A 67,399-nucleotide genomic window follows, 5' to 3' on the forward strand; every position below is an offset into this window, starting at 1 on the left:
GTGCCACTGCCTTAAGCCAAGCCCGCCCTTGTGCCCCTGCCTTAAGCCAAGCCCGCCCGTGTGCGCCTGCCTTAAGCCAAGCCCGCACTTGTGCCCCGGCCTTAATCCTAGCCCTCACTTGTGCCCAGGCCTTAAGCCTAGCCCGCACTTGTGCCCAGGCCTTAAGCCTAGCCCGCACTTGTGCCCAGGCCTTAAGCCTAGCCCGCACTTGTGCCCCGGCCTTAAGCATAGCCCGCACTTGTGACCCGGCCTTAAGCCTAGCCCGCACTTGTGCCCCGGCCTTAAGCCTATCCCGCACTTGTGCTCCGGCCTTAAGCCTAGCCCGCACTTGTGCCCCGGCTTAAGCCTAGCCCGCACTTGTGCCCCGGCCTTAAGCCTAGCCCGCACTTGTGCCCCGGCCTTAAGCCTAGCCCGCACTTGTGCCCCGGCCTTAAGCCTAGCCCGCACTTGTGCCCCGGCCTTAAGCCTAGCCCGCACTTGTGCCCCGGCCTTAAGCCTAGCTCGCACTTGTGCCCCGGCCTTAAGCCTAGCCCGCACTTGTGCCCCGGCCTTAAGCCTAGCCCGCACTTGTGCCCCGGCCTTAAGCCTAGCCCGCACTTGTGCCCCGGCCTTAAGCCTAGCCCGCACTTGTGCCCCGGCCTTAAGCCTAGCCCGCACTTGTGCCCAAGCCTTAAGCCTAGCCCGCACTTGTGCCCCGGCCTTAAGCCTAGTCCGCACTTGTGCCCCGGCTTAAGCCTAGCCCGCACTTGTGCCCCGGCCTTAAGCCTAGCCCGCACTTGTGCCCCGGCCTTAAGCCTAGCCCGCACTTGTGCCCCGGCCTTAAGCCTAGCCCGCACTTGTGCCCCGGCCTTAAGCCTAGCCCGCACTTGTGCCCCGGCCTTAAGCCTAGCCCGCACTTGTGCCCCGGCCTTATGCCTAGCCCGCACTTGTGCCCCGGCCTTAAGCCTAGCCCGCACTTGTGCCCCGGCCTTAAGCCTAGCCCGCACTTGTGCCCCGGCCTTAAGCCTAGCCCGCACTTGTGCCCCGGCCTTAAGCCTAGCCCGCACTTGTGCCCAAGCCTTAAGCCTAGCCTGCACTTGTGCCCCGGCCTTAAGCCTAGCCCTCACTTGTGCCCCGGCCTTAAGCCTAGCCCGCACTTGTGCCCCGGCCTTAAGCCTAGCCCGCACTTGTGCCCCGGCCTTAAGCCTAGCCCGCACTTGTGCCCCGGCCTTAAGCCTAGCCCGCACTTGTGCCCAGGCCTTAAGCCTAGCCCGCACTTGTGCCCAGGCCTTAAGCCTAGCCCGCACTTGTGCCCAGGCCTTAAGCCTAGCCCGCACTTGTGCCCAGGCCTTAAGCCTAGCCCGCACTTGTGCCCAGGCCTTAAGCCTAGCCCGCACTTGTGCCCAGGCCTTTAGCCTAGCCTGCACTTTTGAGCCCCTTGAATGCTTGTTTGTTTTTGTCTTCAGCTTAATGTTGGTTATGCACATAGGGCCAGCTTTACGCTCTTCGCTCTTGTCTTGTCTGAATGCGCATGCACGACTGTAATTGGGGAAGAAGGCATTACCCATTTACGGAGGACAGACAAGAAGTGCCTGGTCGCTTGGAGCATGGGGTTATGGAGAGGCTCTGCACTGTACAACAAAGGATCTAGTCCTAAATGTCCAAGTACAGAGTAGAGGGGTGAAAGCTAGCTCTTCACCCCTATGGGTGCCTAACCCTTTATGCAAAGAGTGCAAAGAGTTAGCTGTATGCCTTAAGCCTAGCCAGCACTTGTGCCCATGCCTTAAGTCTACTCAGCACTTGTGCTCCCTGCCTTGATCCTAGCCAGCACTGCACTTGTGCCCATGCCTTAAGCCTAGCCCGCTCATGTGCCCAGGCCTTAAGCCTAGCCTGTGCTTGTGCCCAGGCCTTAAGCCTAGCCGGCACTTGTGTCCCCTGCCTTGATCCTAGCCAGCACTGCACTTGTGCCCAGGCCTTAAGCCTAGCCCGCACTTGTGCCCAGGCCTTAAGCCTAGCCCGCACTTGTGCCCAGGCCTTAAGCCTAGCCTGCACTTGTGCCCAGGCCTTAAGCCTGGCCCGCACTTGTGCCCAGGCATTAAGCCTAGCCCGCACTTGTGCAAAGGCCTTAAGCCTAGCCCATACTTGTGCCCAGGCCTTAAGCCTAGCCCGCACTTGTGCCCCGGCCTTAAGCCTAGCCCGCACTTGTGCCCAGGCCTTAAGCCTAGCCCATACTTGTGCCCAGGCCTTAAGCCTAGCCCGCATTTGTGCCTAGTTCTTAAGCCTAGCCCGCACTTGTGCCCCGGCCTTAAGCCTAGCCCGCACGTGTGCCCCGGCCTTAAGCCTAGCCCGCACTTGTGCCCCGGCCTTAAGCCTAGCCCGCACTTGTGCCCCGGCCTTAAGCCTAGCCCGCACTTGTGCCCCGGCCTTAAGCCTAGCCCGCACTTGTGCCCCGGCCTTAAGCCTAGCCCGCCCTTGTGCCCCGGCCTTAAGCCTAGCCCACACTTGTGCCCCGGTCTTAAGCCTAGCCTGCACTTGTGCCCATGCCTTAAGCCTAGCCCGCACTTGTGCCCCGGCCTTAAGCCTAGCCCGCACTTGTGCCCCGGCCTTAAGCCTAGACCGCACTTGTGCCCCGGCCTTAAGCCTAGACCGCACTTGTGCCACGGCCTTAAGCCTAGCCCGCACTTGTGCCCCGGCCTTAAGCCTAGACCGCACTTGTGCCCCGGCCTTAAGCCAAGCCCGCACTTGTGCCCCGGCCTTAAGCCAAGCCCGCACTTGTGCCCCTACCTTAAAGCCAAGCCCGCTCTTGTTCCCCTGCCTTAAGCCTAGCCCGCACTTGTGCCCAGGCCTTAAGCCTAGCCCGCACTTGTGCCCAGGCCTTAAGCCTAACCCGCACTTGTGCCCAGGCCTTAAGCCTAGCCCGCACTTGTGCCCAGGCCTTAAGCCTAGCCCGCACTTGTGCCCCGGCCTTAAGCCTAGCCCGCACTTGTGCCCAGGCCTTAAGACTAGCCCGCACTTGTGCCCAGGCCTTAAGCCTAGCCCGCACTTGTGCCCAGGCCTTAAGCCTAGCCCGCACTTGTGCCCCGGCCTTAAGCCTAGCCCGCACTTGTGCCCCGGCCTTAAGCCTAGCCCGCACTTGTGCCCCGGCCTTAAGCCTAGCCCGCACTTGTGCTCCTGCCTGAAGCCAAGCCCGCCCTTGTGCCCCTGCCTGAAGCCAAGCCCGCCCTTGTGCACCGGCCTTAAGCCTAGCCTGCCCTTGTGTCCCGGCCTTAAGCCTAGCCCCCCCTTGTGCCCCGGCCTTAAGCCTAGCCTGCCCTTGTGCCCCGCCCTTAAGCCTAGCCCGCACTTGTGCCCCGGCCTGAAGACTAGCCCACACTTGTGCCCCTGCCTGAAGCCTAGCCCGCACTTGTGCCCCGGCCGTAAGCCCAGACCGCACTTGTGCCCCGGCCTTAAGCCTAGCCCGCACTTGTGCCCAGGCCTTAAGCCTAGCCCGCACTTGTGCCCCAGCCTTAAGCCTAGCCCGCACTTGTGCCCCGGCCTTAAGCCTATCCCGCACTTGTGCCCCGGCCTTAAGCCTAGCCTGCACTTGTGCCCCGGCCTTAAGCCTAGCCCGCACTTGTGCTCCGGCCTTAAGCCTAGCCCGCACTTGTGCCCCGGCCTTAAGCCTAGCCCGCACTTGTTCCCTGGCCTTAAGCCTAGCCCGCACTTGTGCCCCGGCCTTAAGCCTAGCCCGCACTTGTGCCCCGGCCTTAAGCCAAGCCCGCCCTTGTGCCACTGCCTTAAGCCAAGCCCGCCCTTGTGCCCCTGCCTTAAGCCAAGCCCGCCCTTGTGCCCCTGCCTTAAGCCAAGCCCGCCCGTGTGCCCCTGCCTTAAGCCAAGCCCGCACTTGTGCCCCGGTCTTAAGCCTAGCCCGCACTTGTGTCCAGGCCTTAAGCTTAGCCCGCACTTGTGCCCAGGCCTTAAGCCTAGCCCGCACTTGTGAACAGGCCTTAAGCCTAGCCCGCATTTGTGCCCAGGCCTTAAGCCTAGCCCGCACTTGTGCCCCGGCCTTAAGCCTAGCCCGCACTTGTGCCCCGGCCTTAAGCCTAGCCCGCACTTGTGCCCTGGCCTTAAGCCTAGCCCGCATTTGTGCCCCGGCCTTAAGCCTAGCCCCCACTTGTGACCCGGCCTTAAGCCTAGCCAGCACTTGTGCCCCGGCCTTAAGCCTAGCCCGCACTTGTGCCCCGGCCTTAAGCCTAGCTCGCACTTGTGCCCCGGCCTTAAGCCTAGCCCGCACTTGTGCCCCGGCCTTAAGCCTAGCCCGCACTTGTGCCCTGGCCTTAAGCCTAGCCCGCACTTGTGCCCCGGCCTTAAGCCTAGCCCGCACTTGTGCCCCGGCCTTAAGCCTAGCCCGCACTTGTGCCCCGGCCTTAAGCCTAGCCCGCACTTGTGCCCCGGCCTTAAGCCAAGCCCGCACTTGTGCCCCTGCCTTAAGCCTAGCCCGCACTTGTGCCCCGGTCTTAAGCCAAGCCCGCAATTGTGCTCCTGCCCTAAGCATAGTCCGCACTTGTGACCCAGCCTTAAGCCTAGCCCGCACTTGTGCCCCGGCCTTAAGCCTAGCCCGCACTTGTGCCCCGGCCTTAAGCCTAGCCCGCACTTGTGACCCGGCCTTAAGCCTAGCCCGCACTTGTGCCCCGGCCTTAAGCCAAGCCCGCACTTGTGCCCCTGCCTTAAGCCTAGCCCGCACTTGTGCCCCGGTCTTAAGCCAAGCCCGCAATTGTGCTCCTGCCCTAAGCATAGTCCGCACTTGTGACCCAGCCTTAAGCCTAGCCCGCACTTGTGCCCAGGCCTTAAGCCTAGCCCGCACTTGTGCCCAGGCCTTAAGCCTAGCCCGCACTTGTGAACAGGCCTTAAGCCTAGCCCGCATTTGTGCCCAGGCCTTAAGCCTAGCCCGCACTTGTGCCCCGGCCTTAAGCCTAGCCCGCACTTGTGCCCCGGCCTTAAGCCTAGCCCGCACTTGTGCCCTGGCCTTAAGCCTAGCCCGCATTTGTGCCCCGGCCTTAAGCCTAGCCCCCACTTGTGACCCGGCCTTAAGCCTAGCCCGCACTTGTGCCCCGGCCTTAAGCCTAGCCCGCACTTGTGCCCCGGCCTTAAGCCTAGCTCGCACTTGTGCCCGGCCTTAAGCCTAGCCCGCACTTGTGCCCCGGCCTTAAGCCAAGCCCGCCCTTGTGCCCCTGCCTTAAGCCAAGCCCGCCCTTGTGCCCCTGCCTTAAGCCAAGCCCGCCCTTGTGCCCCTGCCTTAAGCCTAGCCCGCACTTGTGCCCTGGCCTTAAGCCTAGCCCGCACTTGTGCCCCGGCCTTAAGCCTAGCCCGCACTTGTGCCCCGGCCTTAAGCCTAGCCCGCACTTGTGCCCCGGCCTTAAGCCTAGCCCGCACTTGTGCCCCGGCCTTAAGCCAAGCCCGCACTTGTGCCCCTGCCTTAAGCCTAGCCCGCACTTGTGCCCCGGTCTTAAGCCAAGCCCGCAATTGTGCTCCTGCCCTAAGCATAGTCCGCACTTGTGACCCAGCCTTAAGCCTAGCCCGCACTTGTGCCCCGGCCTTAAGCCTAGCCCGCACTTGTGCCCCGGCCTTAAGCCTAGCCCGCACTTGTGACCCGGCCTTAAGCCTAGCCCGCACTTGTGCCCCGGCCTTAAGCATAGCCCACACTTGTGACCCGGCCTTAAGCCTAGCCCGCACTTGTGCCCCGGCCTTAAGCTTAGCCCGCACTTGTGCCCCGGCCTTAAGCCTAGCCCGCACTTGTACCGCGGCCTTAAGCCTAGCCCGCACTTGTGCCCCGGCCTTAAGCCAAGCCCGCACTTTTGACCCGGCCTTAAGCCTAGCCCGCACTTGTGCCCCGGCCTTAAGCATAGCCCGCACTTGTGACCCGGCCTTAAGCCTAGCCCGCACTTGTGCCCCGGCCTTAAGCCTAGCCTGCACTTGTGCCCCGGCCTTAAGCCTAGCCCGCACTTGTGCCCCGGCCTTAAGCCTAGCCCGCACTTGTGCCCAGGCCTTAAGCCTAGCCAGCACTTTTGAGCCCCTTGAATGCTTGTTTGTTTGTTTTTGTCTTTAGCTTCATGTTTGTTATGTACATAGGGCCAGCTTTACGCTCTTCGCTCTTGTCCCGTCTGAATGCGCATGCACGACTGTAATTGGGGAAGAAGGCATTACCCATTTACGGAGGACAGACAAGAATTGCCTGGTCATTTGGAGCATGGGGTTATGGAGAGGCTCCGCACTGTACAACAAAGGATCAAGTCCTAAATGTCCACGTACAGAGTAGAGGGGTGAAAGCTAGCTCTTCACCCCTATGGGTGCCTAACCCTTTATGCAAAGAGTGCAAAGAGTTAGCTGTATGCCTTAAGCCTAGCCAGCACTTGTGCCCATGCCTTAAGCCTAGCCCGCACTTGTGCCCATGCCTTATGCCTAGCCAGAATTTGTGCCCCCTGCCTTGATCCTAGCTAGCAATGCACTTGTGCCCCGGCCTTAAGCCTAGCCCGCACTTGTGCCCCGGCCTTAAGCCTAGCCCACACTTGTGCCCAGGCCTTAAGCCTAGCCCGCACTTGTGCCTAGGCCTTAAGCCTAGCCCGCACTTGTGCCCAGGCCTTAGGCCTGGCCCGCACTTGTGCCCAGGCCTTTAGCCTAGCCCACACTTGTGCCCCGGCCTTAAGCCAAGCCCGCCCTTGTGCCCCTGCCTTAAGCCAAGCCCGCCCTTGTGCCCCTGCCTTAAGCCAAGCCCGCCCTTGTGCCCCTGCCTTAAGCCTAGCCCGCACTTGTGCCCTGGCCTTAAGCCTAGCCCGCACTTGTGCCCCGGCCTTAAGCCTAGCCCGCACTTGTGCCCCGGCCTTAAGCCTAGCCCGCACTTGTGCCCCGGCCTTAAGCCTAGCCCGCACTTGTGCCCCGGCCTTAAGCCAAGCCCGCACTTGTGCCCCTGCCTTAAGCCTAGCCCGCACTTGTGCCCCGGTCTTAAGCCAAGCCCGCAATTGTGCTCCTGCCCTAAGCATAGTCCGCACTTGTGACCCAGCCTTAAGCCTAGCCCGCACTTGTGCCCCGGCCTTAAGCCTAGCCCGCACTTGTGCCCCGGCCTTAAGCCTAGCCCGCACTTGTGACCCGGCCTTAAGCCTAGCCCGCACTTGTGCCCCGGCCTTAAGCATAGCCCACACTTGTGACCCGGCCTTAAGCCTAGCCCGCACTTGTGCCCCGGCCTTAAGCTTAGCCCGCACTTGTGCCCCGGCCTTAAGCCTAGCCCGCACTTGTACCGCGGCCTTAAGCCTAGCCCGCACTTGTGCCCCGGCCTTAAGCCAAGCCCGCACTTTTGACCCGGCCTTAAGCCTAGCCCGCACTTGTGCCCCGGCCTTAAGCATAGCCCGCACTTGTGACCCGGCCTTAAGCCTAGCCCGCACTTGTGCCCCGGCCTTAAGCCTAGCCTGCACTTGTGCCCCGGCCTTAAGCCTAGCCCGCACTTGTGCCCCGGCCTTAAGCCTAGCCCGCACTTGTGCCCAGGCCTTAAGCCTAGCCAGCACTTTTGAGCCCCTTGAATGCTTGTTTGTTTGTTTTTGTCTTTAGCTTCATGTTTGTTATGTACATAGGGCCAGCTTTACGCTCTTCGCTCTTGTCCCGTCTGAATGCGCATGCACGACTGTAATTGGGGAAGAAGGCATTACCCATTTACGGAGGACAGACAAGAATTGCCTGGTCATTTGGAGCATGGGGTTATGGAGAGGCTCCGCACTGTACAACAAAGGATCAAGTCCTAAATGTCCACGTACAGAGTAGAGGGGTGAAAGCTAGCTCTTCACCCCTATGGGTGCCTAACCCTTTATGCAAAGAGTGCAAAGAGTTAGCTGTATGCCTTAAGCCTAGCCAGCACTTGTGCCCATGCCTTAAGCCTAGCCCGCACTTGTGCCCATGCCTTATGCCTAGCCAGAATTTGTGCCCCCTGCCTTGATCCTAGCTAGCAATGCACTTGTGCCCCGGCCTTAAGCCTAGCCCGCACTTGTGCCCCGGCCTTAAGCCTAGCCCACACTTGTGCCCAGGCCTTAAGCCTAGCCCGCACTTGTGCCTAGGCCTTAAGCCTAGCCCGCACTTGTGCCCAGGCCTTAGGCCTGGCCCGCACTTGTGCCCAGGCCTTTAGCCTAGCCCACACTTGTGCCCCGGCCTTAAGCCAAGCCCGCCCTTGTGCCCCTGCCTTAAGCCAAGCCCGCCCTTGTGCCCCTGCCTTAAGCCAAGCCCGCCCTTGTGCCCCTGCCTTAAGCCAAGCCCGCCCTTGTGCCCCTGCCTTAAGCCAAGCCCGCCCTTGTGCCCCTGCCTTAAGCCTAGCCCGCCCTTGTGCCCAGGCCTTAAGGCTAGCCTGCACTTGTGCCCAGGCCTTAATCCTAGCCCGCACTTGTGTCCCGGCCTTAAGCCTAGCCCGCACTTGTGCCCCGGCCTTAAGCCAAGCCCACCCTTGTGCCCCTGCCTTAAGCCAAGCCCGCCCTTGTGCCCCTGCCTTAAGCCAAGCCCGCCCTTGTGCCCCTGCCTTAAGCCTAGCCCGCCCTTGTGCCCTGGCCTTAAGCCAAGCCCACCCTTGTGCCCAGGCCTTAAGCCTAGCCCGCACTTGTGCCCAGGCCTTAAGCCTAGCCCACACTTGTGCCCAGGCCTTAAGCCTAGCCCGCACTTGTGCCCCGGCCTTAAGCCTAGCCCGCACTTTTGAGCCCCTTGAATGCTTGTTTGTTTGTTTTTGTCTTCAGCTTCATGTTGGTTATGCACATAGGGCCAGCTTTACGCTCTTCGCTCTTGTCCCTTCTGAATGCGCATGCACGACTGTAATTGGGGAAGAAGGCATTACCCATTTACGGAGGACAGACAAGAAGTGCCTGGTCGCTTGGAGCATGGGGTTATGGAGAGGCTCCGCACTGTACAACAAAGGATCTAGTCCTAAATGTCCAAGTACAGAGTAGAGGGGTGAAAGCTAGCTCTTCACCCCTATGGGTGCCTAACCCTTTATGCAAAGAGTGCAAAGAGTTAGCTGTATGCCTTAAGCCTAGCCAGCACATGTGCTCGTGCCTTAAGCCTAGCCAGCACTTGTGCCCCCTGCCTTGATCCTAGCCAGCACTGCACTTGTGCCCATGCCTTAAGCCTAGCCCGCACTTGTGCCCAGGCCTTAAGCCTAGCCTGCACTTTTGCTCAGGCCTTAAGCCTAGCCTGCACTTGTGCCCAGGCCTTAAGCCTAGCTGGCACTTGTGCCCATGCCTTAAGCCTAGCCAGCATTTGTGCCCCCTGCCTTGATCCTAGCCAGCACTGCACTTGTGCCCAGGCCTTAAGCCTAGCCCGCACTGCACTTGTGCCCAGGCCTTAAGCCTAGCCCGCACTTGTGCCCAGGCTTTAAGCCTAGCCCGCACCTGTGCCCCGGCCTTAAGCCTAGCCCGCACCTGTGCCCCGGCCTTAAGCCTAGCCCGCACCTGTGCCCCGGCCTTAAGCCTAGCCCGCACCTGTGCCCCGACCTTAAGTCTAGCCCGCACCTGTGCCCCGGCCTTAAGCCTAGCCCACACCTGTGCCCCGGCCATAAGCCTAGCCCGCACTTGTGCACCGGCCTTAAGCCAAGCCCGCACTTGTGCCCAGGCCTTAAGCCTAGCCCGCACTTGTACCCCGGCCTTAAGCCTAGCCCGCACTTGTGCCCCGGCCTTAAGCCTAGCCCGCACTTGTGCCCCGGCCTTAAGCCTAGCCCGCACTTGTGCCCCGGCCTTAAGCCTAGCCCGCACTTGTGCCCCGGCCTTAAGCCTAGGCCGCACTTGTGCCCCGGCCTTAAGCCTAGCCCGCACTTGTGCCCCTGCCTTAAGCCAAGCCCGCCCTTGTGTGTTATGGCTGGCAAACAGGCAACACAGCGTGTAGTAATCAGCGCACATACAGAGATCTGGCAATAACCAAAAACAATAGGACGAGTTCTGAGACGTGGAATCTCTGTAGACTGCAGTACCTGATCTATCCTCACACAACTATAAGCAGCAGTGGATTGCGCCTATCACTACCTATGCAACTCGGCACTGCCTGAGGAGCTGACTAGCCTGAAGATAGAAATACAAGCCTGACTTACCTCAGAGAAATACCCCAAAGGAATAGGCAGCCCCCCACATATAATGCCTTAAGCCTAGCCAGCACATGTGCTCGTGCCTTAAGCCTAGCCAGCACTTGTGCCCCCTGCCTTGATCCTAGCCAGCACTGCACTTGTGCCCATGCCTTAAGCCTAGCCCGCACTTGTGCCCAGGCCTTAAGCCTAGCCTGCACTTTTGCTCAGGCCTTAAGCCTAGCCTGCACTTGTGCCCAGGCCTTAAGCCTAGCTGGCACTTGTGCCCATGCCTTAAGCCTAGCCAGCATTTGTGCCCCCTGCCTTGATCCTAGCCAGCACTGCACTTGTGCCCAGGCCTTAAGCCTAGCCCGCACTGCACTTGTGCCCAGGCCTTAAGCCTAGCCCGCACTTGTGCCCAGGCTTTAAGCCTAGCCCGCACCTGTGCCCCGGCCTTAAGCCTAGCCCGCACCTGTGCCCCGGCCTTAAGCCTAGCCCGCACCTGTGCCCCGGCCTTAAGCCTAGCCCGCACCTGTGCCCCGACCTTAAGTCTAGCCCGCACCTGTGCCCCGGCCTTAAGCCTAGCCCACACCTGTGCCCCGGCCATAAGCCTAGCCCGCACCTGTGCCCCGGCCTTAAGCCTAGCCCACATTTGTGCCCCGGCCTTAAGCCTAGCCCGCACTTGTGCACCGGCCTTAAGCCAAGCCCGCACTTGTGCCCAGGCCTTAAGCCTAGCCCGCCCTTGTGCCCCTGCCTTAAGCCAAGCCCGCCCTTGTGCCACTGCCTTAAGCCAAGCCCGCCCTTGTGCCCCTGCCTTAAGCCAAGCCCGCCCTTGTGCCCCTGCCTTAAGCCAAGCCCGCACTTGTGCCCCGGCCTTAAGCCTAGCCCGCACTTTAGCCCAGGCCTTAAGCCTAGCCCGCACTTGTGCCCAGGCCTTAAGCCTAGCCCGCACTTGTGCCCCGGCCTTAAGCCTAGCCCGCACTTGTGCCCCGGCCTTAAGCCTAGCCCATACTTGTGCCCAGGCCTTAAGCCTAGCCCGCACTTGTGCCCAGTTCTTAAGCCTAGCCCGCACTTGTGCCCCGGCCTTAAGCCTAGCCCGCACGTGTGCCCCGGCCTTAAGCCTAGCCCACACTTGTGCCCCGGCCTTAAGCCTAGCCCGCACTTGTGCCCCGGCCTTAAGCCTAGCCCGCACTTGTGCCCCGGCTTTAAGCCTAGCCCGCACTTGTGCCCCGGCCTTAAGCCTAGCCCGCCCTTGTGCCCCGGCCTTAAGCCTAGCCCACACTTGTGCCCCGGTCTTAAACCTAGCCTGCACTTGTGCCCATGCCTTAAGCCTAGCCCGCACTTGTGCCCCGGCCTTAAGCCTAGCCCGCACTTGTGCCCCGGCCTTAAGCCTAGACCGCACTTGTGCCCCGGCCTTAAGCCCAGACCGCACTTGTGCCACGGCCTTAAGCCTAGCCCGCACTTGTGCCCCGGCCTTAAGCCTAGACCGCACTTGTGCCCCGGCCTTAAGCCAAGCCCGCACTTGTGCCCCGGCCTTAAGCCAAGCCCGCACTTGTGCCCCTACCTTAAGCCAAGCCCGCTCTTGTTCCCCTGCCTTAAGCCTAGCCCGCACTTGTGCCCAGGCCTTAAGCCTAGCCCGCACTTGTGCCCAGGCCTTAAGCCTAGCCCGCACTTGTGCCCAGGCCTTAAGCCTAGCCCGCACTTGTGCCCAGGCCTTAAGCCTAGCCCGCACTTGTGCCCAGGCCTTAAGCCTAGCCCGCACTTGTGCCCAGGCCTTAAGCCTAGCCCGCACTTGTGCCCCGGCCTTAAGCCTAGCCCGCACATGTGCCCCGGCCTTAAGCCTAGCCCACACTTGTGCCCCGGCCTTAAGCCTAGCCCGCACTTGTGCCCCGGCCTTAAGCCTAGCCCGCACTTGTGCCCCGGCTTTAAGCCTAGCCCGCACTTGTGCCCCGGCCTTAAGCCTAGCCCGCCCTTGTGCCCCGGCCTTAAGCCTAGCCCACACTTGTGCCCCGGTCTTAAACCTAGCCTGCACTTGTGCCCATGCCTTAAGCCTAGCCCGCACTTGTGCCCCGGCCTTAAGCCTAGCCCGCACTTGTGCCCCGGCCTTAAGCCTAGACCGCACTTGTGCCCCGGCCTTAAGCCCAGACCGCACTTGTGCCACGGCCTTAAGCCTAGCCCGCACTTGTGCCCCGGCCTTAAGCCTAGACCGCACTTGTGCCCCGGCCTTAAGCCAAGCCCGCACTTGTGCCCCGGCCTTAAGCCAAGCCCGCACTTGTGCCCCTACCTTAAGCCAAGCCCGCTCTTGTTCCCCTGCCTTAAGCCTAGCCCGCACTTGTGCCCAGGCCTTAAGCCTAGCCCGCACTTGTGCCCAGGCCTTAAGCCTAGCCCGCACTTGTGCCCAGGCCTTAAGCCTAGCCCGCACTTGTGCCCAGGCCTTAAGCCTAGCCCGCACTTGTGCCCAGGCCTTAAGCCTAGCCCGCACTTGTGCCCAGGCCTTAAGACTAGCCCGCACTTGGGCCCAGGCCTTAAGCCTAGCCCGCACTTGCGCCCAGGCCTTAAGCCTAGCCCGCACTTAAGCCCAGGCCTTAAGCCTAGCCCGCACTTGTTTCCCGGCCTTAAGCCTAGCCCGCACTTGTGCCCCGGCCTTAAGCCTAGCCCGCACTTGTGCCCCTGCCTGAAGCCAAGCCCGCCCTTGTGCCCCTGCCTGAAGCCAAGCCCGCCCTTGTGCCCCGGCCTTAAGCCTAGCCTGCCCTTGTGTCCCGGCCTTAAGCCTAGCCCCCCCTTGTGCCCCGGCCTTAAGCCTAGCCTGCCCTTGTGCCCCGCCCTTAAGCCTAGCCCGCACTTGTGCCCCGGCCTGAAGCCTAGCCCGCACTTGTGCCCCGGCCTTAAGCCTAGCCCGCACTTGTGCCCCGGCCTTAAGCCTAGCCCGCACTTGTGCCCCGGCCTTAAGCCTAGCCCGCACTTGTGCCCAGGCCTTAAGCCTAGCCCGCACTTGTGCCCCGGCCTTAAGCCTAGCCCGCACTTGTGCCCCGGCCTTAAGCCTAGCCCGCACTTGTGCCCCGGCCTTAAGCCTAGCCCGCACTTATGCCCCGGCCTTAAGCCTAGCCCGCACTTGTGCCCCTGCCTTAAGCCAAGCCCGCCCTTGTGCCACTGCCTTAAGCCTAGCCCGCACTTGTGCCCCTGCCTTAAGCCAAGCCCGCCCGTGTGCCCCTGCCTTAAGCCAAGCCCGCACTTGTGCCCCGGCCTTAAGCCTAGCCCGCACTTGTGCCCCGGCCTTAAGCCTAGCCCGCACTTATGCCCCGGCCTTAAGCCTAGCCCGCACTTGTGCCCCTGCCTTAAGCCAAGCCCGCCCTTGTGCCACTGCCTTAAGCCTAGCCCGCACTTGTGCCCCTGCCTTAAGCCAAGCCCGCCCGTGTGCCCCTGCCTTAAGCCAAGCCCGCACTTGTGCCCCGGCCTTAAGCCTAGCCCGCACTTGTGCCCAGGCCTTAAGCCTAGCCCGCACTTGTGCCCAGGCCTTAAGCCTAGCCCGCACTTGTGCCCAGGCCTTAAGCCTAGCCAGCACTTGTGCCCCGGCCTTAAGCATAGCCCGCACTTGTGACCCGGCCTTAAGCCTAGCCCGCACTTGTGCCCCGGCCTTAAGCCTATCCCGCACTTGTGCCCCGGCCTTAAGCCTAGCCCGCACTTGTCCCCCGGCTTAAGCTTAGCCCGCACTTGTGCCCCGGCCTTAAGCCTAGCCCGCACTTGTGCCCCGGCCTTAAGCCTAGCCCGCACTTGTGCCCCGGCCTTAAGCCTAGCCCGCACTTGTGCCCCGGCCTTAAGCCAAGCCCGCCCTTGTGCCACTGCCTTAAGACAAGCCCGCCCGTGTGCCCCTGCCTGAAGCCAAGCCCGCCCTTGTGCCCCGGCCTTAAGCCTAGCCTGCCCTTGTGTCCCGGCCTTAAGCCTAGTCCCCCCTTGTGCCCCGGCCGTAAGCCTAGCCTGCCCTTGTGCCCCGCCCTTAAGCCTAGCCCGCACTTGTGCCCCGACCTGAAGCCTAGCCCGCACTTGTGCCCCTGCCTGAAGCCTAGCCCGCACTTGTGCCCCGGCCGTAAGCCCAGCCCGCACTTGTGCCCCGGCCTTAAGCCTAGCCCGCACTTGTGCCCCGGCCTTAAGCCTAGCCCGCACTTGTGCCCCGGCCTTAAGCCTAGCCCGCACTTGTGCCCCGGCCTTAAGCCTAGCCTGCACTTGTGCCCCGGCCTTAAGCCTAGCCCGCACTTGTGCTCCGGCCTTAAGCCTAGCCCGCACTTGTGCCCCGGCCTTAAGCCTAGCCCGCACTTATGCCCCGGCCTTAAGCCTAGCCCGCACTTGTGCCCCTGCCTTAAGCCAAGCCCGCCCTTGTGCCACTGCCTTAAGCCAAGCCCGCCCTTGTGCCCCTGCCTTAAGCCAAGCCCGCCCGTGTGCCCCTGCCTTAAGCCAAGCCCGCACTTGTGCCCCGGCCTTAAGCCTAGCCCTCACTTGTGCCCAGGCCTTAAGCCTAGCCCGCACTTGTGCCCAGGCCTTAAGCCTAGCCCGCACTTGTGCCCAGGCCTTAAGCCTAGCCCGCACTTGTGCCCCGGCCTTAAGCATAGCCCGCACTTGTGACCCGGCCTTAAGCCTAGCCCGCACTTGTGCCCCGGCCTTAAGCCTATCCCGCACTTGTGCTCCGGCCTTAAGCCTAGCCCGCACTTGTGCCCCGGCTTAAGCCTAGCCCGCACTTGTGCCCCGGCCTTAAGCCTAGCCCGCACTTGTGCCCCGGCCTTAAGCCTAGCCCGCACTTGTGCCCCGGCCTTAAGCCTAGCCCGCACTTGTGCCCCGGCCTTAAGCCTAGCCCGCACTTGTGCCCCGGCCTTAAGCCTAGCCCGCACTTGTGCCCCGGCCTTAAGCCTAGCCCGCACTTGTGCCCCGGCCTTAAGCCTAGCCCGCACTTGTGCCCCGGCCTTAAGCCTAGCCCGCACTTGTGCCCCGGCCTTAAGCCTAGCCCGCACTTGTGCCCCGGCCTTAAGCCTAGCCCGCACTTGTGCCCAAGCCTTAAGCCTAGCCCGCACTTGTGCCCCGGCCTTAAGCCTAGCCCGCACTTGTGCCCCGGCTTAAGCCTAGCCCGCACTTGTGCCCCGGCCTTAAGCCTAGCCCGCACTTGTCCCCAGGCCTTAAGCCTAGCCCGCACTTGTGCCCCGGCCTTAAGCCTATCCCGCACTTGTGCTCCGGCCTTAAGCCTAGCCCGCACTTGTGCCCCGGCTTAAGCCTAGCCCGCACTTGTGCCCCGGCCTTAAGCCTAGCCCGCACTTGTGCCCCGGCCTTAAGCCTAGCCCGCACTTGTGCCCCGGCCTTAAGCCTAGCCCGCACTTGTGCCCCGGCCTTAAGCCTAGCCCGCACTTGTGCCCCGGCCTTAAGCCTAGCCCGCACTTGTGCCCCGGCCTTAAGCCTAGCCCGCACTTGTGCCCCGGCCTTAAGCCTAGCCCGCACTTGTGCCCCGGCCTTAAGCCTAGCCCGCACTTGTGCCCCGGCTTAAGCCTAGCCCGCACTTGTGCTCCGGCCTTAAGCCTAGCCCGCACTTGTGCTCCGGCCTTAAGCCTAGCCCTCACTTGTGCCCAGGCCTTAAGCCTAGCCCGCAATTGTGCCCAGGCCTTAAGCCTAGCCCGCACTTGTCCCCAGGCCTTAAGCCTAGCCCGCACTTGTGCCCCGGCCTTAAGCATAGCCCGCACTTGTGACCCGGCCTTAAGCCTAGCCCGCACTTGTGCCCCGGCCTTAAGCCTATCCCGCACTTGTGCTCCGGCCTTAAGCCTAGCCCGCACTTGTGCCCCGGCTTAAGCCTAGCCCGCACTTGTGCCCCGGCCTTAAGCCTAGCCCGCACTTGTGCCCCGGCATTAAGCCTAGCCCGCACTTGTGCCCCGGCCTTAAGCCTAGCCCGCACTTGTGCCCCGGCCGTAAGCCTAGCCTGCCCTTGTGCCCCGCCCTTAAGCCTAGCCCGCACTTGTGCCCCGGCCTTAAGCCTAGCCCACACTTGTGCCCCGGCCTTAAGCCTAGCCTGCACTTGTGCCCCGGCCTTAAGCCTAGCCCGCACTTGTGCTCCGGCCTTAAGCCTAGCCCGCACTTGTGCCCCGGGCTTAAGCCTAGCCCGCACTTATGCCCCGGCCTTAAGCCTAGCCCACACTTGTGCCCCTGCCTTAAGCATAGCCCGCACTTGTGACCCGGCCTTAAGCCTAGCCCGCACTTGTGCCCCTGCCTTAAGCCAAGCCCGCCCGTGTGCCCCTGCCTTAAGCCAAGCCCGCACTTGTGCCCCGGCCTTAAGCCTAGCCCGCACTTGTGCCCAGGCCTTAAGCCTAGCCCGCACTTGTGCCCAGGCCTTAAGCCTAGCCCGCACTTGTGCCCAGGCCTTAAGCCTAGCCAGCACTTGTGCCCCGGCCTTAAGCATAGCCCGCACTTGTGACCCGGCCTTAAGCCTAGCCCGCACTTGTGCCCCGGCCTTAAGCCTATCCCGCACTTGTGCCCCGGCCTTAAGCCTAGCCCGCACTTGTCCCCCGGCTTAAGCTTAGCCCGCACTTGTGCCCCGGCCTTAAGCCTAGCCCGCACTTGTGCCCCGGCCTTAAGCCTAGCCCGCACTTGTGCCCCGGCCTTAAGCCTAGCCCGCACTTGTGCCCCGGCCTTAAGCCAAGCCCGCCCTTGTGCCACTGCCTTAAGACAAGCCCGCCCGTGTGCCCCTGCCTGAAGCCAAGCCCGCCCTTGTGTCCCGGCCTTAAGCCTAGCCCCCCCTTGTGCCCCGGCCGTAAGCCTAGCCTGCCCTTGTGCCCCGCCCTTAAGCCTAGCCCGCACTTGTGCCCCGACCTGAAGCCTAGCCCGCACTTGTGCCCCTGCCTGAAGCCCAGCCCGCACTTGTGCCCCGGCCGTAAGCCCAGCCCGCACTTGTGCCCCGGCCTTAAGCCTAGCCCGCACTTGTGCCCCGGCCTTAAGCCTAGCCCGCACTTGTGCCCCGGCCTTAAGCCTAGCCCACACTTGTGCCCCGGCCTTAAGCCTAGCCTGCACTTGTGCCCCGGCCTTAAGCCTAGCCCGCACTTGTGCTCCGGCCTTAAGCCTAGCCCGCACTTGTGCCCCGGGCTTAAGCCTAGCCCGCACTTATGCCCCGGCCTTAAGCCTAGCCCGCACTTGTGCCCCTGCCTTAAGCCAAGCCCGCCCTTATGCCACTGCCTTAAGCCAAGCCCGCCCTTGTGCCCCTGCCTTAAGCCAAGCCCGCCCGTGTGCCCCTGCCTTAAGCCAAGCCCGCACTTGTGCCCCGGCCTTAAGCCTAGCCCTCACTTGTGCCCAGGCCTTAAGCCTAGCCCGCAATTGTGCCCAGGCCTTAAGCCTAGCCCGCACTTGTGCCCAGGTCTTAAGCCTAGCCCGCACTTGTGCCCCGGCCTTAAGCATAGCCCGCACTTGTGACCCGGCCTTAAGCCTAGCCCGCACTTGTGCCCCGGCCTTAAGCCTATCCCGCACTTGTGCTCCGGCCTTAAGCCTAGCCCGCACTTGTGCCCCGGCTTAAGCCTAGCCCGCACTTGTGCCCCGGCCTTAAGCCTAGCCCGCACTTGTGCCCCGGCCTTAAGCCTAGCCCGCACTTGTGCCCCGGCCTTAAGCCTAGCCCGCACTTGTGCCCCGGCCTTAAGCCTAGCCCGCACTTGTGCCCCGGCCTTAAGCCTAGCCCGCACTTGTGCCCCGGCCTTAAGCCTAGCCAGCACTTGTGCCCCGGCCTTAAGCCTAGCCCGCACTTGTGCCCCGGCCTTAAGCCTAGCCCGCACTTGTGCCCCGGCCTTAAGCCTAGCCCGCACTTGTGCCCCGGCCTTAAGCCTAGCCCGCACTTGTGCCCAAGCCTTAAGCCTAGCCCGCACTTGTGCCCCGGCCTTAAGCCTAGCCCGCACTTGTGCCCCGGCTTAAGCCTAGCCCGCACTTGTGCCCCGGCCTTAAGCCTAGCCCGCACTTGTGCCCCGGCCTTAAGCCTAGCCCACACTTGTGCCCCGGCCTTAAGCCTAGCCCGCACTTGTGCCCCGGCCTTAAGCCTAGCCCGCACTTGTGCCCCGGCCTTAAGCCTAGCCCGCACTTGTGCCCCGGCCTTAAGCCTAGCCCGCACTTGTGCCCCGGCCTTAAGCCTAGCCCGCACTTGTGCCCCGGCCTTAAGCCTAGCCCGCACTTGTGTCCCGGCCTTAAGCCTAGCCCGCACTTGTGCCCAAGCTTTAAGCCTAGCCCGCACTTGTGCCCCGGCCTTAAGCCTAGCCCTCACTTGTGCCCCGGCCTTAAGCCTAGCCCGCACTTGTGCCCCGGCCTTAAGCCTAGCCCGCACTTGTGCCCCGGCCTTAAGCCTAGCCCGCACTTGTGCCCCGGCCTTAAGCCTAGCCCGCACTTGTGCCCAGGCCTTAAGCCTAGCCCGCACTTGTGCCCCGGCCTTAAGCCTAGCCCACACTTGTGCCCAGGCCTTAAGCCTAGCCCGCACTTGTGCCCAGGCCTTTAGCCTAGCCTGCACTTTTGAGCCCCTTGAATGCTTGTTTGTTTTTGTCTTCAGCTTCATGTTGGTTATGCACATAGGGCCAGCTTTACGCTCTTCGCTCTTGTCCCGTCTGAATGCGCATGCACGACTGTAATTGGGGAAGAAGGCATTACCCATTTACGGAGGACAGACAAGAAGTGCCTGGTCGCTTGGAGCATGGGGTTATGGAGAGGCTCTGCACTGTACAACAAAGGATCTAGTCCTAAATGTCCAAGTACAGAGTAGAGGGGTGAAAGCTAGCTCTTCACCCCTATGGGTGCCTAACCCATTATGCAAAGAGTGCAAAGAGTTAGCTGTATGCCTTAAGCCTAGCCAGCACTTGTGCCCATGCCTTAAGTCTAGCCAGCACTTGTGCTCCCTGCCTTGATCCTAGCCAGCACTGCACTTGTGCCCATGCCTTAAGCCTAGCCCGCTCATGTGCCCAGGCCTTAAGCCTAGCCTGTGCTTGTGCCCAGGCCTTAAGCCTAGCCGGCACTTGTGTCCCCTGCCTTGATCCTAGCCAGCACTGCACTTGTGCCCAGGCCTTAAGCCTAGCCCGCACTTGTGCCCAGGCCTTAAGCCTAGGCCGCACTTGTGCCCAGGCCTTAAGCCTAGCCTGCACTTGTGCCCAGGCCTTAAGCCTGGCCCGCACTTGTGCCCAGGCATTAAGCCTAGCCCGCACTTGTGCCCAGGCCTTAAGCCTAGCCCATACTTGTGCCCAGGCCTTAAGCCTAGCCCGCACTTGTGCCCCGGCCTTAAGCCTAGCCTGCACTTGTGCCCAGGCCTTAAGCCTAGCCCATACTTGTGCCCAGGCCTTAAGCCTAGCCCGCATTTGTGCCCAGTTCTTAAGCCTAGCCCGCACTTGTGCCCCGGCCTTAAGCCTAGCCCGCACGTGTGCCCCGGCCTTAAGCCTAGCCCGCACTTGTGCCCCGGCCTTAAGCCTAGCCCGCACTTGTGCCCCGGCCTTAAGCCTAGCCCGCACTTGTGCCCCGGCCTTAAGCCTAGCCTGCACTTGTGCCCCGGCCTTAAGCCTAGCCCGCACTTGTGCCCCTGCCTTAAGCCAAGCCCGCCCTTGTGCCACTGCCTTAAGCCAAGCCCGCCCTTGTGCCCCTGCCTTAAGCCAAGCCCGCCCGTGTGCCCCTGCCTTAAGCCAAGCCCGCACTTGTGCCCCAGCCTTAAGCCTAGCCCGCACTTGTGCCCAGGCCTTAAGCCTAGCCCGTACTTGTGCCCAGGCCTTAAGCATAGCCCGCACTTGTGACCCGGCCTTAAGCCTAGCCCGCACTTGTGCCCCGGCCTTAAGCCTATCCCGCACTTGTGCCCCGGCCTTAAGCCTAGCCCGCACTTGTCCCCCGGCTTAAGCTTAGCCCGCACTTGTGCCACGGCCTTAAGCCTAGCCCGCACTTGTGCCCCGGCCTTAAGCCTAGGCCGCACTTGTGCCCCGGCCTTAAGCCTAGCCCGCACTTGTGCCCCGGCCTTAAGCCAAGCCCGCCCTTGTGCCACTGCCTTAAGACAAGCCCGCCCTTGTGCCCCTGCCTTAAGCCAAGCCCGCCCGTGTGCCCCTGCCTGAAGCCAAGCCCGCCCTTGTGCCCCGGCCTTAAGCCTAGCCTGCCCTTGTGTCCCGGCCTTAAGCCTAGCCCCCCCTTGTGCCCCGGCCGTAAGCCTAGCCTGCCCTTGTGCCCCGCCCTTAAGCCTAGCCCGCACTTGTGCCCCGACCTGAAGCCTAGCCCGCACTTGTGCCCCTGCCTGAAGCCTAGCCCGCACTTGTGCCCCGGCCATAAGCCCAGCCCGCACTTGTGCCCCGGCCTTAAGCCTAGCCCGCACTTGTGCCCCGGCCTTAAGCCTAGCCCGCACTTGTGCCCCGGCCTTAAGCCTAGCCCGCACTTGTGCCCCGGCCTTAAGCCTATCCCGCACTTGTGCCCCGGCCTTAAGCCTAGCCCGCACTTGTGCTCCGGCCTTAAGCCTAGCCCGCACTTGTGCCCCGGCCTTAAGCCTAGCCCGCACTTATGCCCCGGCCTTAAGCCTAGCCCGCACTTGTGCCCCTGCCTTAAGCCAAGCCCGCCCTTGTGCCACTGCCTTAAGCCAAGCCCGCCCTTGTGCCCCTGCCTTAAGCCAAGCCCGCCCGTGTGCGCCTGCCTTAAGCCAAGCCCGCACTTGTGCCCCGGCCTTAATCCTAGCCCTCACTTGTGCCCAGGCCTTAAGCCTAGCCCGCACTTGTGCCCAGGCCTTAAGCCTAGCCCGCACTTGTGCCCAGGCCTTAAGCCTAGCCCGCACTTGTGCCCCGGCCTTAAGCATAGCCCGCACTTGTGACCCGGCCTTAAGCCTAGCCCGCACTTGTGCCCCGGCCTTAAGCCTATCCCGCACTTGTGCTCCGGCCTTAAGCCTAGCCCGCACTTGTGCCCCGGCTTAAGCCTAGCCCGCACTTGTGCCCCGGCATTAAGCCTAGCCCGCACTTGTGCCCCGGCCTTAAGCCTAGCCCGCACTTGTGCCCCGGCCTTAAGCCTAGCCCGCACTTGTGCCCCGGCCTTAAGCCTAGCCCGCACTTGTGCCCCGGCCTTAAGCCTAGCTCGCACTTGTGCCCCGGCCTTAAGCCTAGCCCGCACTTGTGCCCCGGCCTTAAGCCTAGCCCGCACTTGTGCCCCGGCCTTAAGCCTAGCCCGCACTTGTGCCCCGGCCTTAAGCCTAGCCCGCACTTGTGCCCCGGCCTTAAGCCTAGCCCGCACTTGTGCCCAAGCCTTAAGCCTAGCCCGCACTTGTGCCCCGGCCTTAAGCCTAGTCCGCACTTGTGCCCCGGCTTAAGCCTAGCCCGCACTTGTGCCCCGGCCTTAAGCCTAGCCCGCACTTGTGCCCCGGCCTTAAGCCTAGCCCGCACTTGTGCCCCGGCCTTAAGCCTAGCCCGCACTTGTGCCCCGGCCTTAAGCCTAGCCCGCACTTGTGCCCCGGCCTTAAGCCTAGCCCGCACTTGTGCCCCGGCCTTATGCCTGGCCCGCACTTGTGCCCCGGCCTTAAGCCTAGCCCGCACTTGTGCCCCGGCCTTAAGCCTAGCCCGCACTTGTGCCCCGGCCTTAAGCCTAGCCCGCACTTGTGCCCCGGCCTTAAGCCTAGCCCGCACTTGTGCCCAAGCCTTAAGCCTAGCCTGCACTTGTGCCCCGGCCTTAAGCCTAGCCCTCACTTGTGCCCCGGCCTTAAGCCTAGCCCGCACTTGTGCCCCGGCCTTAAGCCTAGCCCGCACTTGTGCCCCGGCCTTAAGCCTAGCCCGCACTTGTGCCCCGGCCTTAAGCCTAGCCCGCACTTGTGCCCAGGCCTTAAGCCTAGCCCGCACTTGTGCCCAGGCCTTAAGCCTAGCCCGCACTTGTGCCCAGGCCTTAAGCCTAGCCCGCACTTGTGCCCAGGCCTTAAGCCTAGCCCGCACTTGTGCCCAGGCCTTAAGCCTAGCCCGCACTTGTGCCCAGGCCTTTAGCCTAGCCTGCACTTTTGAGCCCCTTGAATGCTTGTTTGTTTTTGTCTTCAGCTTAATGTTGGTTATGCACATAGGGCCAGCTTTACGCTCTTCGCTCTTGTCTTGTCTGAATGCGCATGCACGACTGTAATTGGGGAAGAAGGCATTACCCATTTACGGAGGACAGACAAGAAGTGCCTGGTCGCTTGGAGCATGGGGTTATGGAGAGGCTCTGCACTGTACAACAAAGGATCTAGTCCTAAATGTCCAAGTACAGAGTAGAGGGGTGAAAGCTAGCTCTTCACCCCTATGGGTGCCTAACCCTTTATGCAAAGAGTGCAAAGAGTTAGCTGTATGCCTTAAGCCTAGCCAGCACTTGTGCCCATGCCTTAAGTCTACTCAGCACTTGTGCTCCCTGCCTTGATCCTAGCCAGCACTGCACTTGTGCCCATGCCTTAAGCCTAGCCCGCTCATGTGCCCAGGCCTTAAGCCTAGCCTGTGCTTGTGCCCAGGCCTTAAGCCTAGCCGGCACTTGTGTCCCCTGCCTTGATCCTAGCCAGCACTGCACTTGTGCCCAGGCCTTAAGCCTAGCCCGCACTTGTGCCCAGGCCTTAAGCCTAGCCCGCACTTGTGCCCAGGCCTTAAGCCTAGCCTGCACTTGTGCCCAGGCCTTAAGCCTGGCCCGCACTTGTGCCCAGGCATTAAGCCTAGCCCGCACTTGTGCAAAGGCCTTAAGCCTAGCCCATACTTGTGCCCAGGCCTTAAGCCTAGCCCGCACTTGTGCCCCGGCCTTAAGCCTAGCCCGCACTTGTGCCCAGGCCTTAAGCCTAGCCCATACTTGTGCCCAGGCCTTAAGCCTAGCCCGCATTTGTGCCTAGTTCTTAAGCCTAGCCCGCACTTGTGCCCCGGCCTTAAGCCTAGCCCGCACGTGTGCCCCGGCCTTAAGCCTAGCCCGCACTTGTGCCCCGGCCTTAAGCCTAGCCCGCACTTGTGCCCCGGCCTTAAGCCTAGCCCGCACTTGTGCCCCGGCCTTAAGCCTAGCCCGCACTTGTGCCCCGGCCTTAAGCCTAGCCCGCCCTTGTGCCCCGGCCTTAAGCCTAGCCCACACTTGTGCCCCGGTCTTAAGCCTAGCCTGCACTTGTGCCCATGCCTTAAGCCTAGCCCGCACTTGTGCCCCGGCCTTAAGCCTAGCCCGCACTTGTGCCCCGGCCTTAAGCCTAGACCGCACTTGTGCCCCGGCCTTAAGCCTAGACCGCACTTGTGCCACGGCCTTAAGCCTAGCCCGCACTTGTGCCCCGGCCTTAAGCCTAGACCGCACTTGTGCCCCGGCCTTAAGCCAAGCCCGCACTTGTGCCCCGGCCTTAAGCCAAGCCCGCACTTGTGCCCCTACCTTAAAGCCAAGCCCGCTCTTGTTCCCCTGCCTTAAGCCTAGCCCGCACTTGTGCCCAGGCCTTAAGCCTAGCCCGCACTTGTGCCCAGGCCTTAAGCCTAACCCGCACTTGTGCCCAGGCCTTAAGCCTAGCCCGCACTTGTGCCCAGGCCTTAAGCCTAGCCCGCACTTGTGCCCCGGCCTTAAGCCTAGCCCGCACTTGTGCCCAGGCCTTAAGACTAGCCCGCACTTGTGCCCAGGCCTTAAGCCTAGCCCGCACTTGTGCCCAGGCCTTAAGCCTAGCCCGCACTTGTGCCCCGGCCTTAAGCCTAGCCCGCACTTGTGCCCCGGCCTTAAGCCTAGACCGCACTTGTGCCCCGGCCTTAAGCCTAGACCGCACTTGTGCCACGGCCTTAAGCCTAGCCCGCACTTGTGCCCCGGCCTTAAGCCTAGACCGCACTTGTGCCCCGGCCTTAAGCCAAGCCCGCACTTGTGCCCCGGCCTTAAGCCAAGCCCGCACTTGTGCCCCTACCTTAAAGCCAAGCCCGCTCTTGTTCCCCTGCCTTAAGCCTAGCCCGCACTTGTGCCCAGGCCTTAAGCCTAGCCCGCACTTGTGCCCAGGCCTTAAGCCTAACCCGCACTTGTGCCCAGGCCTTAAGCCTAGCCCGCACTTGTGCCCAGGCCTTAAGCCTAGCCCGCACTTGTGCCCCGGCCTTAAGCCTAGCCCGCACTTGTGCCCAGGCCTTAAGACTAGCCCGCACTTGTGCCCAGGCCTTAAGCCTAGCCCGCACTTGTGCCCAGGCCTTAAGCCTAGCCCGCACTTGTGCCCCGGCCTTAAGCCTAGCCCGCACTTGTGCCCCGGCCTTAAGCCTAGCCCGCACTTGTGCCCCGGCCTTAAGCCTAGCCCGCACTTGTGCTCCTGCCTGAAGCCAAGCCCGCCCTTGTGCCCCTGCCTGAAGCCAAGCCCGCCCTTGTGCACCGGCCTTAAGCCTAGCCTGCCCTTGTGTCCCGGCCTTAAGCCTAGCCCCCCCTTGTGCCCCGGCCTTAAGCCTAGCCTGCCCTTGTGCCCCGCCCTTAAGCCTAGCCCGCACTTGTGCCCCGGCCTGAAGACTAGCCCACACTTGTGCCCCTGCCTGAAGCCTAGCCCGCACTTGTGCCCCGGCCGTAAGCCCAGACCGCACTTGTGCCCCGGCCTTAAGCCTAGCCCGCACTTGTGCCCAGGCCTTAAGCCTAGCCCGCACTTGTGCCCCAGCCTTAAGCCTAGCCCGCACTTGTGCCCCGGCCTTAAGCCTATCCCGCACTTGTGCCCCGGCCTTAAGCCTAGCCTGCACTTGTGCCCCGGCCTTAAGCCTAGCCCGCACTTGTGCTCCGGCCTTAAGCCTAGCCCGCACTTGTGCCCCGGCCTTAAGCCTAGCCCGCACTTGTTCCCTGGCCTTAAGCCTAGCCCGCACTTGTGCCCCGGCCTTAAGCCTAGCCCGCACTTGTGCCCCGGCCTTAAGCCAAGCCCGCCCTTGTGCCACTGCCTTAAGCCAAGCCCGCCCTTGTGCCCCTGCCTTAAGCCAAGCCCGCCCTTGTGCCCCTGCCTTAAGCCAAGCCCGCCCGTGTGCCCCTGCCTTAAGCCAAGCCCGCACTTGTGCCCCGGTCTTAAGCCTAGCCCGCACTTGTGTCCAGGCCTTAAGCTTAGCCCGCACTTGTGCCCAGGCCTTAAGCCTAGCCCGCACTTGTGAACAGGCCTTAAGCCTAGCCCGCATTTGTGCCCAGGCCTTAAGCCTAGCCCGCACTTGTGCCCCGGCCTTAAGCCTAGCCCGCACTTGTGCCCCGGCCTTAAGCCTAGCCCGCACTTGTGCCCTGGCCTTAAGCCTAGCCCGCATTTGTGCCCCGGCCTTAAGCCTAGCCCCCACTTGTGACCCGGCCTTAAGCCTAGCCAGCACTTGTGCCCCGGCCTTAAGCCTAGCCCGCACTTGTGCCCCGGCCTTAAGCCTAGCTCGCACTTGTGCCCCGGCCTTAAGCCTAGCCCGCACTTGTGCCCCGGCCTTAAGCCTAGCCCGCACTTGTGCCCTGGCCTTAAGCCTAGCCCGCACTTGTGCCCCGGCCTTAAGCCTAGCCCGCACTTGTGCCCCGGCCTTAAGCCTAGCCCGCACTTGTGCCCCGGCCTTAAGCCTAGCCCGCACTTGTGCCCCGGCCTTAAGCCAAGCCCGCACTTGTGCCCCTGCCTTAAGCCTAGCCCGCACTTGTGCCCCGGTCTTAAGCCAAGCCCGCAATTGTGCTCCTGCCCTAAGCATAGTCCGCACTTGTGACCCAGCCTTAAGCCTAGCCCGCACTTGTGCCCCGGCCTTAAGCCTAGCCCGCACTTGTGCCCCGGCCTTAAGCCTAGCCCGCACTTGTGACCCGGCCTTAAGCCTAGCCCGCACTTGTGCCCCGGCCTTAAGCCAAGCCCGCACTTGTGCCCCTGCCTTAAGCCTAGCCCGCACTTGTGCCCCGGTCTTAAGCCAAGCCCGCAATTGTGCTCCTGCCCTAAGCATAGTCCGCACTTGTGACCCAGCCTTAAGCCTAGCCCGCACTTGTGCCCAGGCCTTAAGCCTAGCCCGCACTTGTGCCCAGGCCTTAAGCCTAGCCCGCACTTGTGAACAGGCCTTAAGCCTAGCCCGCATTTGTGCCCAGGCCTTAAGCCTAGCCCGCACTTGTGCCCCGGCCTTAAGCCTAGCCCGCACTTGTGCCCCGGCCTTAAGCCTAGCCCGCACTTGTGCCCTGGCCTTAAGCCTAGCCCGCATTTGTGCCCCGGCCTTAAGCCTAGCCCCCACTTGTGACCCGGCCTTAAGCCTAGCCCGCACTTGTGCCCCGGCCTTAAGCCTAGCCCGCACTTGTGCCCCGGCCTTAAGCCTAGCTCGCACTTGTGCCCGGCCTTAAGCCTAGCCCGCACTTGTGCCCCGGCCTTAAGCCTAGCCCGCACTTGTGCCCTGGCCTTAAGCCTAGCCCGCACTTGTGCCCCGGCCTTAAGCCTAGCCCGCACTTGTGCCCCGGCCTTAAGCCTAGCCCGCACTTGTGCCCCGGCCTTAAGCCTAGCCCGCACTTGTGCCCCGGCCTTAAGCCAAGCCCGCACTTGTGCCCCTGCCTTAAGCCTAGCCCGCACTTGTGCCCCGGTCTTAAGCCAAGCCCGCAATTGTGCTCCTGCCCTAAGCATAGTCCGCACTTGTGACCCAGCCTTAAGCCTAGCCCGCACTTGTGCCCCGGCCTTAAGCCTAGCCCGCACTTGTGCCCCGGCCTTAAGCCTAGCCCGCACTTGTGACCCGGCCTTAAGCCAAGCCCGCCCTTGTGCCCCTGCCTTAAGCCAAGCCCGCCCGTGTGCCCCTGCCTTAAGCCAAGCCCGCACTTGTGCCCCGGTCTTAAGCCTAGCCCGCACTTGTGTCCAGGCCTTAAGCTTAGCCCGCACTTGTGCCCAGGCCTTAAGCCTAGCCCGCACTTGTGAACAGGCCTTAAGCCTAGCCCGCATTTGTGCCCAGGCCTTAAGCCTAGCCCGCACTTGTGCCCCGGCCTTAAGCCTAGCCCGCACTTGTGCCCCGGCCTTAAGCCTAGCCCGCACTTGTGCCCTGGCCTTAAGCCTAGCCCGCATTTGTGCCCCGGCCTTAAGCCTAGCCCCCACTTGTGACCCGGCCTTAAGCCTAGCCAGCACTTGTGCCCCGGCCTTAAGCCTAGCCCGCACTTGTGCCCCGGCCTTAAGCCTAGCTCGCACTTGTGCCCCGGCCTTAAGCCTAGCCCGCACTTGTGCCCCGGCCTTAAGCCTAGCCCGCACTTGTGCCCTGGCCTTAAGCCTAGCCCGCACTTGTGCCCCGGCCTTAAGCCTAGCCCGCACTTGTGCCCCGGCCTTAAGCCTAGCCCGCACTTGTGCCCCGGCCTTAAGCCTAGCCCGCACTTGTGCCCCGGCCTTAAGCCAAGCCCGCACTTGTGCCCCTGCCTTAAGCCTAGCCCGCACTTGTGCCCCGGTCTTAAGCCAAGCCCGCAATTGTGCTCCTGCCCTAAGCATAGTCCGCACTTGTGACCCAGCCTTAAGCCTAGCCCGCACTTGTGCCCCGGCCTTAAGCCTAGCCCGCACTTGTGCCCCGGCCTTAAGCCTAGCCCGCACTTGTGACCCGGCCTTAAGCCTAGCCCGCACTTGTGCCCCGGCCTTAAGCCAAGCCCGCACTTGTGCCCCTGCCTTAAGCCTAGCCCGCACTTGTGCCCCGGTCTTAAGCCAAGCCCGCAATTGTGCTCCTGCCCTAAGCATAGTCCGCACTTGTGACCCAGCCTTAAGCCTAGCCCGCACTTGTGCCCAGGCCTTAAGCCTAGCCCGCACTTGTGCCCAGGCCTTAAGCCTAGCCCGCACTTGTGAACAGGCCTTAAGCCTAGCCCGCATTTGTGCCCAGGCCTTAAGCCTAGCCCGCACTTGTGCCCCGGCCTTAAGCCTAGCCCGCACTTGTGCCCCGGCCTTAAGCCTAGCCCGCACTTGTGCCCTGGCCTTAAGCCTAGCCCGCATTTGTGCCCCGGCCTTAAGCCTAGCCCCCACTTGTGACCCGGCCTTAAGCCTAGCCCGCACTTGTGCCCCGGCCTTAAGCCTAGCCCGCACTTGTGCCCCGGCCTTAAGCCTAGCTCGCACTTGTGCCCGGCCTTAAGCCTAGCCCGCACTTGTGCCCCGGCCTTAAGCCTAGCCCGCACTTGTGCCCTGGCCTTAAGCCTAGCCCGCACTTGTGCCCCGGCCTTAAGCCTAGCCCGCACTTGTGCCCCGGCCTTAAGCCTAGCCCGCACTTGTGCCCCGGCCTTAAGCCTAGCCCGCACTTGTGCCCCGGCCTTAAGCCAAGCCCGCACTTGTGCCCCTGCCTTAAGCCTAGCCCGCACTTGTGCCCCGGTCTTAAGCCAAGCCCGCAATTGTGCTCCTGCCCTAAGCATAGTCCGCACTTGTGACCCAGCCTTAAGCCTAGCCCGCACTTGTGCCCCGGCCTTAAGCCTAGCCCGCACTTGTGCCCCGGCCTTAAGCCTAGCCCGCACTTGTGACCCGGCCTTAAGCCTAGCCCGCACTTGTGCCCCGGCCTTAAGCATAGCCCACACTTGTGACCCGGCCTTAAGCCTAGCCCGCACTTGTGCCCCGGCCTTAAGCTTAGCCCGCACTTGTGCCCCGGCCTTAAGCCTAGCCCGCACTTGTACCGCGGCCTTAAGCCTAGCCCGCACTTGTGCCCCGGCCTTAAGCCAAGCCCGCACTTTTGACCCGGCCTTAAGCCTAGCCCGCACTTGTGCCCCGGCCTTAAGCATAGCCCGCACTTGTGACCCGGCCTTAAGCCTAGCCCGCACTTGTGCCCCGGCCTTAAGCCTAGCCTGCACTTGTGCCCCGGCCTTAAGCCTAGCCCGCACTTGTGCCCCGGCCTTAAGCCTAGCCCGCACTTGTGCCCAGGCCTTAAGCCTAGCCAGCACTTTTGAGCCCCTTGAATGCTTGTTTGTTTGTTTTTGTCTTTAGCTTCATGTTTGTTATGTACATAGGGCCAGCTTTACGCTCTTCGCTCTTGTCCCGTCTGAATGCGCATGCACGACTGTAATTGGGGAAGAAGGCATTACCCATTTACGGAGGACAGACAAGAATTGCCTGGTCATTTGGAGCATGGGGTTATGGAGAGGCTCCGCACTGTACAACAAAGGATCAAGTCCTAAATGTCCACGTACAGAGTAGAGGGGTGAAAGCTAGCTCTTCACCCCTATGGGTGCCTAACCCTTTATGCAAAGAGTGCAAAGAGTTAGCTGTATGCCTTAAGCCTAGCCAGCACTTGTGCCCATGCCTTAAGCCTAGCCCGCACTTGTGCCCATGCCTTATGCCTAGCCAGAATTTGTGCCCCCTGCCTTGATCCTAGCTAGCAATGCACTTGTGCCCCGGCCTTAAGCCTAGCCCGCACTTGTGCCCCGGCCTTAAGCCTAGCCCACACTTGTGCCCAGGCCTTAAGCCTAGCCCGCACTTGTGCCTAGGCCTTAAGCCTAGCCCGCACTTGTGCCCAGGCCTTAGGCCTGGCCCGCACTTGTGCCCAGGCCTTTAGCCTAGCCCACACTTGTGCCCCGGCCTTAAGCCAAGCCCGCCCTTGTGCCCCTGCCTTAAGCCAAGCCCGCCCTTGTGCCCCTGCCTTAAGCCAAGCCCGCCCTTGTGCCCCTGCCTTAAGCCTAGCCCGCACTTGTGCCCTGGCCTTAAGCCTAGCCCGCACTTGTGCCCCGGCCTTAAGCCTAGCCCGCACTTGTGCCCCGGCCTTAAGCCTAGCCCGCACTTGTGCCCCGGCCTTAAGCCTAGCCCGCACTTGTGCCCCGGCCTTAAGCCAAGCCCGCACTTGTGCCCCTGCCTTAAGCCTAGCCCGCACTTGTGCCCCGGTCTTAAGCCAAGCCCGCAATTGTGCTCCTGCCCTAAGCATAGTCCGCACTTGTGACCCAGCCTTAAGCCTAGCCCGCACTTGTGCCCCGGCCTTAAGCCTAGCCCGCACTTGTGCCCCGGCCTTAAGCCTAGCCCGCACTTGTGACCCGGCCTTAAGCCTAGCCCGCACTTGTGCCCCGGCCTTAAGCATAGCCCACACTTGTGACCCGGCCTTAAGCCTAGCCCGCACTTGTGCCCCGGCCTTAAGCTTAGCCCGCACTTGTGCCCCGGCCTTAAGCCTAGCCCGCACTTGTACCGCGGCCTTAAGCCTAGCCCGCACTTGTGCCCCGGCCTTAAGCCAAGCCCGCACTTTTGACCCGGCCTTAAGCCTAGCCCGCACTTGTGCCCCGGCCTTAAGCATAGCCCGCACTTGTGACCCGGCCTTAAGCCTAGCCCGCACTTGTGCCCCGGCCTTAAGCCTAGCCTGCACTTGTGCCCCGGCCTTAAGCCTAGCCCGCACTTGTGCCCCGGCCTTAAGCCTAGCCCGCACTTGTGCCCAGGCCTTAAGCCTAGCCAGCACTTTTGAGCCCCTTGAATGCTTGTTTGTTTGTTTTTGTCTTTAGCTTCATGTTTGTTATGTACATAGGGCCAGCTTTACGCTCTTCGCTCTTGTCCCGTCTGAATGCGCATGCACGACTGTAATTGGGGAAGAAGGCATTACCCATTTACGGAGGACAGACAAGAATTGCCTGGTCATTTGGAGCATGGGGTTATGGAGAGGCTCCGCACTGTACAACAAAGGATCAAGTCCTAAATGTCCACGTACAGAGTAGAGGGGTGAAAGCTAGCTCTTCACCCCTATGGGTGCCTAACCCTTTATGCAAAGAGTGCAAAGAGTTAGCTGTATGCCTTAAGCCTAGCCAGCACTTGTGCCCATGCCTTAAGCCTAGCCCGCACTTGTGCCCATGCCTTATGCCTAGCCAGAATTTGTGCCCCCTGCCTTGATCCTAGCTAGCAATGCACTTGTGCCCCGGCCTTAAGCCTAGCCCGCACTTGTGCCCCGGCCTTAAGCCTAGCCCACACTTGTGCCCAGGCCTTAAGCCTAGCCCGCACTTGTGCCTAGGCCTTAAGCCTAGCCCGCACTTGTGCCCAGGCCTTAGGCCTGGCCCGCACTTGTGCCCAGGCCTTTAGCCTAGCCCACACTTGTGCCCCGGCCTTAAGCCAAGCCCGCCCTTGTGCCCCTGCCTTAAGCCAAGCCCGCCCTTGTGCCCCTGCCTTAAGCCAAGCCCGCCCTTGTGCCCCTGCCTTAAGCCAAGCCCGCCCTTGTGCCCCTGCCTTAAGCCAAGCCCGCCCTTGTGCCCCTGCCTTAAGCCTAGCCCGCCCTTGTGCCCAGGCCTTAAGGCTAGCCTGCACTTGTGCCCAGGCCTTAATCCTAGCCCGCACTTGTGTCCCGGCCTTAAGCCTAGCCCGCACTTGTGCCCCGGCCTTAAGCCAAGCCCACCCTTGTGCCCCTGCCTTAAGCCAAGCCCGCCCTTGTGCCCCTGCCTTAAGCCAAGCCCGCCCTTGTGCCCCTGCCTTAAGCCTAGCCCGCCCTTGTGCCCTGGCCTTAAGCCAAGCCCACCCTTGTGCCCAGGCCTTAAGCCTAGCCCGCACTTGTGCCCAGGCCTTAAGCCTAGCCCACACTTGTGCCCAGGCCTTAAGCCTAGCCCGCACTTGTGCCCCGGCCTTAAGCCTAGCCCGCACTTTTGAGCCCCTTGAATGCTTGTTTGTTTGTTTTTGTCTTCAGCTTCATGTTGGTTATGCACATAGGGCCAGCTTTACGCTCTTCGCTCTTGTCCCTTCTGAATGCGCATGCACGACTGTAATTGGGGAAGAAGGCATTACCCATTTACGGAGGACAGACAAGAAGTGCCTGGTCGCTTGGAGCATGGGGTTATGGAGAGGCTCCGCACTGTACAACAAAGGATCTAGTCCTAAATGTCCAAGTACAGAGTAGAGGGGTGAAAGCTAGCTCTTCACCCCTATGGGTGCCTAACCCTTTATGCAAAGAGTGCAAAGAGTTAGCTGTATGCCTTAAGCCTAGCCAGCACATGTGCTCGTGCCTTAAGCCTAGCCAGCACTTGTGCCCCCTGCCTTGATCCTAGCCAGCACTGCACTTGTGCCCATGCCTTAAGCCTAGCCCGCACTTGTGCCCAGGCCTTAAGCCTAGCCTGCACTTTTGCTCAGGCCTTAAGCCTAGCCTGCACTTGTGCCCAGGCCTTAAGCCTAGCTGGCACTTGTGCCCATGCCTTAAGCCTAGCCAGCATTTGTGCCCCCTGCCTTGATCCTAGCCAGCACTGCACTTGTGCCCAGGCCTTAAGCCTAGCCCGCACTGCACTTGTGCCCAGGCCTTAAGCCTAGCCCGCACTTGTGCCCAGGCTTTAAGCCTAGCCCGCACCTGTGCCCCGGCCTTAAGCCTAGCCCGCACCTGTGCCCCGGCCTTAAGCCTAGCCCGCACCTGTGCCCCGGCCTTAAGCCTAGCCCGCACCTGTGCCCCGACCTTAAGTCTAGCCCGCACCTGTGCCCCGGCCTTAAGCCTAGCCCACACCTGTGCCCCGGCCATAAGCCTAGCCCGCACTTGTGCACCGGCCTTAAGCCAAGCCCGCACTTGTGCCCAGGCCTTAAGCCTAGCCCGCACTTGTACCCCGGCCTTAAGCCTAGCCCGCACTTGTGCCCCGGCCTTAAGCCTAGCCCGCACTTGTGCCCCGGCCTTAAGCCTAGCCCGCACTTGTGCCCCGGCCTTAAGCCTAGCCCGCACTTGTGCCCCGGCCTTAAGCCTAGGCCGCACTTGTGCCCCGGCCTTAAGCCTAGCCCGCACTTGTGCCCCTGCCTTAAGCCAAGCCCGCCCTTGTGTGTTATGGCTGGCAAACAGGCAACACAGCGTGTAGTAATCAGCGCACATACAGAGATCTGGCAATAACCAAAAACAATAGGACGAGTTCTGAGACGTGGAATCTCTGTAGACTGCAGTACCTGATCTATCCTCACACAACTATAAGCAGCAGTGGATTGCGCCTATCACTACCTATGCAACTCGGCACTGCCTGAGGAGCTGACTAGCCTGAAGATAGAAATACAAGCCTGACTTACCTCAGAGAAATACCCCAAAGGAATAGGCAGCCCCCCACATATAATGCCTTAAGCCTAGCCAGCACATGTGCTCGTGCCTTAAGCCTAGCCAGCACTTGTGCCCCCTGCCTTGATCCTAGCCAGCACTGCACTTGTGCCCATGCCTTAAGCCTAGCCCGCACTTGTGCCCAGGCCTTAAGCCTAGCCTGCACTTTTGCTCAGGCCTTAAGCCTAGCCTGCACTTGTGCCCAGGCCTTAAGCCTAGCTGGCACTTGTGCCCATGCCTTAAGCCTAGCCAGCATTTGTGCCCCCTGCCTTGATCCTAGCCAGCACTGCACTTGTGCCCAGGCCTTAAGCCTAGCCCGCACTGCACTTGTGCCCAGGCCTTAAGCCTAGCCCGCACTTGTGCCCAGGCTTTAAGCCTAGCCCGCACCTGTGCCCCGGCCTTAAGCCTAGCCCGCACCTGTGCCCCGGCCTTAAGCCTAGCCCGCACCTGTGCCCCGGCCTTAAGCCTAGCCCGCACCTGTGCCCCGACCTTAAGTCTAGCCCGCACCTGTGCCCCGGCCTTAAGCCTAGCCCACACCTGTGCCCCGGCCATAAGCCTAGCCCGCACCTGTGCCCCGGCCTTAAGCCTAGCCCACATTTGTGCCCCGGCCTTAAGCCTAGCCCGCACTTGTGCACCGGCCTTAAGCCAAGCCCGCACTTGTGCCCAGGCCTTAAGCCTAGCCCGCCCTTGTGCCCCTGCCTTAAGCCAAGCCCGCCCTTGTGCCACTGCCTTAAGCCAAGCCCGCCCTTGTGCCCCTGCCTTAAGCCAAGCCCGCCCTTGTGCCCCTGCCTTAAGCCAAGCCCGCACTTGTGCCCCGGCCTTAAGCCTAGCCCGCACTTTAGCCCAGGCCTTAAGCCTAGCCCGCACTTGTGCCCAGGCCTTAAGCCTAGCCCGCACTTGTGCCCCGGCCTTAAGCCTAGCCCGCACTTGTGCCCCGGCCTTAAGCCTAGCCCATACTTGTGCCCAGGCCTTAAGCCTAGCCCGCACTTGTGCCCAGTTCTTAAGCCTAGCCCGCACTTGTGCCCCGGCCTTAAGCCTAGCCCGCACGTGTGCCCCGGCCTTAAGCCTAGCCCACACTTGTGCCCCGGCCTTAAGCCTAGCCCGCACTTGTGCCCCGGCCTTAAGCCTAGCCCGCACTTGTGCCCCGGCTTTAAGCCTAGCCCGCACTTGTGCCCCGGCCTTAAGCCTAGCCCGCCCTTGTGCCCCGGCCTTAAGCCTAGCCCACACTTGTGCCCCGGTCTTAAACCTAGCCTGCACTTGTGCCCATGCCTTAAGCCTAGCCCGCACTTGTGCCCCGGCCTTAAGCCTAGCCCGCACTTGTGCCCCGGCCTTAAGCCTAGACCGCACTTGTGCCCCGGCCTTAAGCCCAGACCGCACTTGTGCCACGGCCTTAAGCCTAGCCCGCACTTGTGCCCCGGCCTTAAGCCTAGACCGCACTTGTGCCCCGGCCTTAAGCCAAGCCCGCACTTGTGCCCCGGCCTTAAGCCAAGCCCGCACTTGTGCCCCTACCTTAAGCCAAGCCCGCTCTTGTTCCCCTGCCTTAAGCCTAGCCCGCACTTGTGCCCAGGCCTTAAGCCTAGCCCGCACTTGTGCCCAGGCCTTAAGCCTAGCCCGCACTTGTGCCCAGGCCTTAAGCCTAGCCCGCACTTGTGCCCAGGCCTTAAGCCTAGCCCGCACTTGTGCCCAGGCCTTAAGCCTAGCCCGCACTTGTGCCCAGGCCTTAAGACTAGCCCGCACTTGGGCCCAGGCCTTAAGCCTAGCCCGCACTTGCGCCCAGGCCTTAAGCCTAGCCCGCACTTAAGCCCAGGCCTTAAGCCTAGCCCGCACTTGTGCCCCGGCCTTAAGCCTAGCCCGCACTTGTGCCCCGGCCTTAAGCCTAGCCCGCACTTGTGCCCCTGCCTGAAGCCAAGCCCGCCCTTGTGCCCCTGCCTGAAGCCAAGCCCGCCCTTGTGCCCCGGCCTTAAGCCTAGCCTGCCCTTGTGTCCCGGCCTTAAGCCTAGCCCCCCCTTGTGCCCCGGCCTTAAGCCTAGCCTGCCCTTGTGCCCCGCCCTTAAGCCTAGCCCGCACTTGTGCCCCGGCCTGAAGCCTAGCCCGCACTTGTGCCCCGGCCTTAAGCCTAGCCCGCACTTGTGCCCCGGCCTTAAGCCTAGCCCGCACTTGTGCCCCGGCCTTAAGCCTAGCCCGCACTTGTGCCCAGGCCTTAAGCCTAGCCCGCACTTGTGCCCCGGCCTTAAGCCTAGCCCGCACTTATGCCCCGGCCTTAAGCCTAGCCCGCACTTGTGCCCCTGCCTTAAGCCAAGCCCGCCCTTGTGCCACTGCCTTAAGCCTAGCCCGCACTTGTGCCCCTGCCTTAAGCCAAGCCCGCCCGTGTGCCCCTGCCTTAAGCCAAGCCCGCACTTGTGCCCCGGCCTTAAGCCTAGCCCGCACTTGTGCCCCGGCCTTAAGCCTAGCCCGCACTTATGCCCCGGCCTTAAGCCTAGCCCGCACTTGTGCCCCTGCCTTAAGCCAAGCCCGCCCTTGTGCCACTGCCTTAAGCCTAGCCCGCACTTGTGCCCCTGCCTTAAGCCAAGCCCGCCCGTGTGCCCCTGCCTTAAGCCAAGCCCGCACTTGTGCCCCGGCCTTAAGCCTAGCCCGCACTTGTGCCCAGGCCTTAAGCCTAGCCCGCACTTGTGCCCAGGCCTTAAGCCTAGCCCGCACTTGTGCCCAGGCCTTAAGCCTAGCCAGCACTTGTGCCCCGGCCTTAAGCATAGCCCGCACTTGTGACCCGGCCTTAAGCCTAGCCCGCACTTGTGCCCCGGCCTTAAGCCTATCCCGCACTTGTGCCCCGGCCTTAAGCCTAGCCCGCACTTGTCCCCCGGCTTAAGCTTAGCCCGCACTTGTGCCCCGGCCTTAAGCCTAGCCCGCACTTGTGCCCCGGCCTTAAGCCTAGCCCGCACTTGTGCCCCGGCCTTAAGCCTAGCCCGCACTTGTGCCCCGGCCTTAAGCCAAGCCCGCCCTTGTGCCACTGCCTTAAGACAAGCCCGCCCGTGTGCCCCTGCCTGAAGCCAAGCCCGCCCTTGTGCCCCGGCCTTAAGCCTAGCCTGCCCTTGTGTCCCGGCCTTAAGCCTAGCCCCCCCTTGTGCCCCGGCCGTAAGCCTAGCCTGCCCTTGTGCCCCGCCCTTAAGCCTAGCCCGCACTTGTGCCCCGACCTGAAGCCTAGCCCGCACTTGTGCCCCTGCCTGAAGCCTAGCCCGCACTTGTGCCCCGGCCGTAAGCCCAGCCCGCACTTGTGCCCCGGCCTTAAGCCTAGCCCGCACTTGTGCCCCGGCCTTAAGCCTAGCCCGCACTTGTGCCCCGGCCTTAAGCCTAGCCCGCACTTGTGCCCCGGCCTTAAGCCTAGCCTGCACTTGTGCCCCGGCCTTAAGCCTAGCCCGCACTTGTGCTCCGGCCTTAAGCCTAGCCCGCACTTGTGCCCCGGCCTTAAGCCTAGCCCGCACTTATGCCCCGGCCTTAAGCCTAGCCCGCACTTGTGCCCCTGCCTTAAGCCAAGCCCGCCCTTGTGCCACTGCCTTAAGCCAAGCCCGCCCTTGTGCCCCTGCCTTAAGCCAAGCCCGCCCGTGTGCCCCTGCCTTAAGCCAAGCCCGCACTTGTGCCCCGGCCTTAAGCCTAGCCCTCACTTGTGCCCAGGCCTTAAGCCTAGCCCGCACTTGTGCCCAGGCCTTAAGCCTAGCCCGCACTTGTGCCCAGGCCTTAAGCCTAGCCCGCACTTGTGCCCCGGCCTTAAGCATAGCCCGCACTTGTGACCCGGCCTTAAGCCTAGCCCGCACTTGTGCCCCGGCCTTAAGCCTATCCCGCACTTGTGCTCCGGCCTTAAGCCTAGCCCGCACTTGTGCCCCGGCTTAAGCCTAGCCCGCACTTGTGCCCCGGCCTTAAGCCTAGCCCGCACTTGTGCCCCGGCCTTAAGCCTAGCCCGCACTTGTGCCCCGGCCTTAAGCCTAGCCCGCACTTGTGCCCCGGCCTTAAGCCTAGCCCGCACTTGTGCCCCGGCCTTAAGCCTAGCCCGCACTTGTGCCCCGGCCTTAAGCCTAGCCCGCACTTGTGCCCCGGCCTTAAGCCTAGCCCGCACTTGTGCCCCGGCCTTAAGCCTAGCCCGCACTTGTGCCCCGGCCTTAAGCCTAGCCCGCACTTGTGCCCCGGCCTTAAGCCTAGCCCGCACTTGTGCCCAAGCCTTAAGCCTAGCCCGCACTTGTGCCCCGGCCTTAAGCCTAGCCCGCACTTGTGCCCCGGCTTAAGCCTAGCCCGCACTTGTGCCCCGGCCTTAAGCCTAGCCCGCACTTGTGCCCCGGCCTTAAGCCTAGCCCGCACTTGTGCCCCGGCCTTAAGCCTAGCCCGCACTTGTGCCCCAGCCTTAAGCCTAGCCCGCACTTGTGCCCCGGCCTTAAGCCTAGCCCGCACTTGTGCCCCGGCCTTAAGCCTAGCCCGCACTTGTGCCCCGGCCTTAAGCCTAGCCCGCACTTGTGCCCCGGCCTTAAGCCTAGCCCGCACTTGTGCCCCGGCCTTAAGCCTAGCCCGCACTTGTGCCCCGGCCTTAAGCCTAGCCCGCACTTGTGTCCCGGCCTTAAGCCTAGCCCGCACTTGTGCCCAAGCTTTAAGCCTAGCCCGCACTTGTGCCCCGGCCTTAAGCCTAGCCCTCACTTGTGCCCCGGCCTTAAGCCTAGCCCGCACTTGTGCCCCGGCCTTAAGCCTAGCCCGCACTTGTGCCCCGGCCTTAAGCCTAGCCCGCACTTGTGCCCCGGCCTTAAGCCTAGCCCGCACTTGTGCCCAGGCCTTAAGCCTAGCCCGCACTTGTGCCCCGGCCTTAAGCCTAGCTCGCACTTGTGCCCAGGCCTTAAGCCTAGCCCGCACTTGTGCCCAGGCCTTTAGCCTAGCCTGCACTTTTGAGCCCCTTGAATGCTTGTTTGTTTTTGTCTTCAGCTTCATGTTGGTTATGCACATAGGGCCAGCTTTACGCTCTTCGCTCTTGTCCCGTCTGAATGCGCATGCACGACTGTAATTGGGGAAGAAGGCATTACCCATTTACGGAGGACAGACAAGAAGTGCCTGGTCGCTTGGAGCATGGGGTTATGGAGAGGCTCTGCACTGTACAACAAAGGATCTAGTCCTAAATGTCCAAGTACAGAGTAGAGGGGTGAAAGCTAGCTCTTCACCCCTATGGGTGCCTAACCCATTATGCAAAGAGTGCAAAGAGTTAGCTGTATGCCTCAAGCCTAGCCAGCACTTGTGCCCATGCCTTAAGTCTAGCCAGCACTTGTGCTCCCTGCCTTGATCCTAGCCAGCACTGCACTTGTGCCCATGCCTTAAGCCTAGCCCGCTCATGTGCCCAGGCCTTAAGCCTAGCCTGTGCTTGTGCCCAGGCCTTAAGCCTAGCCGGCACTTGTGTCCCCTGCCTTGATCCTAGCCAGCACTGCACTTGTGCCCAGGCCTTAAGCCTAGCCCGCACTTGTGCCCAGGCCTTAAGCCTAGCCCGCACTTGTGCCCAGGCCTTAAGACTAGCCCGCACTTGGGCCCAGGCCTTAAGCCTAGCCCGCACTTGCGCCCAGGCCTTAAGCCTAGCCCGCACTTGTGCCCAGGCCTTAAGCCTAGCCCGCACTTGTGCCCCGGCCTTAAGCCTAGCCCGCACTTGTGCCCCGGCCTTAAGCCTAGCCCGCACTTGTGCCCCTGCCTGAAGCCAAGCCCGCCCTTGTGCCCCTGCTTGAAGCCAAGCCCGCCCTTGTGCCCCGGCCTTAAGCCTAGCCTGCCCTTGTGTCCCGGCCTTAAGCCTAGCCCCCCCTTGTGCCCCGGCCTTAAGCCTAGCCTGCCCTTGTGCCCCGCCCTTAAGCCTAGCCCGCACTTGTGCCCCGGCCTGAAGCCTAGCCCGCACTTGTGCCCCTGCCTGAAGCCTAGCCCGCACTTGTGCCCTGGCCGTAAGCCCAGCCCGCACTTGTGCCCCGGCCTTAAGCCTAGCCCGCACTTGTGCCCCGGCCTTAAGCCTAGCCCGCACTTGTGCCCCGGCCTTAAGCCTAGCCCGCACTTGTGCCCCGGCCTTAAGCCTAGCCCGCACTTGTGCCCAGGCCTTAAGCCTAGCCCGCACTTGTGCCCCGGCCTTAAGCCTAGCCCGCACTTGTGCCCCGGCCTTAAGCCTAGCCCGCACTTGTGCCCCGGCCTTAAGCCTAGCCCGCACTTATGCCCCGGCCTTAAGCCTAGCCCGCACTTGTGCCCCTGCCTTAAGCCAAGCCCGCCCTTGTGCCACTGCCTTAAGCCAAGCCCGCCCTTGTGCCCCTGCCTTAAGCCAAGCCCGCCCGTGTGCCCCTGCCTTAAGCCAAGCCCGCACTTGTGCCCCGGCCTTAAGCCTAGCCCGCACTTGTGCCCAGGCCTTAAGCCTAGCCCGCACTTGTGCCCAGGCCTTAAGCCTAGCCCGCACTTGTGCCCAGGCCTTAAGCCTAGCCAGCACTTGTGCCCCGGCCTTAAGCCTAGCCAGCACTTGTGACCCGGCCTTAAGCCTAGCCCGCACTTGTGCCCCGGCCTTAAGCCTATCCCGCACTTGTGCCCCGGCCTTAAGCCTAGCCCGCACTTGTCCCCCGGCTTAAGCTTAGCCCGCACTTTTGCCCCGGCCTTAAGCCTAGCCCGCACTTGTGCCCCGGCCTTAAGCCTAGCCCGCACTTGTGCCCCGGCCTTAAGCCTAGCCCGCACTTGTGCCCCGGCCTTAAGCCAAGCCCGCCCTTGTGCCCCGGCCTTAAGACAAGCCCGCCCGTGTGCCCCTGCCTGAAGCCAAGCCCGCCCTTGTGCCCCGGCCTTAAGCCTAGCCTGCCCTTGTGTCCCGGCCTTAAGCCTAGCCCCGCCTTGTGCCCCGGCCGTAAGCCTAGCCTGCCCTTGTGCCCCGCCCTTAAGCCTAGCCCGCACTTGTGCCCCGACCTGAAGCCTAGCCCGCACTTGTGCCCCTGCCTGAAGCCTAGCCCGCACTTGTGCCCCGGCCGTAAGCCCAGCCCGCACTTGTGCCCCGGCCTTAAGCCTAGCCCGCACTTGTGCCCCGGCCTTAAGCCTAGCCCGCACTTGTGCCCCGGCCTTAAGCCTAGCCCACACTTGTGCCCCGGCCTTAAGCCTAGCCTGCACTTGTGCCCCGGCCTTAAGCCTAGCCCGCACTTGTGCTCCGGCCTTAAGCCTAGCCCACACTTGTGCCCCGGGCTTAAGCCTAGCCCGCACTTATGCCCCGGCCTTAAGCCTAGCCCGCACTTGTGCCCCTGCCTTAAGCCAAGCCCGCCCTTGTGCCACTGCCTTAAGCCAAGCCCGCCCTTGTGCCCCTGCCTTAAGCCAAGCCCGCCCGTGTGCCCCTGCCTTAAGCCAAGCCCGCACTTGTGCCCCGGCCTTAAGCCTAGCCCTCACTTGTGCCCAGGCCTTAAGCCTAGCCCGCAATTGTGCCCAGGCCTTAAGCCTAGCCCGCACTTGTCCCCAGGCCTTAAGCCTAGCCCGCACTTGTGCCCCGGCCTTAAGCATAGCCCGCACTTGTGACCCGGCCTTAAGCCTAGCCCGCACTTGTGCCCCGGCCTTAAGCCTATCCCGCACTTGTGCTCCGGCCTTAAGCCTAGCCCGCACTTGTGCCCCGGCTTAAGCCTAGCCCGCACTTGTGCCCCGGCCTTAAGCCTAGCCCGCACTTGTGCCCCGGCCTTAAGCCTAGCCCGCACTTGTGCCCCGGCCTTAAGCCTAGCCCGCACTTGTGCCCCGGCCGTAAGCCTAGCCTGCCCTTGTGCCCCGCCCTTAAGCCTAGCCCGCACTTGTGCCCCGGCCTTAAGCCTAGCCCACACTTGTGCCCCGGCCTTAAGCCTAGCCCGCACTTGTGCCCCGGCCTTAAGCCTAGCCCGCACTTGTGCTCCGGCCTTAAGCCTAGCCCGCACTTGTGCCCCGGGCTTAAGCCTAGCCCGCACTTATGCCCCGGCCTTAAGCCTAGCCCACACTTGTGCCCCTGCCTTAAGCATAGCCCGCACTTGTGACCCGGCCTTAAGCCTAGCCCGCACTTGTGCCCCTGCCTTAAGCCAAGCCCGCCCGTGTGCCCCTGCCTTAAGCCAAGCCCGCACTTGTGCCCCGGCCTTAAGCCTAGCCCGCACTTGTGCCCAGGCCTTAAGCCTAGCCCGCACTTGTGCCCAGGCCTTAAGCCTAGCCCGCACTTGTGCCCAGGCCTTAAGCCTAGCCAGCACTTGTGCCCCGGCCTTAAGCATAGCCCGCACTTGTGACCCGGCCTTAAGCCTAGCCCGCACTTGTGCCCCGGCCTTAAGCCTATCCCGCACTTGTGCCCCGGCCTTAAGCCTAGCCCGCACTTGTCCCCCGGCTTAAGCTTAGCCCGCACTTGTGCCCCGGCCTTAAGCCTAGCCCGCACTTGTGCCCCGGCCTTAAGCCTAGCCCGCACTTGTGCCCCGGCCTTAAGCCTAGCCCGCACTTGTGCCCCGGCCTTAAGCCAAGCCCGCCCTTGTGCCACTGCCTTAAGACAAGCCCGCCCGTGTGCCCCTGCCTGAAGCCAAGCCCGCCCTTGTGCCCCGGCCTTAAGCCTAGCCTGCCCTTGTGTCCCGGCCTTAAGCCTAGCCCCCCCTTGTGCCCCGGCCGTAAGCCTAGCCTGCCCTTGTGCCCCGCCCTTAAGCCTAGCCCGCACTTGTGCCCCGACCTGAAGCCTAGCCCGCACTTGTGCCCCTGCCTGAAGCCCAGCCCGCACTTGTGCCCCGGCCGTAAGCCCAGCCCGCACTTGTGCCCCGGCCTTAAGCCTAGCCCGCACTTGTGCCCCGGCCTTAAGCCTAGCCCGCACTTGTGCCCCGGCCTTAAGCCTAGCCCACACTTGTGCCCCGGCCTTAAGCCTAGCCTGCACTTGTGCCCCGGCCTTAAGCCTAGCCCGCACTTGTGCTCCGGCCTTAAGCCTAGCCCGCACTTGTGCCCCGGGCTTAAGCCTAGCCCGCACTTATGCCCCGGCCTTAAGCCTAGCCCGCACTTGTGCCCCTGCCTTAAGCCAAGCCCGCCCTTATGCCACTGCCTTAAGCCAAGCCCGCCCTTGTGCCCCTGCCTTAAGCCAAGCCCGCCCGTGTGCCCCTGCCTTAAGCCAAGCCCGCACTTGTGCCCCGGCCTTAAGCCTAGCCCTCACTTGTGCCCAGGCCTTAAGCCTAGCCCGCAATTGTGCCCAGGCCTTAAGCCTAGCCCGCACTTGTGCCCAGGTCTTAAGCCTAGCCCGCACTTGTGCCCCGGCCTTAAGCATAGCCCGCACTTGTGACCCGGCCTTAAGCCTAGCCCGCACTTGTGCCCCGGCCTTAAGCCTATCCCGCACTTGTGCTCCGGCCTTAAGCCTAGCCCGCACTTGTGCCCCGGCTTAAGCCTAGCCCGCACTTGTGCCCCGGCCTTAAGCCTAGCCCGCACTTGTGCCCCGGCCTTAAGCCTAGCCCGCACTTGTGCCCCGGCCTTAAGCCTAGCCCGCACTTGTGCCCCGGCCTTAAGCCTAGCCCGCACTTGTGCCCCGGCCTTAAGCCTAGCCCGCACTTGTGCCCCGGCCTTAAGCCTAGCCAGCACTTGTGCCCCGGCCTTAAGCCTAGCCCGCACTTGTGCCCCGGCCTTAAGCCTAGCCCGCACTTGTGCCCCGGCCTTAAGCCTAGCCCGCACTTGTGCCCCGGCCTTAAGCCTAGCCCGCACTTGTGCCCAAGCCTTAAGCCTAGCCCGCACTTGTGCCCCGGCCTTAAGCCTAGCCCGCACTTGTGCCCCGGCTTAAGCCTAGCCCGCACTTGTGCCCCGGCCTTAAGCCTAGCCCGCACTTGTGCCCCGGCCTTAAGCCTAGCCCACACTTGTGCCCCGGCCTTAAGCCTAGCCCGCACTTGTGCCCCGGCCTTAAGCCTAGCCCGCACTTGTGCCCCGGCCTTAAGCCTAGCCCGCACTTGTGCCCCGGCCTTAAGCCTAGCCCGCACTTGTGCCCCGGCCTTAAGCCTAGCCCGCACTTGTGCCCCGGCCTTAAGCCTAGCCCGCACTTGTGCCCCGGCCTTAAGCCTAGCCCGCACTTGTGTCCCGGCCTTAAGCCTAGCCCGCACTTGTGCCCAAGCTTTAAGCCTAGCCCGCACTTGTGCCCCGGCCTTAAGCCTAGCCCTCACTTGTGCCCCGGCCTTAAGCCTAGCCCGCACTTGTGCCCCGGCCTTAAGCCTAGCCCGCACTTGTGCCCCGGCCTTAAGCCTAGCCCGCACTTGTGCCCCGGCCTTAAGCCTAGCCCGCACTTGTGCCCAGGCCTTAAGCCTAGCCCGCACTTGTGCCCCGGCCTTAAGCCTAGCCCACACTTGTGCCCAGGCCTTAAGCCTAGCCCGCACTTGTGCCCAGGCCTTTAGCCTAGCCTGCACTTTTGAGCCCCTTGAATGCTTGTTTGTTTTTGTCTTCAGCTTCATGTTGGTTATGCACATAGGGCCAGCTTTACGCTCTTCGCTCTTGTCCCGTCTGAATGCGCATGCACGACTGTAATTGGGGAAGAAGGCATTACCCATTTACGGAGGACAGACAAGAAGTGCCTGGTCGCTTGGAGCATGGGGTTATGGAGAGGCTCTGCACTGTACAACAAAGGATCTAGTCCTAAATGTCCAAGTACAGAGTAGAGGGGTGAAAGCTAGCTCTTCACCCCTATGGGTGCCTAACCCATTATGCAAAGAGTGCAAAGAGTTAGCTGTATGCCTTAAGCCTAGCCAGCACTTGTGCCCATGCCTTAAGTCTAGCCAGCACTTGTGCTCCCTGCCTTGATCCTAGCCAGCACTGCACTTGTGCCCATGCCTTAAGCCTAGCCCGCTCATGTGCCCAGGCCTTAAGCCTAGCCTGTGCTTGTGCCCAGGCCTTAAGCCTAGCCGGCACTTGTGTCCCCTGCCTTGATCCTAGCCAGCACTGCACTTGTGCCCAGGCCTTAAGCCTAGCCCGCACTTGTGCCCAGGCCTTAAGCCTAGGCCGCACTTGTGCCCAGGCCTTAAGCCTAGCCTGCACTTGTGCCCAGGCCTTAAGCCTGGCCCGCACTTGTGCCCAGGCATTAAGCCTAGCCCGCACTTGTGCCCAGGCCTTAAGCCTAGCCCATACTTGTGCCCAGGCCTTAAGCCTAGCCCGCACTTGTGCCCCGGCCTTAAGCCTAGCCTGCACTTGTGCCCAGGCCTTAAGCCTAGCCCATACTTGTGCCCAGGCCTTAAGCCTAGCCCGCATTTGTGCCCAGTTCTTAAGCCTAGCCCGCACTTGTGCCCCGGCCTTAAGCCTAGCCCGCACGTGTGCCCCGGCCTTAAGCCTAGCCCGCACTTGTGCCCCGGCCTTAAGCCTAGCCCGCACTTGTGCCCCGGCCTTAAGCCTAGCCCGCACTTGTGCCCCGGCCTTAAGCCTAGCCTGCACTTGTGCCCCGGCCTTAAGCCTAGCCCGCACTTGTGCCCCTGCCTTAAGCCAAGCCCGCCCTTGTGCCACTGCCTTAAGCCAAGCCCGCCCTTGTGCCCCTGCCTTAAGCCAAGCCCGCCCGTGTGCCCCTGCCTTAAGCCAAGCCCGCACTTGTGCCCCAGCCTTAAGCCTAGCCCGCACTTGTGCCCAGGCCTTAAGCCTAGCCCGTACTTGTGCCCCAGCCTTAAGCCTAGCCCGCACTTGTGCCCAGGCCTTAAGCCTAACCCGCACTTGTGCCCAGGCCTTAAGCCTAGCCCGCACTTGTGCCCAGGCCTTAAGCCTAGCCCGCACTTGTGCCCAGGCCTTAAGCCTAGCCCGCACTTGTGCCCAGGCCTTAAGACTAGCCCGCACTTGTGCCCAGGCCTTAAGCCTAACCCGCACTTGTGCCCAGGCCTTAAGCCTAGCCCGCACTTGTGCCCAGGCCTTAAGCCTAGCCCGCACTTGTGCCCAGGCCTTAAGCCTAGCCCGCACTTGTGCCCAGGCCTTAAGACTAGCCCGCACTTGTGCCCAGGCCTTAAGCCTAGCCCGCACTTGTGCCCAGGCCTTAAGCCTAGCCCGCACTTGTGCCCCGGCCTTAAGCCTAGCCCGCACTTGTGCCCCGGCCTTAAGCCTAGCCCGCACTTGTGCCCCGGCCTTAAGCCTAGCCCGCACTTGTGCTCCTGCCTGAAGCCAAGCCCGCCCTTGTGCCCCTGCCTGAAGCCAAGCCCGCCCTTGTGCACCGGCCTTAAGCCTAGCCTGCCCTTGTGTCCCGGCCTTAAGCCTAGCCCCCCCTTGTGCCCCGGCCTTAAGCCTAGCCTGCCCTTGTGCCCCGCCCTTAAGCCTAGCCCGCACTTGTGCCCCGGCCTGAAGACTAGCCCACACTTGTGCCCCTGCCTGAAGCCTAGCCCGCACTTGTGCCCCGGCCGTAAGCCCAGACCGCACTTGTGCCCCGGCCTTAAGCCTAGCCCGCACTTGTGCCCAGGCCTTAAGCCTAGCCCGCACTTGTGCCCCAGCCTTAAGCCTAGCCCGCACTTGTGCCCCGGCCTTAAGCCTATCCCGCACTTGTGCCCCGGCCTTAAGCCTAGCCTGCACTTGTGCCCCGGCCTTAAGCCTAGCCCGCACTTGTGCTCCGGCCTTAAGCCTAGCCCGCACTTGTGCCCCGGCCTTAAGCCTAGCCCGCACTTGTTCCCTGGCCTTAAGCCTAGCCCGCACTTGTGCCCCGGCCTTAAGCCTAGCCCGCACTTGTGCCCCGGCCTTAAGCCAAGCCCGCCCTTGTGCCACTGCCTTAAGCCAAGCCCGCCCTTGTGCCCCTGCCTTAAGCCAAGCCCGCCCTTGTGCCCCTGCCTTAAGCCAAGCCCGCCCGTGTGCCCCTGCCTTAAGCCAAGCCCGCACTTGTGCCCCGGTCTTAAGCCTAGCCCGCACTTGTGTCCAGGCCTTAAGCTTAGCCCGCACTTGTGCCCAGGCCTTAAGCCTAGCCCGCACTTGTGAACAGGCCTTAAGCCTAGCCCGCATTTGTGCCCAGGCCTTAAGCCTAGCCCGCACTTGTGCCCCGGCCTTAAGCCTAGCCCGCACTTGTGCCCCGGCCTTAAGCCTAGCCCGCACTTGTGCCCTGGCCTTAAGCCTAGCCCGCATTTGTGCCCCGGCCTTAAGCCTAGCCCCCACTTGTGACCCGGCCTTAAGCCTAGCCAGCACTTGTGCCCCGGCCTTAAGCCTAGCCCGCACTTGTGCCCCGGCCTTAAGCCTAGCTCGCACTTGTGCCCCGGCCTTAAGCCTAGCCCGCACTTGTGCCCCGGCCTTAAGCCTAGCCCGCACTTGTGCCCTAGCCTTAAGCCTAGCCCGCACTTGTGCCCCGGCCTTAAGCCTAGCCCGCACTTGTGCCCCGGCCTTAAGCCTAGCCCGCACTTGTGCCCCGGCCTTAAGCCTAGCCCGCACTTGTGCCCCGGCCTTAAGCCAAGCCCGCACTTGTGCCCCTGCCTTAAGCCTAGCCCGCACTTGTGCCCCGGTCTTAAGCCAAGCCCGCAATTGTGCTCCTGCCCTAAGCATAGTCCGCACTTGTGACCCAGCCTTAAGCCTAGCCCGCACTTGTGCCCCGGCCTTAAGCCTAGCCCGCACTTGTGCCCCGGCCTTAAGCCTAGCCCGCACTTGTGACCCGGCCTTAAGCCTAGCCCGCACTTGTGCCCCGGCCTTAAGCCAAGCCCGCACTTGTGCCCCTGCCTTAAGCCTAGCCCGCACTTGTGCCCCGGTCTTAAGCCAAGCCCGCAATTGTGCTCCTGCCCTAAGCATAGTCCGCACTTGTGACCCAGCCTTAAGCCTAGCCCGCACTTGTGCCCAGGCCTTAAGCCTAGCCCGCACTTGTGCCCAGGCCTTAAGCCTAGCCCGCACTTGTGAACAGGCCTTAAGCCTAGCCCGCATTTGTGCCCAGGCCTTAAGCCTAGCCCGCACTTGTGCCCCGGCCTTAAGCCTAGCCCGCACTTGTGCCCCGGCCTTAAGCCTAGCCCGCACTTGTGCCCTGGCCTTAAGCCTAGCCCGCATTTGTGCCCCGGCCTTAAGCCTAGCCCCCACTTGTGACCCGGCCTTAAGCCTAGCCCGCACTTGTGCCCCGGCCTTAAGCCTAGCCCGCACTTGTGCCCCGGCCTTAAGCCTAGCTCGCACTTGTGCCCGGCCTTAAGCCTAGCCCGCACTTGTGCCCCGGCCTTAAGCCTAGCCCGCACTTGTGCCCTGGCCTTAAGCCTAGCCCGCACTTGTGCCCCGGCCTTAAGCCTAGCCCGCACTTGTGCCCCGGCCTTAAGCCTAGCCCGCACTTGTGCCCCGGCCTTAAGCCTAGCCCGCACTTGTGCCCCGGCCTTAAGCCAAGCCCGCACTTGTGCCCCTGCCTTAAGCCTAGCCCGCACTTGTGCCCCGGTCTTAAGCCAAGCCCGCAATTGTGCTCCTGCCCTAAGCATAGTCCGCACTTGTGACCCAGCCTTAAGCCTAGCCCGCACTTGTGCCCCGGCCTTAAGCCTAGCCCGCACTTGTGCCCCGGCCTTAAGCCTAGCCCGCACTTGTGACCCGGCCTTAAGCCTAGCCCGCACTTGTGCCCCGGCCTTAAGCATAGCCCACACTTGTGACCCGGCCTTAAGCCTAGCCCGCACTTGTGCCCCGGCCTTAAGCTTAGCCCGCACTTGTGCCCCGGCCTTAAGCCTAGCCCGCACTTGTACCGCGGCCTTAAGCCTAGCCCGCACTTGTGCCCCGGCCTTAAGCCAAGCCCGCACTTTTGACCCGGCCTTAAGCCTAGCCCGCACTTGTGCCCCGGCCTTAAGCATAGCCCGCACTTGTGACCCGGCCTTAAGCCTAGCCCGCACTTGTGCCCCGGCCTTAAGCCTAGCCTGCACTTGTGCCCCGGCCTTAAGCCTAGCCCGCACTTGTGCCCCGGCCTTAAGCCTAGCCCGCACTTGTGCCCCGGCCTTAAGCCTAGCCCGCACTTGTGCCCAGGCCTTAAGCCTAGCCAGCACTTTTGAGCCCCTTGAATGCTTGTTTGTTTGTTTTTGTCTTTAGCTTCATGTTTGTTATGTACATAGGGCCAGCTTTACGCTCTTCGCTCTTGTCCCGTCTGAATGCGCATGCACGACTGTAATTGGGGAAGAAGGCATTACCCATTTACGGAGGACAGACAAGAATTGCCTGGTCATTTGGAGCATGGGGTTATGGAGAGGCTCCGCACTGTACAACAAAGGATCAAGTCCTAAATGTCCACGTACAGAGTAGAGGGGTGAAAGCTAGCTCTTCACCCCTATGGGTGCCTAACCCTTTATGCAAAGAGTGCAAAGAGTTAGCTGTATGCCTTAAGCCTAGCCAGCACTTGTGCCCATGCCTTAAGCCTAGCCCGCACTTGTGCCCATGCCTTATGCCTAGCCAGAATTTGTGCCCCCTGCCTTGATCCTAGCTAGCAATGCACTTGTGCCCCGGCCTTAAGCCTAGCCCGCACTTGTGCCCCGGCCTTAAGCCTAGCCCACACTTGTGCCCAGGCCTTAAGCCTAGCCCGCACTTGTGCCTAGGCCTTAAGCCTAGCCCGCACTTGTGCCCAGGCCTTAGGCCTGGCCCGCACTTGTGCCCAGGCCTTTAGCCTAGCCCACACTTGTGCCCCGGCCTTAAGCCAAGCCCGCCCTTGTGCCCCTGCCTTAAGCCAAGCCCGCCCTTGTGCCCCTGCCTTAAGCCAAGCCCGCCCTTGTGCCCCTGCCTTAAGCCTAGCCCGCACTTGTGCCCTGGCCTTAAGCCTAGCCCGCACTTGTGCCCCGGCCTTAAGCCTAGCCCGCACTTGTGCCCCGGCCTTAAGCCTAGCCCGCACTTGTGCCCCGGCCTTAAGCCTAGCCCGCACTTGTGCCCCGGCCTTAAGCCAAGCCCGCACTTGTGCCCCTGCCTTAAGCCTAGCCCGCACTTGTGCCCCGGTCTTAAGCCAAGCCCGCAATTGTGCTCCTGCCCTAAGCATAGTCCGCACTTGTGACCCAGCCTTAAGCCTAGCCCGCACTTGTGCCCCGGCCTTAAGCCTAGCCCGCACTTGTGCCCCGGCCTTAAGCCTAGCCCGCACTTGTGACCCGGCCTTAAGCCTAGCCCGCACTTGTGCCCCGGCCTTAAGCATAGCCCACACTTGTGACCCGGCCTTAAGCCTAGCCCGCACTTGTGCCCCGGCCTTAAGCTTAGCCCGCACTTGTGCCCCGGCCTTAAGCCTAGCCCGCACTTGTACCGCGGCCTTAAGCCTAGCCCGCACTTGTGCCCCGGCCTTAAGCCAAGCCCGCACTTTTGACCCGGCCTTAAGCCTAGCCCGCACTTGTGCCCCGGCCTTAAGCATAGCCCGCACTTGTGACCCGGCCTTAAGCCTAGCCCGCACTTGTGCCCCGGCCTTAAGCCTAGCCTGCACTTGTGCCCCGGCCTTAAGCCTAGCCCGCACTTGTGCCCCGGCCTTAAGCCTAGCCCGCACTTGTGCCCAGGCCTTAAGCCTAGCCAGCACTTTTGAGCCCCTTGAATGCTTGTTTGTTTGTTTTTGTCTTTAGCTTCATGTTTGTTATGTACATAGGGCCAGCTTTACGCTCTTCGCTCTTGTCCCGTCTGAATGCGCATGCACGACTGTAATTGGGGAAGAAGGCATTACCCATTTACGGAGGACAGACAAGAATTGCCTGGTCATTTGGAGCATGGGGTTATGGAGAGGCTCCGCACTGTACAACAAAGGATCAAGTCCTAAATGTCCACGTACAGAGTAGAGGGGTGAAAGCTAGCTCTTCACCCCTATGGGTGCCTAACCCTTTATGCAAAGAGTGCAAAGAGTTAGCTGTATGCCTTAAGCTTAGCCAGCACTTGTGCCCATGCCTTAAGCCTAGCCCGCACTTGTGCCCATGCCTTATGCCTAGCCAGAATTTGTGCCCCCTGCCTTGATCCTAGCTAGCAATGCACTTGTGCCCCGGCCTTAAGCCTAGCCCGCACTTGTGCCCCGGCCTTAAGCCTAGCCCACACTTGTGCCCAGGCCTTAAGCCTAGCCCGCACTTGTGCCTAGGCCTTAAGCCTAGCCCGCACTTGTGCCCAGGCCTTAGGCCTGGCCCGCACTTGTGCCCAGGCCTTTAGCCTAGCCCACACTTGTGCCCCGGCCTTAAGCCAAGCCCGCCCTTGTGCCCCTGCCTTAAGCCAAGCCCGCCCTTGTGCCCCTGCCTTAAGCCAAGCCCGCCCTTGTGCCCCTGCCTTAAGCCAAGCCCGCCCTTGTGCCCCTGCCTTAAGCCAAGCCCGCCCTTGTGCCCCTGCCTTAAGCCTAGCCCGCCCTTGTGCCCAGGCCTTAAGGCTAGCCTGCACTTGTGCCCAGGCCTTAATCCTAGCCCGCACTTGTGTCCCGGCCTTAAGCCTAGCCCGCACTTGTGCCCCGGCCTTAAGCCAAGCCCACCCTTGTGCCCCTGCCTTAAGCCAAGCCCGCCCTTGTGCCCCTGCCTTAAGCCAAGCCCGCCCTTGTGCCCCTGCCTTAAGCCTAGCCCGCCCTTGTGCCCTGGCCTTAAGCCAAGCCCACCCTTGTGCCCAGGCCTTAAGCCTAGCCCGCACTTGTGCCCAGGCCTTAAGCCTAGCCCACACTTGTGCCCAGGCCTTAAGCCTAGCCCGCACTTGTGCCCCGGCCTTAAGCCTAGCCCGCACTTTTGAGCCCCTTGAATGCTTGTTTGTTTGTTTTTGTCTTCAGCTTCATGTTGGTTATGCACATAGGGCCAGCTTTACGCTCTTCGCTCTTGTCCCTTCTGAATGCGCATGCACGACTGTAATTGGGGAAGAAGGCATTACCCATTTACGGAGGACAGACAAGAAGTGCCTGGTCGCTTGGAGCATGGGGTTATGGAGAGGCTCCGCACTGTACAACAAAGGATCTAGTCCTAAATGTCCAAGTACAGAGTAGAGGGGTGAAAGCTAGCTCTTCACCCCTATGGGTGCCTAACCCTTTATGCAAAGAGTGCAAAGAGTTAGCTGTATGCCTTAAGCCTAGCCAGCACATGTGCTCGTGCCTTAAGCCTAGCCAGCACTTGTGCCCCCTGCCTTGATCCTAGCCAGCACTGCACTTGTGCCCATGCCTTAAGCCTAGCCCGCACTTGTGCCCAGGCCTTAAGCCTAGCCTGCACTTTTGCTCAGGCCTTAAGCCTAGCCTGCACTTGTGCCCAGGCCTTAAGCCTAGCTGGCACTTGTGCCCATGCCTTAAGCCTAGCCAGCATTTGTGCCCCCTGCCTTGATCCTAGCCAGCACTGCACTTGTGCCCAGGCCTTAAGCCTAGCCCGCACTGCACTTGTGCCCAGGCCTTAAGCCTAGCCCGCACTTGTGCCCAGGCTTTAAGCCTAGCCCGCACCTGTGCCCCGGCCTTAAGCCTAGCCCGCACCTGTGCCCCGGCCTTAAGCCTAGCCCGCACCTGTGCCCCGGCCTTAAGCCTAGCCCACACCTGTGCCCCGGCCATAAGCCTAGCCCGCACCTGTGCCCCGGCCTTAAGCCTAGCCCACATTTGTGCCCCGGCCTTAAGCCTAGCCCGCACTTGTGCACCGGCCTTAAGCCAAGCCCGCACTTGTGCCCAGGCCTTAAGCCTAGCCCGCACTTGTACCCCGGCCTTAAGCCTAGCCCGCACTTGTGCCCCGGCCTTAAGCCTAGCCCGCACTTGTGCCCCGGCCTTAAGCCTAGCCCGCACTTGTGCCCCGGCCTTAAGCCTAGCCCGCACTTGTGCCCCGGCCTTAAGCCTAGGCCGCACTTGTGCCCCGGCCTTAAGCCTAGCCCGCACTTGTGCCCCTGCCTTAAGCCAAGCCCGCCCTTGTGTGTTATGGCTGGCAAACAGGCAACACAGCGTGTAGTAATCAGCGCACATACAGAGATCTGGCAATAACCAAAAACAATAGGACGAGTTCTGAGACGTGGAATCTCTGTAGACTGCAGTACCTGATCTATCCTCACACAACTATAAGCAGCAGTGGATTGCGCCTATCACTACCTATGCAACTCGGCACTGCCTGAGGAGCTGACTAGCCTGAAGATAGAAATACAAGCCTGACTTACCTCAGAGAAATACCCCAAAGGAATAGGCAGCCCCCCACATATAATGCCTTAAGCCTAGCCAGCACATGTGCTCGTGCCTTAAGCCTAGCCAGCACTTGTGCCCCCTGCCTTGATCCTAGCCAGCACTGCACTTGTGCCCATGCCTTAAGCCTAGCCCGCACTTGTGCCCAGGCCTTAAGCCTAGCCTGCACTTTTGCTCAGGCCTTAAGCCTAGCCTGCACTTGTGCCCAGGCCTTAAGCCTAGCTGGCACTTGTGCCCATGCCTTAAGCCTAGCCAGCATTTGTGCCCCCTGCCTTGATCCTAGCCAGCACTGCACTTGTGCCCAGGCCTTAAGCCTAGCCCGCACTGCACTTGTGCCCAGGCCTTAAGCCTAGCCCGCACTTGTGCCCAGGCTTTAAGCCTAGCCCGCACCTGTGCCCCGGCCTTAAGCCTAGCCCGCACCTGTGCCCCGGCCTTAAGCCTAGCCCGCACCTGTGCCCCGGCCTTAAGCCTAGCCCGCACCTGTGCCCCGACCTTAAGTCTAGCCCGCACCTGTGCCCCGGCCTTAAGCCTAGCCCACACCTGTGCCCCGGCCATAAGCCTAGCCCACACCTGTGCCCCGGCCTTAAGCCTAGCCCGCACTTGTGCCCCTGCCTTAAGCCAAGCCCGCCCTTGTGCCACTGCCTTAAGCCAAGCCCGCCCTTGTGCCCCTGCCTTAAGCCAAGCCCGCCCGTGTGCGCCTGCCTTAAGCCAAGCCCGCACTTGTGCCCCGGCCTTAATCCTAGCCCTCACTTGTGCCCAGGCCTTAAGCCTAGCCCGCACTTGTGCCCAGGCCTTAAGCCTAGCCCGCACTTGTGCCCAGGCCTTAAGCCTAGCCCGCACTTGTGCCCCGGCCTTAAGCATAGCCCGCACTTGTGACCCGGCCTTAAGCCTAGCCCGCACTTGTGCCCCGGCCTTAAGCCTATCCCGCACTTGTGCTCCGGCCTTAAGCCTAGCCCGCACTTGTGCCCCGGCTTAAGCCTAGCCCGCACTTGTGCCCCGGCCTTAAGCCTAGCCCGCACTTGTGCCCCGGCCTTAAGCCTAGCCCGCACTTGTGCCCCGGCCTTAAGCCTAGCCCGCACTTGTGCCCCGGCCTTAAGCCTAGCCCGCACTTGTGCCCCGGCCTTAAGCCTAGCTCGCACTTGTGCCCCGGCCTTAAGCCTAGCCCGCACTTGTGCCCCGGCCTTAAGCCTAGCCCGCACTTGTGCCCCGGCCTTAAGCCTAGCCCGCACTTGTGCCCCGGCCTTAAGCCTAGCCCGCACTTGTGCCCCGGCCTTAAGCCTAGCCCGCACTTGTGCCCAAGCCTTAAGCCTAGCCCGCACTTGTGCCCCGGCCTTAAGCCTAGTCCGCACTTGTGCCCCGGCTTAAGCCTAGCCCGCACTTGTGCCCCGGCCTTAAGCCTAGCCCGCACTTGTGCCCCGGCCTTAAGCCTAGCCCGCACTTGTGCCCCGGCCTTAAGCCTAGCCCGCACTTGTGCCCCGGCCTTAAGCCTAGCCCGCACTTGTGCCCCGGCCTTAAGCCTAGCCCGCACTTGTGCCCCGGCCTTATGCCTAGCCCGCACTTGTGCCCCGGCCTTAAGCCTAGCCCGCACTTGTGCCCCGGCCTTAAGCCTAGCCCGCACTTGTGCCCCGGCCTTAAGCCTAGCCCGCACTTGTGCCCCGGCCTTAAGCCTAGCCCGCACTTGTGCCCAAGCCTTAAGCCTAGCCTGCACTTGTGCCCCGGCCTTAAGCCTAGCCCTCACTTGTGCCCCGGCCTTAAGCCTAGCCCGCACTTGTGCCCCGGCCTTAAGCCTAGCCCGCACTTGTGCCCCGGCCTTAAGCCTAGCCCGCACTTGTGCCCCGGCCTTAAGCCTAGCCCGCACTTGTGCCCAGGCCTTAAGCCTAGCCCGCACTTGTGCCCAGGCCTTAAGCCTAGCCCGCACTTGTGCCCAGGCCTTAAGCCTAGCCCGCACTTGTGCCCAGGCCTTAAGCCTAGCCCGCACTTGTGCCCAGGCCTTAAGCCTAGCCCGCACTTGTGCCCAGGCCTTTAGCCTAGCCTGCACTTTTGAGCCCCTTGAATGCTTGTTTGTTTTTGTCTTCAGCTTAATGTTGGTTATGCACATAGGGCCAGCTTTACGCTCTTCGCTCTTGTCTTGTCTGAATGCGCATGCACGACTGTAATTGGGGAAGAAGGCATTACCCATTTACGGAGGACAGACAAGAAGTGCCTGGTCGCTTGGAGCATGGGGTTATGGAGAGGCTCTGCACTGTACAACAAAGGATCTAGTCCTAAATGTCCAAGTACAGAGTAGAGGGGTGAAAGCTAGCTCTTCACCCCTATGGGTGCCTAACCCTTTATGCAAAGAGTGCAAAGAGTTAGCTGTATGCCTTAAGCCTAGCCAGCACTTGTGCCCATGCCTTAAGTCTACTCAGCACTTGTGCTCCCTGCCTTGATCCTAGCCAGCACTGCACTTGTGCCCATGCCTTAAGCCTAGCCCGCTCATGTGCCCAGGCCTTAAGCCTAGCCTGTGCTTGTGCCCAGGCCTTAAGCCTAGCCGGCACTTGTGTCCCCTGCCTTGATCCTAGCCAGCACTGCACTTGTGCCCAGGCCTTAAGCCTAGCCCGCACTTGTGCCCAGGCCTTAAGCCTAGCCCGCACTTGTGCCCAGGCCTTAAGCCTAGCCTGCACTTGTGCCCAGGCCTTAAGCCTGGCCCGCACTTGTGCCCAGGCATTAAGCCTAGCCCGCACTTGTGCAAAGGCCTTAAGCCTAGCCCATACTTGTGCCCAGGCCTTAAGCCTAGCCCGCACTTGTGCCCCGGCCTTAAGCCTAGCCCGCACTTGTGCCCAGGCCTTAAGCCTAGCCCATACTTGTGCCCAGGCCTTAAGCCTAGCCCGCATTTGTGCCTAGTTCTTAAGCCTAGCCCGCACTTGTGCCCCGGCCTTAAGCCTAGCCCGCACGTGTGCCCCGGCCTTAAGCCTAGCCCGCACTTGTGCCCCGGCCTTAAGCCTAGCCCGCACTTGTGCCCCGGCCTTAAGCCTAGCCCGCACTTGTGCCCCGGCCTTAAGCCTAGCCCGCACTTGTGCCCCGGCCTTAAGCCTAGCCCGCCCTTGTGCCCCGGCCTTAAGCCTAGCCCACACTTGTGCCCCGGTCTTAAGCCTAGCCTGCACTTGTGCCCATGCCTTAAGCCTAGCCCGCACTTGTGCCCCGGCCTTAAGCCTAGCCCGCACTTGTGCCCCGGCCTTAAGCCTAGACCGCACTTGTGCCCCGGCCTTAAGCCTAGACCGCACTTGTGCCACGGCCTTAAGCCTAGCCCGCACTTGTGCCCCGGCCTTAAGCCTAGACCGCACTTGTGCCCCGGCCTTAAGCCAAGCCCGCACTTGTGCCCCGGCCTTAAGCCAAGCCCGCACTTGTGCCCCTACCTTAAAGCCAAGCCCGCTCTTGTTCCCCTGCCTTAAGCCTAGCCCGCACTTGTGCCCAGGCCTTAAGCCTAGCCCGCACTTGTGCCCAGGCCTTAAGCCTAACCCGCACTTGTGCCCAGGCCTTAAGCCTAGCCCGCACTTGTGCCCAGGCCTTAAGCCTAGCCCGCACTTGTGCCCCGGCCTTAAGCCTAGCCCGCACTTGTGCCCAGGCCTTAAGACTAGCCCGCACTTGTGCCCAGGCCTTAAGCCTAGCCCGCACTTGTGCCCAGGCCTTAAGCCTAGCCCGCACTTGTGCCCCGGCCTTAAGCCTAGCCCGCACTTGTGCCCCGGCCTTAAGCCTAGCCCGCACTTGTGCCCCGGCCTTAAGCCTAGCCCGCACTTGTGCTCCTGCCTGAAGCCAAGCCCGCCCTTGTGCCCCTGCCTGAAGCCAAGCCCGCCCTTGTGCACCGGCCTTAAGCCTAGCCTGCCCTTGTGTCCCGGCCTTAAGCCTAGCCCCCCCTTGTGCCCCGGCCTTAAGCCTAGCCTGCCCTTGTGCCCCGCCCTTAAGCCTAGCCCGCACTTGTGCCCCGGCCTGAAGACTAGCCCACACTTGTGCCCCTGCCTGAAGCCTAGCCCGCACTTGTGCCCCGGCCGTAAGCCCAGACCGCACTTGTGCCCCGGCCTTAAGCCTAGCCCGCACTTGTGCCCAGGCCTTAAGCCTAGCCCGCACTTGTGCCCCAGCCTTAAGCCTAGCCCGCACTTGTGCCCCGGCCTTAAGCCTATCCCGCACTTGTGCCCCGGCCTTAAGCCTAGCCTGCACTTGTGCCCCGGCCTTAAGCCTAGCCCGCACTTGTGCTCCGGCCTTAAGCCTAGCCCGCACTTGTGCCCCGGCCTTAAGCCTAGCCCGCACTTGTTCCCTGGCCTTAAGCCTAGCCCGCACTTGTGCCCCGGCCTTAAGCCTAGCCCGCACTTGTGCCCCGGCCTTAAGCCAAGCCCGCCCTTGTGCCACTGCCTTAAGCCAAGCCCGCCCTTGTGCCCCTGCCTTAAGCCAAGCCCGCCCTTGTGCCCCTGCCTTAAGCCAAGCCCGCCCGTGTGCCCCTGCCTTAAGCCAAGCCCGCACTTGTGCCCCGGTCTTAAGCCTAGCCCGCACTTGTGTCCAGGCCTTAAGCTTAGCCCGCACTTGTGCCCAGGCCTTAAGCCTAGCCCGCACTTGTGAACAGGCCTTAAGCCTAGCCCGCATTTGTGCCCAGGCCTTAAGCCTAGCCCGCACTTGTGCCCCGGCCTTAAGCCTAGCCCGCACTTGTGCCCCGGCCTTAAGCCTAGCCCGCACTTGTGCCCTGGCCTTAAGCCTAGCCCGCATTTGTGCCCCGGCCTTAAGCCTAGCCCCCACTTGTGACCCGGCCTTAAGCCTAGCCAGCACTTGTGCCCCGGCCTTAAGCCTAGCCCGCACTTGTGCCCCGGCCTTAAGCCTAGCTCGCACTTGTGCCCCGGCCTTAAGCCTAGCCCGCACTTGTGCCCCGGCCTTAAGCCTAGCCCGCACTTGTGCCCTGGCCTTAAGCCTAGCCCGCACTTGTGCCCCGGCCTTAAGCCTAGCCCGCACTTGTGCCCCGGCCTTAAGCCTAGCCCGCACTTGTGCCCCGGCCTTAAGCCTAGCCCGCACTTGTGCCCCGGCCTTAAGCCAAGCCCGCACTTGTGCCCCTGCCTTAAGCCTAGCCCGCACTTGTGCCCCGGTCTTAAGCCAAGCCCGCAATTGTGCTCCTGCCCTAAGCATAGTCCGCACTTGTGACCCAGCCTTAAGCCTAGCCCGCACTTGTGCCCCGGCCTTAAGCCTAGCCCGCACTTGTGCCCCGGCCTTAAGCCTAGCCCGCACTTGTGACCCGGCCTTAAGCCTAGCCCGCACTTGTGCCCCGGCCTTAAGCCAAGCCCGCACTTGTGCCCCTGCCTTAAGCCTAGCCCGCACTTGTGCCCCGGTCTTAAGCCAAGCCCGCAATTGTGCTCCTGCCCTAAGCATAGTCCGCACTTGTGACCCAGCCTTAAGCCTAGCCCGCACTTGTGCCCAGGCCTTAAGCCTAGCCCGCACTTGTGCCCAGGCCTTAAGCCTAGCCCGCACTTGTGAACAGGCCTTAAGCCTAGCCCGCATTTGTGCCCAGGCCTTAAGCCTAGCCCGCACTTGTGCCCCGGCCTTAAGCCTAGCCCGCACTTGTGCCCCGGCCTTAAGCCTAGCCCGCACTTGTGCCCTGGCCTTAAGCCTAGCCCGCATTTGTGCCCCGGCCTTAAGCCTAGCCCCCACTTGTGACCCGGCCTTAAGCCTAGCCCGCACTTGTGCCCCGGCCTTAAGCCTAGCCCGCACTTGTGCCCCGGCCTTAAGCCTAGCTCGCACTTGTGCCCGGCCTTAAGCCTAGCCCGCACTTGTGCCCCGGCCTTAAGCCAAGCCCGCCCTTGTGCCCCTGCCTTAAGCCAAGCCCGCCCTTGTGCCCCTGCCTTAAGCCAAGCCCGCCCTTGTGCCCCTGCCTTAAGCCTAGCCCGCACTTGTGCCCTGGCCTTAAGCCTAGCCCGCACTTGTGCCCCGGCCTTAAGCCTAGCCCGCACTTGTGCCCCGGCCTTAAGCCTAGCCCGCACTTGTGCCCCGGCCTTAAGCCTAGCCCGCACTTGTGCCCCGGCCTTAAGCCAAGCCCGCACTTGTGCCCCTGCCTTAAGCCTAGCCCGCACTTGTGCCCCGGTCTTAAGCCAAGCCCGCAATTGTGCTCCTGCCCTAAGCATAGTCCGCACTTGTGACCCAGCCTTAAGCCTAGCCCGCACTTGTGCCCCGGCCTTAAGCCTAGCCCGCACTTGTGCCCCGGCCTTAAGCCTAGCCCGCACTTGTGACCCGGCCTTAAGCCTAGCCCGCACTTGTGCCCCGGCCTTAAGCATAGCCCACACTTGTGACCCGGCCTTAAGCCTAGCCCGCACTTGTGCCCCGGCCTTAAGCTTAGCCCGCACTTGTGCCCCGGCCTTAAGCCTAGCCCGCACTTGTACCGCGGCCTTAAGCCTAGCCCGCACTTGTGCCCCGGCCTTAAGCCAAGCCCGCACTTTTGACCCGGCCTTAAGCCTAGCCCGCACTTGTGCCCCGGCCTTAAGCATAGCCCGCACTTGTGACCCGGCCTTAAGCCTAGCCCGCACTTGTGCCCCGGCCTTAAGCCTAGCCTGCACTTGTGCCCCGGCCTTAAGCCTAGCCCGCACTTGTGCCCCGGCCTTAAGCCTAGCCCGCACTTGTGCCCAGGCCTTAAGCCTAGCCAGCACTTTTGAGCCCCTTGAATGCTTGTTTGTTTGTTTTTGTCTTTAGCTTCATGTTTGTTATGTACATAGGGCCAGCTTTACGCTCTTCGCTCTTGTCCCGTCTGAATGCGCATGCACGACTGTAATTGGGGAAGAAGGCATTACCCATTTACGGAGGACAGACAAGAATTGCCTGGTCATTTGGAGCATGGGGTTATGGAGAGGCTCCGCACTGTACAACAAAGGATCAAGTCCTAAATGTCCACGTACAGAGTAGAGGGGTGAAAGCTAGCTCTTCACCCCTATGGGTGCCTAACCCTTTATGCAAAGAGTGCAAAGAGTTAGCTGTATGCCTTAAGCCTAGCCAGCACTTGTGCCCATGCCTTAAGCCTAGCCCGCACTTGTGCCCATGCCTTATGCCTAGCCAGAATTTGTGCCCCCTGCCTTGATCCTAGCTAGCAATGCACTTGTGCCCCGGCCTTAAGCCTAGCCCGCACTTGTGCCCCGGCCTTAAGCCTAGCCCACACTTGTGCCCAGGCCTTAAGCCTAGCCCGCACTTGTGCCTAGGCCTTAAGCCTAGCCCGCACTTGTGCCCAGGCCTTAGGCCTGGCCCGCACTTGTGCCCAGGCCTTTAGCCTAGCCCACACTTGTGCCCCGGCCTTAAGCCAAGCCCGCCCTTGTGCCCCTGCCTTAAGCCAAGCCCGCCCTTGTGCCCCTGCCTTAAGCCAAGCCCGCCCTTGTGCCCCTGCCTTAAGCCTAGCCCGCACTTGTGCCCTGGCCTTAAGCCTAGCCCGCACTTGTGCCCCGGCCTTAAGCCTAGCCCGCACTTGTGCCCCGGCCTTAAGCCTAGCCCGCACTTGTGCCCCGGCCTTAAGCCTAGCCCGCACTTGTGCCCCGGCCTTAAGCCAAGCCCGCACTTGTGCCCCTGCCTTAAGCCTAGCCCGCACTTGTGCCCCGGTCTTAAGCCAAGCCCGCAATTGTGCTCCTGCCCTAAGCATAGTCCGCACTTGTGACCCAGCCTTAAGCCTAGCCCGCACTTGTGCCCCGGCCTTAAGCCTAGCCCGCACTTGTGCCCCGGCCTTAAGCCTAGCCCGCACTTGTGACCCGGCCTTAAGCCTAGCCCGCACTTGTGCCCCGGCCTTAAGCATAGCCCACACTTGTGACCCGGCCTTAAGCCTAGCCCGCACTTGTGCCCCGGCCTTAAGCTTAGCCCGCACTTGTGCCCCGGCCTTAAGCCTAGCCCGCACTTGTACCGCGGCCTTAAGCCTAGCCCGCACTTGTGCCCCGGCCTTAAGCCAAGCCCGCACTTTTGACCCGGCCTTAAGCCTAGCCCGCACTTGTGCCCCGGCCTTAAGCATAGCCCGCACTTGTGACCCGGCCTTAAGCCTAGCCCGCACTTGTGCCCCGGCCTTAAGCCTAGCCTGCACTTGTGCCCCGGCCTTAAGCCTAGCCCGCACTTGTGCCCCGGCCTTAAGCCTAGCCCGCACTTGTGCCCAGGCCTTAAGCCTAGCCAGCACTTTTGAGCCCCTTGAATGCTTGTTTGTTTGTTTTTGTCTTTAGCTTCATGTTTGTTATGTACATAGGGCCAGCTTTACGCTCTTCGCTCTTGTCCCGTCTGAATGCGCATGCACGACTGTAATTGGGGAAGAAGGCATTACCCATTTACGGAGGACAGACAAGAATTGCCTGGTCATTTGGAGCATGGGGTTATGGAGAGGCTCCGCACTGTACAACAAAGGATCAAGTCCTAAATGTCCACGTACAGAGTAGAGGGGTGAAAGCTAGCTCTTCACCCCTATGGGTGCCTAACCCTTTATGCAAAGAGTGCAAAGAGTTAGCTGTATGCCTTAAGCCTAGCCAGCACTTGTGCCCATGCCTTAAGCCTAGCCCGCACTTGTGCCCATGCCTTATGCCTAGCCAGAATTTGTGCCCCCTGCCTTGATCCTAGCTAGCAATGCACTTGTGCCCCGGCCTTAAGCCTAGCCCGCACTTGTGCCCCGGCCTTAAGCCTAGCCCACACTTGTGCCCAGGCCTTAAGCCTAGCCCGCACTTGTGCCTAGGCCTTAAGCCTAGCCCGCACTTGTGCCCAGGCCTTAGGCCTGGCCCGCACTTGTGCCCAGGCCTTTAGCCTAGCCCACACTTGTGCCCCGGCCTTAAGCCAAGCCCGCCCTTGTGCCCCTGCCTTAAGCCAAGCCCGCCCTTGTGCCCCTGCCTTAAGCCAAGCCCGCCCTTGTGCCCCTGCCTTAAGCCAAGCCCGCCCTTGTGCCCCTGCCTTAAGCCAAGCCCGCCCTTGTGCCCCTGCCTTAAGCCTAGCCCGCCCTTGTGCCCAGGCCTTAAGGCTAGCCTGCACTTGTGCCCAGGCCTTAATCCTAGCCCGCACTTGTGTCCCGGCCTTAAGCCTAGCCCGCACTTGTGCCCCGGCCTTAAGCCAAGCCCACCCTTGTGCCCCTGCCTTAAGCCAAGCCCGCCCTTGTGCCCCTGCCTTAAGCCAAGCCCGCCCTTGTGCCCCTGCCTTAAGCCTAGCCCGCCCTTGTGCCCTGGCCTTAAGCCAAGCCCACCCTTGTGCCCAGGCCTTAAGCCTAGCCCGCACTTGTGCCCAGGCCTTAAGCCTAGCCCACACTTGTGCCCAGGCCTTAAGCCTAGCCCGCACTTGTGCCCCGGCCTTAAGCCTAGCCCGCACTTTTGAGCCCCTTGAATGCTTGTTTGTTTGTTTTTGTCTTCAGCTTCATGTTGGTTATGCACATAGGGCCAGCTTTACGCTCTTCGCTCTTGTCCCTTCTGAATGCGCATGCACGACTGTAATTGGGGAAGAAGGCATTACCCATTTACGGAGGACAGACAAGAAGTGCCTGGTCGCTTGGAGCATGGGGTTATGGAGAGGCTCCGCACTGTACAACAAAGGATCTAGTCCTAAATGTCCAAGTACAGAGTAGAGGGGTGAAAGCTAGCTCTTCACCCCTATGGGTGCCTAACCCTTTATGCAAAGAGTGCAAAGAGTTAGCTGTATGCCTTAAGCCTAGCCAGCACATGTGCTCGTGCCTTAAGCCTAGCCAGCACTTGTGCCCCCTGCCTTGATCCTAGCCAGCACTGCACTTGTGCCCATGCCTTAAGCCTAGCCCGCACTTGTGCCCAGGCCTTAAGCCTAGCCTGCACTTTTGCTCAGGCCTTAAGCCTAGCCTGCACTTGTGCCCAGGCCTTAAGCCTAGCTGGCACTTGTGCCCATGCCTTAAGCCTAGCCAGCATTTGTGCCCCCTGCCTTGATCCTAGCCAGCACTGCACTTGTGCCCAGGCCTTAAGCCTAGCCCGCACTGCACTTGTGCCCAGGCCTTAAGCCTAGCCCGCACTTGTGCCCAGGCTTTAAGCCTAGCCCGCACCTGTGCCCCGGCCTTAAGCCTAGCCCGCACCTGTGCCCCGGCCTTAAGCCTAGCCCGCACCTGTGCCCCGGCCTTAAGCCTAGCCCGCACCTGTGCCCCGACCTTAAGTCTAGCCCGCACCTGTGCCCCGGCCTTAAGCCTAGCCCACACCTGTGCCCCGGCCATAAGCCTAGCCCGCACTTGTGCACCGGCCTTAAGCCAAGCCCGCACTTGTGCCCAGGCCTTAAGCCTAGCCCGCACTTGTACCCCGGCCTTAAGCCTAGCCCGCACTTGTGCCCCGGCCTTAAGCCTAGCCCGCACTTGTGCCCCGGCCTTAAGCCTAGCCCGCACTTGTGCCCCGGCCTTAAGCCTAGCCCGCACTTGTGCCCCGGCCTTAAGCCTAGGCCGCACTTGTGCCCCGGCCTTAAGCCTAGCCCGCACTTGTGCCCCTGCCTTAAGCCAAGCCCGCCCTTGTGTGTTATGGCTGGCAAACAGGCAACACAGCGTGTAGTAATCAGCGCACATACAGAGATCTGGCAATAACCAAAAACAATAGGACGAGTTCTGAGACGTGGAATCTCTGTAGACTGCAGTACCTGATCTATCCTCACACAACTATAAGCAGCAGTGGATTGCGCCTATCACTACCTATGCAACTCGGCACTGCCTGAGGAGCTGACTAGCCTGAAGATAGAAATACAAGCCTGACTTACCTCAGAGAAATACCCCAAAGGAATAGGCAGCCCCCCACATATAATGCCTTAAGCCTAGCCAGCACATGTGCTCGTGCCTTAAGCCTAGCCAGCACTTGTGCCCCCTGCCTTGATCCTAGCCAGCACTGCACTTGTGCCCATGCCTTAAGCCTAGCCCGCACTTGTGCCCAGGCCTTAAGCCTAGCCTGCACTTTTGCTCAGGCCTTAAGCCTAGCCTGCACTTGTGCCCAGGCCTTAAGCCTAGCTGGCACTTGTGCCCATGCCTTAAGCCTAGCCAGCATTTGTGCCCCCTGCCTTGATCCTAGCCAGCACTGCACTTGTGCCCAGGCCTTAAGCCTAGCCCGCACTGCACTTGTGCCCAGGCCTTAAGCCTAGCCCGCACTTGTGCCCAGGCTTTAAGCCTAGCCCGCACCTGTGCCCCGGCCTTAAGCCTAGCCCGCACCTGTGCCCCGGCCTTAAGCCTAGCCCGCACCTGTGCCCCGGCCTTAAGCCTAGCCCGCACCTGTGCCCCGACCTTAAGTCTAGCCCGCACCTGTGCCCCGGCCTTAAGCCTAGCCCACACCTGTGCCCCGGCCATAAGCCTAGCCCGCACCTGTGCCCCGGCCTTAAGCCTAGCCCACATTTGTGCCCCGGCCTTAAGCCTAGCCCGCACTTGTGCACCGGCCTTAAGCCAAGCCCGCACTTGTGCCCAGGCCTTAAGCCTAGCCCGCCCTTGTGCCCCTGCCTTAAGCCAAGCCCGCCCTTGTGCCACTGCCTTAAGCCAAGCCCGCCCTTGTGCCCCTGCCTTAAGCCAAGCCCGCCCTTGTGCCCCTGCCTTAAGCCAAGCCCGCACTTGTGCCCCGGCCTTAAGCCTAGCCCGCACTTTAGCCCAGGCCTTAAGCCTAGCCCGCACTTGTGCCCAGGCCTTAAGCCTAGCCCGCACTTGTGCCCCGGCCTTAAGCCTAGCCCGCACTTGTGCCCCGGCCTTAAGCCTAGCCCATACTTGTGCCCAGGCCTTAAGCCTAGCCCGCACTTGTGCCCAGTTCTTAAGCCTAGCCCGCACTTGTGCCCCGGCCTTAAGCCTAGCCCGCACGTGTGCCCCGGCCTTAAGCCTAGCCCACACTTGTGCCCCGGCCTTAAGCCTAGCCCGCACTTGTGCCCCGGCCTTAAGCCTAGCCCGCACTTGTGCCCCGGCTTTAAGCCTAGCCCGCACTTGTGCCCCGGCCTTAAGCCTAGCCCGCCCTTGTGCCCCGGCCTTAAGCCTAGCCCACACTTGTGCCCCGGTCTTAAACCTAGCCTGCACTTGTGCCCATGCCTTAAGCCTAGCCCGCACTTGTGCCCCGGCCTTAAGCCTAGCCCGCACTTGTGCCCCGGCCTTAAGCCTAGACCGCACTTGTGCCCCGGCCTTAAGCCCAGACCGCACTTGTGCCACGGCCTTAAGCCTAGCCCGCACTTGTGCCCCGGCCTTAAGCCTAGACCGCACTTGTGCCCCGGCCTTAAGCCAAGCCCGCACTTGTGCCCCGGCCTTAAGCCAAGCCCGCACTTGTGCCCCTACCTTAAGCCAAGCCCGCTCTTGTTCCCCTGCCTTAAGCCTAGCCCGCACTTGTGCCCAGGCCTTAAGCCTAGCCCGCACTTGTGCCCAGGCCTTAAGCCTAGCCCGCACTTGTGCCCAGGCCTTAAGCCTAGCCCGCACTTGTGCCCAGGCCTTAAGCCTAGCCCGCACTTGTGCCCAGGCCTTAAGCCTAGCCCGCACTTGTGCCCAGGCCTTAAGCCTAGCCCGCACTTGTGCCCCGGCCTTAAGCCTAGCCCGCACATGTGCCCCGGCCTTAAGCCTAGCCCACACTTGTGCCCCGGCCTTAAGCCTAGCCCGCACTTGTGCCCCGGCCTTAAGCCTAGCCCGCACTTGTGCCCCGGCTTTAAGCCTAGCCCGCACTTGTGCCCCGGCCTTAAGCCTAGCCCGCCCTTGTGCCCCGGCCTTAAGCCTAGCCCACACTTGTGCCCCGGTCTTAAACCTAGCCTGCACTTGTGCCCATGCCTTAAGCCTAGCCCGCACTTGTGCCCCGGCCTTAAGCCTAGCCCGCACTTGTGCCCCGGCCTTAAGCCTAGACCGCACTTGTGCCCCGGCCTTAAGCCCAGACCGCACTTGTGCCACGGCCTTAAGCCTAGCCCGCACTTGTGCCCCGGCCTTAAGCCTAGACCGCACTTGTGCCCCGGCCTTAAGCCAAGCCCGCACTTGTGCCCCGGCCTTAAGCCAAGCCCGCACTTGTGCCCCTACCTTAAGCCAAGCCCGCTCTTGTTCCCCTGCCTTAAGCCTAGCCCGCACTTGTGCCCAGGCCTTAAGCCTAGCCCGCACTTGTGCCCAGGCCTTAAGCCTAGCCCGCACTTGTGCCCAGGCCTTAAGCCTAGCCCGCACTTGTGCCCAGGCCTTAAGCCTAGCCCGCACTTGTGCCCAGGCCTTAAGCCTAGCCCGCACTTGTGCCCAGGCCTTAAGACTAGCCCGCACTTGGGCCCAGGCCTTAAGCCTAGCCCGCACTTGCGCCCAGGCCTTAAGCCTAGCCCGCACTTAAGCCCAGGCCTTAAGCCTAGCCCGCACTTGTTTCCCGGCCTTAAGCCTAGCCCGCACTTGTGCCCCGGCCTTAAGCCTAGCCCGCACTTGTGCCCCTGCCTGAAGCCAAGCCCGCCCTTGTGCCCCTGCCTGAAGCCAAGCCCGCCCTTGTGCCCCGGCCTTAAGCCTAGCCTGCCCTTGTGTCCCGGCCTTAAGCCTAGCCCCCCCTTGTGCCCCGGCCTTAAGCCTAGCCTGCCCTTGTGCCCCGCCCTTAAGCCTAGCCCGCACTTGTGCCCCGGCCTGAAGCCTAGCCCGCACTTGTGCCCCGGCCTTAAGCCTAGCCCGCACTTGTGCCCCGGCCTTAAGCCTAGCCCGCACTTGTGCCCCGGCCTTAAGCCTAGCCCGCACTTGTGCCCAGGCCTTAAGCCTAGCCCGCACTTGTGCCCCGGCCTTAAGCCTAGCCCGCACTTGTGCCCCGGCCTTAAGCCTAGCCCGCACTTGTGCCCCGGCCTTAAGCCTAGCCCGCACTTATGCCCCGGCCTTAAGCCTAGCCCGCACTTGTGCCCCTGCCTTAAGCCAAGCCCGCCCTTGTGCCACTGCCTTAAGCCTAGCCCGCACTTGTGCCCCTGCCTTAAGCCAAGCCCGCCCGTGTGCCCCTGCCTTAAGCCAAGCCCGCACTTGTGCCCCGGCCTTAAGCCTAGCCCGCACTTGTGCCCCGGCCTTAAGCCTAGCCCGCACTTATGCCCCGGCCTTAAGCCTAGCCCGCACTTGTGCCCCTGCCTTAAGCCAAGCCCGCCCTTGTGCCACTGCCTTAAGCCTAGCCCGCACTTGTGCCCCTGCCTTAAGCCAAGCCCGCCCGTGTGCCCCTGCCTTAAGCCAAGCCCGCACTTGTGCCCCGGCCTTAAGCCTAGCCCGCACTTGTGCCCAGGCCTTAAGCCTAGCCCGCACTTGTGCCCAGGCCTTAAGCCTAGCCCGCACTTGTGCCCAGGCCTTAAGCCTAGCCAGCACTTGTGCCCCGGCCTTAAGCATAGCCCGCACTTGTGACCCGGCCTTAAGCCTAGCCCGCACTTGTGCCCCGGCCTTAAGCCTATCCCGCACTTGTGCCCCGGCCTTAAGCCTAGCCCGCACTTGTCCCCCGGCTTAAGCTTAGCCCGCACTTGTGCCCCGGCCTTAAGCCTAGCCCGCACTTGTGCCCCGGCCTTAAGCCTAGCCCGCACTTGTGCCCCGGCCTTAAGCCTAGCCCGCACTTGTGCCCCGGCCTTAAGCCAAGCCCGCCCTTGTGCCACTGCCTTAAGACAAGCCCGCCCGTGTGCCCCTGCCTGAAGCCAAGCCCGCCCTTGTGCCCCGGCCTTAAGCCTAGCCTGCCCTTGTGTCCCGGCCTTAAGCCTAGTCCCCCCTTGTGCCCCGGCCGTAAGCCTAGCCTGCCCTTGTGCCCCGCCCTTAAGCCTAGCCCGCACTTGTGCCCCGACCTGAAGCCTAGCCCGCACTTGTGCCCCTGCCTGAAGCCTAGCCCGCACTTGTGCCCCGGCCGTAAGCCCAGCCCGCACTTGTGCCCCGGCCTTAAGCCTAGCCCGCACTTGTGCCCCGGCCTTAAGCCTAGCCCGCACTTGTGCCCCGGCCTTAAGCCTAGCCCGCACTTGTGCCCCGGCCTTAAGCCTAGCCTGCACTTGTGCCCCGGCCTTAAGCCTAGCCCGCACTTGTGCTCCGGCCTTAAGCCTAGCCCGCACTTGTGCCCCGGCCTTAAGCCTAGCCCGCACTTATGCCCCGGCCTTAAGCCTAGCCCGCACTTGTGCCCCTGCCTTAAGCCAAGCCCGCCCTTGTGCCACTGCCTTAAGCCAAGCCCGCCCTTGTGCCCCTGCCTTAAGCCAAGCCCGCCCGTGTGCCCCTGCCTTAAGCCAAGCCCGCACTTGTGCCCCGGCCTTAAGCCTAGCCCTCACTTGTGCCCAGGCCTTAAGCCTAGCCCGCACTTGTGCCCAGGCCTTAAGCCTAGCCCGCACTTGTGCCCAGGCCTTAAGCCTAGCCCGCACTTGTGCCCCGGCCTTAAGCATAGCCCGCACTTGTGACCCGGCCTTAAGCCTAGCCCGCACTTGTGCCCCGGCCTTAAGCCTATCCCGCACTTGTGCTCCGGCCTTAAGCCTAGCCCGCACTTGTGCCCCGGCTTAAGCCTAGCCCGCACTTGTGCCCCGGCCTTAAGCCTAGCCCGCACTTGTGCCCCGGCCTTAAGCCTAGCCCGCACTTGTGCCCCGGCCTTAAGCCTAGCCCGCACTTGTGCCCCGGCCTTAAGCCTAGCCCGCACTTGTGCCCCGGCCTTAAGCCTAGCCCGCACTTGTGCCCCGGCCTTAAGCCTAGCCCGCACTTGTGCCCCGGCCTTAAGCCTA

The sequence above is a fragment of the Ranitomeya imitator genome, chromosome 2, assembly GCF_032444005.1.
Source record: "Ranitomeya imitator isolate aRanImi1 chromosome 2, aRanImi1.pri, whole genome shotgun sequence".
Lineage (NCBI taxonomy): Eukaryota > Metazoa > Chordata > Amphibia > Anura > Dendrobatidae > Ranitomeya > Ranitomeya imitator.